The 72,089-nt window shown below is 34.4% G+C and overlaps 3 protein-coding genes and 1 pseudogene across 8 annotated transcripts in view; 2 read left to right on the top strand and 2 right to left on the bottom strand.

Moving 5' to 3' along the window:
* LOC120144535 (endoplasmic reticulum-Golgi intermediate compartment protein 3-like) overlaps window positions 1-2,568 on the top strand; it is an 8,125-nt gene extending 5,557 nt beyond the window's left edge. The window contains exons 5-13 of the mRNA XM_039158578.1: window position 1; window positions 894-986; window positions 1,115-1,294; window positions 1,404-1,471; window positions 1,595-1,646; window positions 1,888-1,941; window positions 2,041-2,133; window positions 2,246-2,312; window positions 2,440-2,568. The exon at window position 1 is cut by the window's left edge and continues 80 nt beyond it. Coding sequence (XP_039014509.1) covers window position 1; window positions 894-986; window positions 1,115-1,294; window positions 1,404-1,471; window positions 1,595-1,646; window positions 1,888-1,941; window positions 2,041-2,133; window positions 2,246-2,312; window positions 2,440-2,531 — 700 coding nt within the window. The 3' untranslated portion in view covers window positions 2,532-2,568. The remainder of the gene's footprint in view (window positions 2-893; window positions 987-1,114; window positions 1,295-1,403; window positions 1,472-1,594; window positions 1,647-1,887; window positions 1,942-2,040; window positions 2,134-2,245; window positions 2,313-2,439) is intronic.
* LOC120144534 (5'-3' exoribonuclease-like) overlaps window positions 1-6,564 on the bottom strand; it is a 15,941-nt gene extending 9,377 nt beyond the window's left edge. Inside the window, exons 1-5 of one of the 3 annotated variants that reach the window (XM_039158574.1) lie at window positions 6,123-6,564; window positions 4,571-4,695; window positions 4,043-4,354; window positions 3,773-3,942; window positions 3,091-3,519 (exon numbers count right to left, since the gene is read on the bottom strand). In XM_039158574.1, the coding sequence (XP_039014505.1) occupies window positions 3,104-3,519; window positions 3,773-3,942; window positions 4,043-4,354; window positions 4,571-4,695; window positions 6,123-6,440 (1,341 nt within the window). In that variant the 5' untranslated portion in view covers window positions 6,441-6,564 and the 3' untranslated portion in view covers window positions 3,091-3,103. Of the gene's footprint in view, window positions 1-2,965; window positions 3,520-3,772; window positions 3,943-4,042; window positions 4,355-4,570; window positions 4,696-6,122 lie in introns of those variants that run through there. The other 2 variants (XM_039158576.1, XM_039158575.1) reach the window with 2 other exon arrangements.
* A 27,759-nt stretch (window positions 6,565-34,323) lies between these two features.
* LOC120144646 lies at window positions 34,324-38,471 on the top strand. Of its 4 annotated transcripts, none has more exons than XM_039158677.1 (7): window positions 34,324-34,469; window positions 35,101-35,227; window positions 35,353-35,412; window positions 35,493-35,540; window positions 35,683-35,736; window positions 38,119-38,176; window positions 38,303-38,470. In XM_039158677.1, exons 2-7 carry the CDS (start codon window positions 35,141-35,143, stop codon window positions 38,344-38,346), a joined length of 351 nt encoding a protein of 116 aa, XP_039014608.1. In that variant the 5' UTR covers window positions 34,324-34,469; window positions 35,101-35,140; the 3' UTR covers window positions 38,347-38,470. The 4 variants fall into 4 exon arrangements, with proteins under 4 accessions (XP_039014608.1, XP_039014607.1, XP_039014610.1 ...); XM_039158676.1 differs by having other exon boundaries at window positions 34,332-34,469; window positions 35,098-35,227; XM_039158679.1 differs by having other exon boundaries at window positions 34,332-34,469; window positions 35,098-35,227; window positions 38,292-38,317.
* A 3,423-nt stretch (window positions 38,472-41,894) lies between these two features.
* LOC120144772 lies at window positions 41,895-60,428 on the bottom strand (annotated as a pseudogene).
* Between the last annotated feature and the right edge of the window lie 11,661 nt (window positions 60,429-72,089).

The raw sequence follows: 72,089 nt of genomic DNA, 5'->3' as shown, positions 1-72,089 counted from the left end.
GGTATGTTCGGTATCAAGAAATACTGAAGCATGTTGAATAACATCACTTAAGTGCTAAGAAGGTTCTGGAAGAGGTTAATTAGTAAATGGCTAGGAATTTTCCCTGAAATATTCAACTATTTCTTACTATAAAAACCCGGACACTCGTGTTTTGTGATCATTACATTGTGATTAATGTGTAGTTTATTTTGCTAGAGTTTGCCTCAGCTACATATGCAATCCTCTTGCAGTCTTGTTGTTGTATTTAAAAATAAAGATATTGGAAAAACTAGAACATTCTATGTCAAATAACACAACCTAGTATTTTTCTTAAGAAAGTTGATGAATACTACAAACCATATTAAGGAAAAAGTGTAGGTTGTATATCGGTTTCTGTTTCCTTTTTTACCCTTCAGAGATTAAATGTCTCTGATTTAATATTTGTGCAATGATCTCCTTTCCAACTTTGTGGTGATTGGTCCGTATGATCTGGATTTATTCATTTCTAAGGTTGTCAATTTTTTTATTCTCAATTGTTAGATTGCATTTAAATGTTGGTAAAACTGTGTGGTCAAATCCTCTAAATAACTCTGAAATGTAGCCAAAACTCCAAAGTGCTTTAAGAGATTGCCTATGCCGTAAAATGCATGGTACTTGAAGACATATTACTAGTGCTCTTTGCAAAACTGAAAAAGAAACATACATGAATTACATGACTGAGCAGCTTGTAAATCTTTACTATTACGTTATTGGCAGTCACTGCCAAAGTTATCATGATATAATGATCTCAAGGGTGCTAGTTGCTATACGAACTTGATTAGAATACTTATCCTATATATAACATCTTAACTAATTATTTAATTGTTTGTATGCCACTTATGAAAGGTTTTCTCTTTTTCCTCTCTATGGTGCAGTCAGATGATGACTGTTGTAACTCCTGTGAAGAGGTTCGTGAGGCGTATCGGCGAAAAGGGTGGGGAATGACTAATGCGGACTTGATTGACCAGGTGTCTTTGCAAGTTCTTTACCCAAGTATTTTCTGAAAAATTTAATCCTCTTGCTCCCTACATTGGGAAACAAATCCTACTTTCTAGCTTGCTATTTTCTCTGTTTTTTACATTTTTTTTATTTCCAGTGCAAAAGAGAAGGCTTTTTCGAAAGGATAAAAGAGGAGAATGGTGAAGGATGCAACATTCATGGTTCTCTTGAAGTTAATAGGGTTGCTGGGAATTTCCATTTTGCAGCAGGCAAAAGTTTTCATCAATCAAGCTTTTTCTTTGATGACTTGATATCTTTCCAGAAGGACAGTTATAATGTAAGGCTCATCTTTATTGATGGAACTGCTATGTTCAATATATATATGCTTTGTTTTTGTTACAAATTTCAATGGTAATGATATTTCGCATTTCTATCGTACAAAACAGATAAGTCACAGAATTAATAGGTTGGCTTTTGGTGAATATTTCCCCGGTGTGGTAAATCCACTTGACGGGTAATAGTTCTTTCTTTTTCTTCTCGGTTTGTTTGTTCTTTGGTATGTTTCTTTTCAAGATGAAAGTGAAGCCAAATGCAAGTACTGAAAATTTTTAATGGTTGTTTCAAATTGCTATTTCAGGGGACAATGGACACATAAAACCTCAAATGGAATGTACCAGTACTTCATCAAGGTTGGTATTTTAAAGAATCTAGGGGTGTTCCTTGTTTTTAAGCTCTTTTATTGACAGATGAACATTTTCCTGTGACTTCACTATCATTTTCATGACCACGATGCCTAGAACATATATATTAACTGCTCTCCATTTTTCTTTGAAAAAACTGATAATTTTAGAGTATTAGTCTCTCTGGGTGCACCCTGTGTACACGGAAGCAATCTATAGACTTGTCACAACTGTTATCTTATTTTTGCAGGTAGTACCCACAATATATACTGACATCAGAGGCCGCACTGTTAACTCAAATCAGGTACTTCTTGAAAGTTCACACATTGAGAGTAAGAATCAAATTAGTTTATCATGTTTATTGGATCATGTTCTGAGATGTGCTATGATTCCTACTGCACAGTATTCAGTGACAGAGCATTTCATGGATTTGGAGTTTATTAGTCCTAATGCTCATCCTGGAGTTTACTTCTTTTATGACTTTTCTCCAATCAAGGTAGGTTATTTTTATTTTAAACAGATATCATTAACATAGATCATGATGATATATTTCGAAAACATCTAGAAAAAAGGCGGTATAACATTGGTATTCATCTTTCCCTGTGCAGGTCACTTTTAGGGAGGAACATATTTCATTTTTGCACTTCATCACCAATATATGTGCTGTAATTGGAGGTGCTGTCATTTCTAACTCGCACTATATTTTCCCAAATCCTTTATTTCCTTATGCATTTTGGCCTTGCTTTACCTGATATGTCAATGTTCGTTTAAAGTGACCAAGATTGTGTTACTTCTCGTTTAGGTATCTTCACAGTTGCAGGGATAATCGACTCGTTTGTATATCATGGTCAAAGAAAGATCAAGAAGAAGGCCGAAATCGGAAAATTCAGATGATTTATCTGCTTATTATTCCCATACATCACCTTGGCTTTCGACACGGTTTTCGTGTATTTTTCGGATGGTACCCGCGTAGGGATCCATGCTGCTGTTTACATCCCAGATTGTATGACAACATATTAGTCCTTGAATCATTGAAACTGTCAGATTTACAGTCTAAAAGAATCTGTTACTTGTGCACTTGTAATCTGTAATTGATATTCTTGTTTTGATTCTCATCAACACCAATCAGTTCTAAAATCTTGGCAGATATGTCTGGACCGTGCCCCTGCTGATTCTATTTAGTGTGGAAACGTGCACCGTCAATGATGCTTTTAATGGAAACACCAATAAACAAAGGAAAAGCCTGGTCGATCAAACATACTGCACTGTAGTCTCTTCGTTTATATATTGATAAGTGTTCAACACTCAAATTATCAATAAAACAAAGATTTCAAAAAAATATTTTCGGTTCACCAATAGTTACCACCAAACATGAATAGTTTTTAGTTTAGATTTTCCTCCCAAACTATTAAAAGCAAAAGGTTATGCCCCACAGGATTATCTTGGCAACAACGGCAAGATGCACACTACTTAGTCTCTATAGGAACTTGTACTCCACCCAGGTCAATTGAGGCAAGGGAAAGCTTCAACCTAATAGCCTCAAATTCAGCATTCTGCCATTCTTCGGTAGTCAACCACGAGGATAAACATCGGTCGATCCAGTCCTTGCCACAACTCAAGGGAGAAGTTCCCTTTAAACTGTCCATCCTTGAGAATCTTACGATCCTAGCTAGATTCAAAGCAGAGGGCTCCTTTGCATAACTCTCTAGGATGTCCTTAATGGCACCACACCAGATAGGTCGAGCTACCTTAAGAAACTCATGCAAAACCAGCACTGGGAGGTTCACACTCCCGAGTTCGGACTCACCATTCCCACCTCTCCCATGATAGTCTGATCCTCCAAGCTTCAGAAGTTCATACGTATCCGCTAAGTCATTAAATGCTGTAAACCAAAAAGACATGAAAAGCTTTTAACTAGCAGCAGTCTCATATCGGCCTTGTGTAAAGCTAAGCTCAATATAAACAAGTAAATAAATAACAAAATATGCAAATATGTAATTATGCAATCACGAGGAAATCGAGCATAGCATAATTGTATTTTTTCTGCTCAAGTACATGGACAGCTAAGTTAATATGTAAAAGCATGCAGGCGTTACGAAGAGGGATACCAACAATTTAACACAGCAAACAAATACCTGCCAGTCTTCCATCACTTCTGTAAACCTCCATTCCATGAAGGCCCGCATCTTTTAACTGTCTTATGATCGGAATAGGGTTTTTTAGTGCCCACGGATGAGCAAGGACTGCTAAACCCCCGGTTTCACATATAAGCCGCACTGCTTCTTCTGCAAGAGGCTCACTTCCTCTACAGGGAATAAAACAAAATTTTCCATATATCATTGCTAAAGGTGAAGAAATATGAATTAGGCATAATTAAGAAGGCAAAGATATAAAGAAAATATTACGTTGAATAAGCAGGGCCGCCATCATATAAATATCTGGCAAAAGCTTGTTTTAGATTCTCTACATAACCTGCCTCGACCATTGCTCGAGCCACATGCAATCGCCCAGGAGCCACTCCATTGCCTGCAATCTTTGTAATATGCTCCCACTTAAGTGGTAGCTTGAGTTTATTGAGTTTCAAAACCATGTCCTTGGCACGTAAATATCGTCCCTCCCTTATGTTAGCCAATAATTTTTCCAGTTCCTCGTGCCTCATGGGGCCACAGCTGCTGTAATATGCAAGGATGTGCACCGGTTCCTCCATTTCGAGATTTCTGCTTTTGAATCAATAAATGAAACATAAGAGGCGTAGAAGAACAGAAAAAGAAAACCAGAAAATCTGCTTCTTTCAATTACCGGCTAACTTTTGCAGAATGATTATACCAATAAAACAAAAAAAGTCATTTTACGATGATTATTCTATTAATAATTATACAAATAAAAGAAAAAAAATCATTTTACGATGATTATTCTATTAATCAAACAAGAACCTTGGAGAAAATATGGTGCTGATCTCAACACCCGGGATTATCTTGATACCAAATCTGCGAGCTGTTTCAACTGCCTCAGTGATGCCAGACATTGTATCATGATCCGTCAGAGCAAGAACTTTCACCTGTTCTGAACACAATGTACTAATCATATTCCAAATACTTAAAAAAAGGTATGAAAGAACCAACATGGAAGAGTTACCAATTTATTCACTGAAACAGGAGAAAGAACAAAGATATGAAGATAACAAACTTATAATATGATTCAAATAGATAATTCCACATGAAGGATTCATGAATTCTTCCTAAAATACAAATTTGCTTCATAAAACAAAACCAATTTCCTCCTTTGTCTTTATATTCCTCGAAGTTCAGATATATTAGGGAATTCAAGCTCAAATCATCCATTCCATAGTGTGTGCTACTTAATATATAATTATGCCAAAGTTAAGAAACCAAAGAAAGATAAGTCTGTTTTTGTTCCAAAAAAAGAAAAGAAAAGATAAGTCTCTTATCATCAGTCTGCTTCTTTAGAACAATAACCAATAATTACAAACTAAGCAGATAGTAAATTTTCACGTACAGAAAACAACCACACAAATATAGATATATAGACATGCATCTGCAGAGGAATTGCTCAAATGCAAAATCAAAACGTTCGAGTTGAAGGTCCATTAAAACGAAGCTCGCTTAAACCAAAAGAGAAGAATAAGAAAACATTTCAGTACTTAAAAATACAGACAGGTAAACGGATGGACAACACCAAGCAGAAACTACTAAAAACCTGTTGCTCCAACTTTTCATTTTCTCCAAATACATATAATCTGTTTAGATCATAGGCGGGTTAGACCGACCTCCTACATCAATAGAACTAATATCCTCCTTTGAAATGAATGAAGCAAGCATTTAATACCTAGTTTTTGCTGGAATTCACCATCAAAACCTGAATATTTATAGCCTACTTTTACCGTTAATAAACCACAAAATACAAATGTATGGACCCTCATCGATTAACTACTAGATAATGGACAATAGCATTTAAGTTTGCAAGCAAACTAAAGACAAACAGTTGGAAAAAAAATAAATTAGAAACTTGAAAAGCAAGTTCAAGTTACTTGAGGCCATTTTCAGTATTTTTTTCTGAAAAGTTTTTTTTTAATATCACCATATTCATATGGCGATACGGTTGGATAAGGATGCTTCAAGAGAAGTAATGAATGGTGGGGGCAAGGCAACATAGAAAAAAGTACAAGTCTTTACATTTTCACTCAACTGTAGAAGCAGAAGAAATAGCCATAGCCTTCAATACACACACAAATGCCTTTAGCCTTAGGGAGTCAACCAATGGGTTTAATTTTAAACCTTAAAAAAGCAAAACCATACGAATATACTGTTCAAAAAAATCAACATACCTAAAGAACAGCAACCCAAATAGATCCATAAGAAAATTCTAATTTTTACTATTCTATTTCAGCTATGCAATCAAAATAACCAAACCCGTATCAGAAATCGATTCATGGTAAACGAGAAAACAAAAGAAATCTAGAATCACCCCTCTGCCATGAGCTCTCTCAACGAGCTTTGAAGGAGACAAGAACCCATCACTGTGTTTAGAATGGGAATGCAATTCAAACAGCACTTTATCCATCCCTCTCCCCAAACTCTTTTGAGCCCCAAAATCATCAACCACCCACGAAGATAAAGCCGACGTAGTAGAAGATGAAGAAGATGAATTTGGGTGATCCAAATAAACCCATTCGGTCACCGATTTGAAAGCGGAGGCTTGCTCGGCCGTCATCTTCCTTTTAGTACCCCCACGCTTCTTCTTCTTGTTCTTCTTGTTGTTGCTGTTATCGCCAAGACCAACCATGGATGACCGATTTCCTTTTTTCCCCCTCTTCCTGGTTTGGTTAAATAGATTAGACAGATTGTGAGTATAAAAGATCAGATACGGAAAAAGGTTAAGAAAGAGAGGCAGAGAGAAGCAGAGGAAGGGTGGGGGGCAGTGGCAATGGCTATTTCTTTGTTAAGCTCGAGATTCTATGTCACAGGTGTCCTCTCTTTTCTTTGGTCCCACAGGTGTACTTATGGGGATTGTCTCAGGAAAGGCGGGTTAATATACGGCTAATATATAGCATTATCGGATACATTAAAATGTATTTAATAAATTCGGTTTAGCGGTACCTATTATGTTGACAACTAATAACGTTTTAGGTAGAAAATATGAAAAACTATTAAAAAATTTGGTAACCGGTAAACTTTGGTTATCGGTAAGTATCTATCCTTTTTATAAAAGTGTCCATACGTTTAACATATCAAGTAAATTTTACCGGTTTTGTCATAATAAATCTGGTTTTGTCATATTTTTACCTGTTATATTGTAAATTATCTATTCTTTTTATAAAAGTGTACATACTTATTTCACTGTGAAAATATATTTATTATTATCTTTAGTTAATATTGTTAAATTTAAAATCTAAATAATATTTTATAAAATATCAAAACAATCAAATAATTTTTTGTGTAAATGAAATTATTAAATTAATATTGTAGGTGGAAAACATGAAACACTATTAAAAAAATTGAAACATAAATTACATAACTTTCAAAAAAGTATATATCATTTTTATAAAAGTGTCCATACTTATTTCACTGTTGAAAACATATTTATTATTATATTTGGTTAATATTGTTAAATTTAAATTCTAAATAATATTTTATAAAATATCAAAACAATCAAATAAAATTTCGTGTAAATTAAATTATTAAATTAATATTGTAGGTGGAAAACATGAAACACTATTAAATAAATTGAAACATAAATTACATAACTTTTAAAGCAGTTTTAAATCCTAAAAAGTGTTGATACTTTTAAAAAATATATCGATCCAAAACGATATACCAGGTAAAAATATGATAAAACCGGTAACAAAATGATAAAACCGGTAAATTTAAAAGTGTCGATACGTTATATAAGGATCGACACTTTGTGAATTTAAAAGATAAGCAGTTATAGCGCCTATAATGTGTCGATACTTTAAAAAAATATATCGATCCACAACGATATAACAGGTAAAAATATGATAAAACCGGTAACAAAATGATAAAACCGGTAAAATGATATTGGATATATTTAAAGTGTCGATACTTTCGTAAGTACGTGTAATAAATTATCGACACTTTCAAAGAAATAGGTAATTATCCTTTCGAAAGTATCGACACCTGACATAAAAGTATCGACACTTTTGTATTTGTATCGATTAAATATAAATAACATATCCGATGAAAATATAAAGGCCATAGCTAAATATCCTCTGAAAAAAGATAGAACGGACGAGTTTTTGAAATCGAAGAGTAATTGTTGCTGCATTTCAGAAGGCGTTTCTAAAGCGAAGTTTGTTTGTTTGTTGCTGCAGTCGAATCGAAAAGTATGTTGTCGAAACCCTAATTTTTTATTATTACAGTAATCGCGATAGGGTTTTTTATGTGTTGTTTGGGGTTTTGGAGTAAGGAAGCATTTGGGACCGATTGCAGGTAGAAATAGATATTCAAGGAAAAATATAAATGTCGATACTTTTATTAAATATTATAAGTAGAAAATGATATTATAGGTTGTATAAATGTGCCGACACATTTTGGTGTGGCCATTCAAATTCTTTTGAAGAAAACCGTTTTACCACAAGAGTAGTTATCTATATTTGTATATTGAAAAGTGTATGTAACAAAATAATTTGATTTGTGTAAACTGATATATGAAGGAAAAATGGAGTCAATGGGTTGGAAAATTGTTGGTGGAGCAGATGACTTTGAAATTGAGGCCGAGACTCGAAAGCAACCAAAGGGTGGATATATGTACTTCTAGTAAGTATCAATGTCTTTTTGTTATTATTGTTGAAATGGTAATTGGATTAAAGTATCGATAAACTTTAAATTGATTACAAATTTTAAATGTTAACAGTATGGCCGAATGCAAAAGGATGAAGGGAGATGGCACACAGAGCGGTTCGGTATGTAAAATGAAATTGACATTGAGTAGTATTAGTATTTAGTGTTAATGTATTGATTAAGAAACGTTTATGTTTAATATTAGGTGAAAAAAGATGTGAGGTCCAAATGGAATTCAATGAGTGATGCTGAAAAGGAACCTTACATCACACAGTCAAGGAATGATAGTAAAGAATACAAAGAACGGAGGAAAGCACATGAAAATAAGGTATTCATTAAACTTGTAAATACGTTGATACAAAATATATAAGAACTATAACATTATATATTGTTAAAAAATGTAGGAAGTATCGACAAGATGCAGCATTAAAAGGGTGAATTTATTAATTAAACACCTTAAGGAGAAGGGTCAGTTGAATGTGCTGGGAGAAATAGGTTTTGGATCGTTGATCGGAAAGGGATCGACCTATTCGGAGGGAATTGTGTCGATCCTTGATGGCACAATTTGACGTCAGTCAATGTATGGCTAAGTATGGTGATTATTCATTCCCTCTGGGGGTATCGACTGCTGCAGCCGTATTGGGGGTACAAAACAAAGGCAAAAGTGTTATAGAAGTCTGTAGGAGTAAGAACTGGAAAGCACTTGCCTCCAAATATGGTTTGAATCATAAGGTGACATATACTGAAGTTGAAGAGGATATCAAAAGTGGATCTTACTGGGGGGATGAGCTGAAGGCCCGAGTTCTATTGTACCTTGTCGGGATATTTATTTGTCCAACGGGTGATACGTCAACGAACAAGGAATATATGAAGCTCATTTGCGATGAAGGCTTGAAGGGTGAATTCAATTGGGCTGAATATATCCATTCGAGATTGATTGAATCAATAATCACCTTTAAAAAGGGCAGCCAGGGATACCTCAAAGGGTGCATAGCAATCTTAGAGGTAAATGAGTTGAATCACTTTTTGTGTTTTTATATAAAAATATAAATTTTATTATAAATGCAGGTTGCACTGTTCGATTTTTGGTCGGGCTGTGAGGCAGTGCCGGCTTATGAAAGAACCGGAGTGGCACGCATCCGTGCATGGGGGAAGGAAGAGGTGGTTAGAGTGATGGTGAAGTTGAAGTTGGATAGAGGGAAGAAGCAAGAAATGGTAATAAATGTAATTAAATAATATTAAGAATATAATCAATGTCTTAATATTGTAATTTAATTTTGAAGGTTATTGGCAAGGATGTAGAGGAGGCAGTGGAGGCAGAGGAGAAGAAAGGAGGGATGGTTGTATTGGGGGATGAAGGTGAGTGGGACGACGGTGAAGTAAAACAGAGTAACTTCGACATTTTGATGTCTGAATTGGCTGATATCAAAAAAATCCAATTTGAAATCATGCAAAGACAATCAAGAGTCGAAGAGAAACTTGATCAAGTCGTAGAGAAACTTGAGAGAGTCGAAGATACACTCGAGAGGCATAAGGGGGTAGTGGAAGGAAAAATAGATGGAGTGGTGAAAGAAGTAGAGGTGTTGAGGGGTGAAGTGGTGAAAGAAGTTGGGGTGTTAAGGGTGATATTAAGATGGTGACGGGAGAAAAATTTGAGGGAGTGGTGAAGGAGGTTGTTGATTTGAGGAGTGAACTTACGGGGGTGAAGGGGGTGGTTGATAAATACTCGGATGAAGGAGCTCAATTGAAGGGTGAAATAAAAGATATGAAGAGCTATGTAGAAAAAAAGTACGATGAACTGAAAAAATATGAAGAAGAAAAGAGGGAGGAAGAAGAAGAGATGGAAGAAATGAGGAGGAAGGAAGTCGATGTCATTTATACACCGGAGAGTGTTATAGCAGCAGTTTTGGATTCGGAATGTCCTGCACCCCAGAAGAAGAAGCAGAAGGTAAGTTTAATAAAAGAATACTTAATTTGATTTTTATTATGTTGTTGTGACAAAAATTTGTATGCAAAATTGTAGGTTGAAAAAGCGGATATTCCAACCGGAATTGATGACATCGAAGCTGCAATTTGTGATTATTTATGGAATAGCGAGTTAGAATCGGGGTAAGTGAAATATATTGTTTTGTGAGTGATATTTAAATATTTCATGACAAGATATTAATCCTAATGATTCATACAGATATTCTGTAATCTCAATGGGAAATCAATTCGCTACTGTATACGACGTTGCAACGTTGAAGCCTACGGAATGGGTTGGCGGTGTGGTAAGTAGAAAGTAGAAAATGTTAAAACTTATTGAATATGTTCTGATTGTGTAATTAATTTTGTTAGGTTATCGATTTGCTCGCCTGGACCATATGCTACGATTCTCAAAAGTCACACCGGAGGATTGGCTACCTTCCATACCTCTTAGTGGTGAGTTAAATTAATAAATATTGAAAAGTAGTGTTATAGACGGTAAATTAATAATGTTTGTTGCGTAATTACAGCAACAGGCGTTGGAAGCCAACAACAAAGAAAGTGTTGAGAGTATTTCTACCTTCTGGGGTGTCATATTGGATAACTATGTGAAATTCACCGACTGTGAGAAGGTAAGATACCATACCAATTGCAAATGATGTTTTCGGATATAGAATGTTGAATTTTGTCAAATTGGGTGTGAAATTTGTTGCAGATAATGATCACAATAAACTACCATAATTCACATTGGTATCTGTTGGTGTTGGATATGGTAGATCATGTTGTAACAATATATGATAGTATGTTTACAACTGAAGCAGCTAAACAGAGAGTGAAGGATGCTAAGAGATTGGTATGTATGTATGTATGAAAGGACATTATGTAAATTATAATGCATAATTTTTTTGGTGCATAACTTCTTCTATTTTAATGCAGATTAAAATATTAGATTCTTATAATAAGAAACGCATTTGGGTTGAGTCATGTGGATCTCTAGGAAAGTATCCCTTGAAAAATTTCAAATTTGTGGAGCATAAGAAGAATAAGCAATTGAATGGGTATGAGATGTTATCACAAATAGAAAGCTTAATTTATGCAGTATTCATCATAATTGACATATGTGGTTTTCAAATTTTGTAACAGATATGATTGCGGCATGTATGTGATGATGTGGATGGAATCGATCGGTTCTACAGGGGCAACTGGTGATTTTGTAAGTGGATAGAAAAAATTGTTTGTGGTAAAATTGTTAAAAGTCGTAGATTGAATGCTGTAGTTGACAATACTTAACGTTCTGACAATTTGAATATAGGTTGTTGGAGACTGGGATCGATCGCGAGTATTAAACGATCTCGTAAGCCACAATCAAAATGAACGAAGACAGGAGATAACAAAAGCTACAATATTACATAAGAATAACAAAAGGATGCAATGATGTAAATGTCGAGTTAATTTTGTATAAGATTTATAATTTTGTATACGCTTTATATTTTTGTATGTGAATATAATTATGAATGAGATGAGAAAAGTTAGCAGTATGTTGTTGTACATGTTTCTTATACACATTAAGGGTCATGTTGATACTTGGAAGTAAAAGGCAAATTTACAATATGGCCAACAGGGTGCACCCATAAAGTGTCGATCCATATATAAAAAAGTGTCAATCCCAAAAACATCGAAAACCAAAAGTATAATGTAATATGTAATTTTTCAATCTAACCGGTACAATTATACCGGTTTTATGAGAGAATATGTCTAAATAATGTGTCGACACTAATATAGTTTGTGTCGATATTTTTTTCCCAGAATGAATGGAAAACAAGGTGCACCCATAAAGTGTCGATCCATATATAAAAAGTGTCGGTCCCAAAATCATCGAACCCAAAAGTATAATATAATATGTAATTTTTCAATCTAACCGGTACAATTATACCGATTTTATGAGAGAATATGTCTAAATAATGTGTCGACACTAATATAGTTTGTGTCGATATTTTTTTTCCAGATTGAATGGAAAACAGGGTGCACCCATAAAGTGTCGATCCATATATAAAAAGTGTCGATCCCAAAATCATCGAACCCAAAAGTATAATGTAATATGTAATTTTTCAATCTAACCGGTACAATTATACCGGTTTTATGAGAGAATATGTCTAAATAATGTGTCGACACTAATATAGTTTGTGTCGATATTTTTTTTCCAGAATGAATGGAAAACAGGGTGCACCCATAAAGTGTCGATCCATATATAAAAGTGTCGATCCCAAAATCATCGAACCCAAAAGTATAATGTAATATGTAATTTTTCAATCTAACCGGTACAATTATACCGGTTTTATGAGAGAATATGTCTAAATAATGTGTCGACACTAATATAGTTTGTGTCGATATTTTTTTTCCAGATTGAATGGAAAACAGGGTGCACCCATAAAGTGTCGATCCATATATAAAAAGTGTCGATCCCAAAATCATCGAACCTAAAAGTATAATGTAATATGTAATTTTTCAATCTAACCGGTACAATTATACCGGTTTTATGAGAGAATATGTCTAAATAATGTGTCGACACTAATATAGTTTGTGTCGATATTTTTTTTCCAGAATGAATGGAAAACAAGGTGCACCCATAAAGTGTCGATCCATATATAAAAAGTGTCGATCCCAAAATCATCGAACCCAAAAGTATAATGTAATATGTAATTTTCAATCTAACCGGTACAATTATACCGGTTTTATGAGAGAATATGTCTAAATAATGTGTCGACACTAATATAGTTTGTGTCGATATTTTTTTTCCAGAATGAATGGAAAACAGGGTGCACCCATAAAGTGTCGATCCATATATAAAAAGTGTCGATCCCAAAATCATCGAACCCAAAAGTATAATGTAATATGTAATTTTTCAATCTAACCGGTACAATTATACCGGTTTTATGAGAGAATATGTCTAAATAATGTGTCGACACTAATGTAGTTTGTGTCGATATTTTTTTTCCAGAATGAATGGAAAACAAGGTGCACCCATAAAGTGTCGATCCATATATAAAAAGTGTCGATCCCAAAATCATCGAACCCAAAAGTATAATGTAATATGTAATTTTCAATCTAACCGGTACAATTATACCGGTTTTATGAGAGAATATGTCTAAATAATGTGTCGACACTAATATAGTTTGTGTCGATACTAATTTAAATATCAAGTGTTTTCCACCGTTTACGATATATAGTACTCTTAATCGAGAAACCCTAAACATAAATACAAGCAGGTAGATATTCCTCTTTCTTCTACCGTTATCATAAGTGACGATCAGATATTCAGGTAAATTTATCGATATTTTATGGGTTTGATTGATTTCTATATTGGAGTTTTTATCCTGAATGTGTTTGTGTTCCATTGTAATAGGGGTAGCATCCAACCAAAATGGCTCCAAAACGTCAGCGTCAGAAGCGATGTCTTTCTCAAAGCTCTTCTCAACCCAGTTCTTCTCAACCACCTCCTTCTGTAACAAACGATTCTTCTGAGGAAATCAGGTCCTTCGAAACTCTGAACTTTAGATCCGACATGGAGAAACAAAGATGGCAGACGAGTTTTAAAGTAAGGAAGATTCGTCCCGAACGTGTCATTGACCTGGGTTTCTTGTTTGATGATAAATATGCATTTAGTTTTAAATCCACATTTACATCTTGGGGTTGGCTTGAATTCCTTGGTGTAGAACCAAGATATTATCCCAACCTAGTTAGAGTCTTCTACAACAATGCTTTCTTACAGCACGAGCCTAATAAGACTAATATAATAGGAATTAATACACATGTCATGGGGAAGGATATATATATATCTCCAGAAACTATTGCGGAGGGTTTAGGTGTAGCGAATACAGGGGATTCAGATGAAAATGGTGTAGATTGGTCTACAATTAAACGGGTTACTAGAAAAAGCCCAATTCACCTCGATGTAGAGTCGAGAGTGTTTCACAAAATGCTCACATGGTATATCCGGCCTAGTGGGGGAAAACATTCAACGCTTCGAGACAGCGATTATTGGTGGATAGCAAAGTATAAATCCAAAACGGCTCCAAACATTGCAAAACTCATATTTAATACAATTGTATATATGGTCACAAAGGGAGCAACAATTTCAACTACACTACCATATGGATGTGTCATCACCCATCTGTTGAAGAAGAAGGAAGTTGATTTTTCGCATGACGCCCCTGTTCGATTAACCCGCAAGATTGACATGGTATTTATTAAAAAAGCGGGATATGATTTTGTTGAAAAACTCGGTTGGAAGCGTGTCAAGGAGGTCGGATTAGATCAAGAGAGGGAGGAAATGGACCCCGTTGGCCATGAAGAAGAGCAACCAAGTGGAGACGCAATGATGGAAGAAGCTCCAGTTGCAGAGGATGTCACAATTAAGACCGTGATGGAATACATGGTCAATTTTCGGGAGCATATTGATTCCCTTGTGAGTGGAATGCGATCCGATATTTCATCATTGCAACGTGAAGTCTCCATGTTGCGTAACGAATTACGTCAACGACATCAACGAGTTAGGTAATTCATTATCTATGTTTCTTAACATTTACACGTTCTGAACTTTATTTTATTTTCTTTTAACAGATGTGGACAACCAAGCGGTCGCAGAAGATGAAGCTGACGATGAAGATGACGATGACGATGACGATGAAGCTGGCGATGAAGATGATGACGATGATGATGATGATGATGAAGATGATGATCCAAACAAGTATATCGTGTCTGCAACGCCGCCTTCAAGAAAACTTTTAATTTTTGATCTCAATGGTGTCCTTGCCTACATCCCAAGACTGCCGGCAGGTTTTAATTCTATTCTTTTGTATCCATTATTTTAACATATAAGCGTAGAACTTTAATCTCATTTTCTTCATGTTGTAGATGTTGTCCTCAGAAGAGGATTATTTGAATTTATGCAATTTTGTGTCGACAATTTTGTTGTTGCCCTTTGGTCTTCAAAGATGAGGTTAGAACATGTTTGAGGCAATTGAATTACTGTAGTCAAAATCGTTAATATACATTTGAATGTTAACATTCAAACTTGATTACAATCTCAGGCATAACATCGACCGTGTACTTGAGAAACTACCTGTATTTTTTGAGCATTTTCTATTCGTGTGGGTAAGATGAATGTCATTACAGTTTGCTGACTTTTCGTTGTCTATGATTCCTACATATTTATGTTCGACTGTTTGTGAACAGGATCAAAAAAAATGCAAAACATACGATTCTGTTACCTACTGTAAAGATCTCAATGATGTTTGGAACGCGTGTCCAGATTTTAACGAGCTAAATACACTTTTGGTCGATGATTCAGCGGAAAAAATGATTTATAATCCGGTAAGTTGCATTTATGCAATATGTTTTTCCAGTTAAACAGGTGTTCAGACATTGATTATTTTAACAACTTATGTGTTTATATAGAAATACAATTACATATGTCCACATACCTTTGACGCTGCTTCCCATTCGAACGACAAAGCTCTAGGTATGACACAAATTTATTCATGCTTATGCAAATTTAATTTATTGTTAGTAAAATTGCACCTCATTAGTTTGATAATTGAAATTATTTATGTATGTCCTCAGAAAAAGGCGGAAACATACGAGAGTATTTGGAAAATTTGTTGAAGGCCTCTAATGTTCCGGACTTCGTTAGAAACAACCCTTTTTCATCGGATTAATTTTGTTTGTCGGTACATTATTTGAACATTCTTGTGTATTTATATTTTGGTGTGATTATATTGTGTGTATATTTTCATTAATTATTCCATATTTGCTTCTATGTGTACATATACATTTGAGTGTCTATACTTTTTTAATATATTGTAAAGTATCTATCCTTTTTATAAAAGTGTCTATACTTTTTTCACTGTGGAAAACATTAATTTAAGGTTATCTTTTGAGTGAGTTTTAAGATATTAATTTAGTAATTATAGGCGTCTAATGATTAATTTTTTACGTTACGGTATATATTATTATTAAATTAAAAATTCTTAATATTATTTTATAAAATATCAAAACAATCAACTAATTTTTTGTGCAAATGAAATTATTAAATTAATATTGTAGGTGGAAAACATGAAACATACTTAAAAAATATTGAAACATAAATTACATATCTTTAAAAAAAGTATCGATCCTTTTTATAAAAAGTATGGACACTTTCAACATATTATAATAAAATAGGTAAATTTGCAATATAACCGGTATAAATATACCGGTCTTATGCGCGAATAGGTCTACAACCTATATCGACACTTTTTAATATTGTGTCGGTACTTTTTGTCCATATTGGAAGAAAAATGTGTCGATACGATTTAAAAAAGTGTCGACATTTTACACATCGGAACCCATAATTATAATGTAATAGATAATTTTGTAATATAAACGGTATAAATATACCGGTTTTATGAGCGAATAGGTCTACAACCTATATCGACACTTTTTAATATTGTGTCGGTACTTTATGTCCATATTGGAAGAAAAATGTGTCGATACGATTTAAAAAAGTGTCGACATTTTACACATCGGAACCCATAATTATAATGTAATAGATAATTTTGTAATATAACCGGTATAAATATATCGGTTTTATGAGCGAATAGGTCTACAACCTATATCGACACTTTATAATATTGTGTCGGTACTTTATGTCCAGATTGGAATAAAAATGTGTCGATACCATTTAAAAAAGTGTCGGTAATTTGAAGTAACGCGGTTTTTCTTCCTTCATTCAAAATATTTATATGTACATACAATAGGAGTCATGTTGATACTTACGATATATTATATGGAGATCGTTGTCATTCCATTCCGTCTTCGAAAAAATCAGTTGATGTAGGCTGTGTGCTTGTACTCAAACTAAGCTTGACTTGAGGACATGTTAGTTTGTTATGCCCCTCACCGTTGCAGTACCCACATCGCCTAATTTTCTTCTCGACCTTGTTCTTCGGCACTTCTTTTCGCTTGCGTTGTTTTCGTTGAGGGTCACGAACATTATTTACTACAATGCTCTGGTTGACTGAATGATTCAAACCAAACGAGTTTTCTAATTCTTCTATTAGTTTTTTCATCTCATCTCTTGCGGTTTTGAAAGACTCGTCTGTCTTTGATGCAATGTAGCATAACCTACTTGACGTTGAACGTAGAGCAGCGAACCTTGCCATTTGCATCACTTCTGGAGACACATTCAAATCAACATAGCTGGGTGCAGAAGCCTTCGCATCATTAGTCCACCTACTTTGAATCAAAGTCCCGGGCAAATATGTGTAGTCCAATTGCTTCAAAATGTGAAGTTGATGGCGACACGGAAGTCCAACGGTCTCGAATTTTTTGCAGGAGCAAATTAGAGTTTTCGTACGAGAATCAAAACTAATTTCAAATTTCCTATTTTTTCTGCGTACTTTGACAAAATATAATGTTGACATTCATCTGATAAGGACTTAATCTCTGCCTCAATCCGGTACAATGTCTCCCGTATAAGTTCATCTTGGAACACACGAAAAGATTCGCGGGTAAAAATCGCAGCGGCATGGCTTTCAAGGTCGACCAGTTTTGTGATCTGGAAGGGCTTCGTATGGGAACTTAAGTAATCCACTTTCAACTCGTTCATACGCATTCTACTAATTCCATCTTCAATTGCACGAACAACATCTAAATATGTCTTCTTGTGTTTCAGTGCAATAGCTAGTGAAGCATTCATAGACTCGCACCTTTGTGTTGAGCGAATATTGGCAAAGAAATGACCGGTTAGATATGCTTGTGCCCATAAGTGTCGTGTATTTCCCTTCTCAATCACCCATGGATGCTTTTGGACGTTGAATTCTGAAACAATCGAACGCCATTGAATATCAAATTCCTTGGTTGTCCACCAGGAAGCCATGCATTTTGAGAATGTTGCTGTAAACTTTGGGTCACCAATGTTAGCTTGTGCATTGCGAGAAAGATGCCAAGAACATAATCTGTGCTTAGCATAAGGGATAATAGATTTGATAGCCCTCTGCATTGCCCTATCCCCATCGGTTACAACAGAAATAGGTGATTTATTCATCATGGCTTCTAAAAAATTCTGTAGCACCCACTCGAAAGATTGAGACGTTTCGTCAGCGATTATGGCAGTGGCAAACACAATTGTGTTATGGTGATGATTGACACCAACAATAGGCATATCGACCATACAAATTATCTTTGTACGTTGTGTCGAACGCAATTACATCACCGAAGCATGTGTAATCCGATCTCGATGTAGAATCTGACCAAATAAGATTATACAATGCCCCCGATTCGTCTACCGAGTATGTCATAAAAAACCCGGGATCATCATGTTTCTTATAATCAAAGTAGGCAATAAGCACATTCACATCCCCATCGACGATTTCCTTTGCTTTACCTCTTTGAAGTGCATTGTAGAGGTCTTTATGTGTAAATCCAACATTATGATAGCCCCCTGCCTGCTGCGTTAAATAGTTCATTACTTGTGACGTGCCAACACCGACCTCTTTCAATGTTGTTGCCTCATCGATATCAGCCTTACTTACAGCTCTATTAGAACGCATAAATGGTGTCATAGCAGATGTGTACAATGCATGATTATGTTTCTGATCAGACTTACTTATAACCCACTGATCGTTTGTATTTGTTGTTGTAACTACGACTCTAGCCTTACATCCTGTTCTTGTGACTGGCGTATGAGCACGTTGACGATCAACAGTATTGACTTTTGATACTCGAAACCCTTCTTTGGAACAACAAAATTCTTGTGTCTTCACATTCCCTTCCACGTCAAGCCGTGTTGTTCCCTTACGTGCACTAAACCCATGTTCCCGTGCGAATCCCTTGTAAAAGTGCCAAGCTTGATCACGTGAACAGAAGAGCTGACCAACCAATCTGTCAGATTCATCAACATTATGTACTTCATGGCATTCCTCGGTTGGCTTAACATTGTCTACATCAGTATTATCCATGGCAAAAATTTTGTTGTGCAAGTTCAGTGCTCCAGGAGTTGATGGATATGTAAACAAAGGTTCATTTTGAACATGTTTCTGTCGTGCTGCTTTCAATAGGATGTGGCATTGGTAGTGGTAGTTAAAGGGTGGGTACAACATTAAATTCGCAGTACATATTTAGGTATGTACAATAACTACAAGTATATTATCATTAAATTTAGGTATGTACAATAACTACATATTTAGGTATGTTTGTTAACTATATATTTAGGTATATACATCTTTTGAGTGAGTTTTAAGATATTAATTTAGTAATTATAGGCGTCTAATGATTTATTTTTTACGTTACGGTATATATTATTATTAAATTAAAAATTCTAAATAATATTTTATAAAATATCAAAACAATCAAATAATTTTTTGTGCAAATGAAATTATTAAATCAATATTGTAGGTGGAAAACATGAAACACTGTTAAAAAAATTGAAACATAAATTACATAACTTTTAAAAAAAGTATCGATCCTTTTTATAAAAAGTATGAACACTTTCAATATAATAGGTAAACATATGATGTAATAGGTAGCCCTTATATAATGTAATAGGTATCGTTTATATAATGTAATAGGTAGTGGTTATATTGTAAAGTGTCTATCCTTTTTATAAAAGTGTCCATACTTTTTCACTGTGGAAAACATTAATTTAAGGTTATGTTTTGAGTGAGTTTTAAGATATTAATTTAGTAATTATAGACGTCTAATGATTTATTTCTTACGTTACGATATATATTATTATTAAATTAAAAATTATAAATATTATTTTATAAAATATCAAAACAATCAAATAATTTTTTGTGCAAATGAAATTATTAAATCAAATAATTCAAATTGAAATTTAAACAACAAATCAATTAAACATTGTTGTGGGTACATTAATTGAACATTGTTATGGGTACATTATTTGGAAAAATAATGTTCCGGACTTTGTTAGAAATAACTCTTTTTCATTGGATTAATTTCGTTGAGATGGGTTATGTATAACAAAACAATCTATCTCGCATGTGAGTACTTTATTCTAACCATGTGACAAGTGTGACAACTCCATCAACTCACAACTCAGCTTTGAACTCAATCAATATTGTCTTTTAGCTTGATGGTTCATAAAGCATGTTACTTGAACAGTATGAATCAATTATGCAATTTTCATGTTCAATTTAACACTGCATTTCAAATTCATTTCATATGTAATTGGAGTTTGAATTTAAATTTCAATTTGAGTTTGAATTTCAATATATATTTCGGCTCCACTATAAATATTAGCCCAAGCCAATATGCATGTTATCATTGATTATTCCTAATTTCCATTGTTTTTTTTCCAACGTATAAACGCGAGGGAAATCCCGACCATTTTATTTTTTGGTCAACTTTAAAGCGTCAGAAACGTTTCGGGCGTATGATCTGGGTGGTATACAAGAAATGTAACAAATAGCAACTAAAATCATAAGTTGAGTACCACCCAAATCATAAGTCTGAAATACTTCCGATGCTCATCAAAATCCAAAGCTCATATGGTGCCAAGCAAAAGGAAATCAAAATCCAAATCTCATATGATGCCAAGCAAAAGGAAATCAAAATCTACAACTTGAGTTTGAACATTGATATGATATGTTCAGTTGTTATCATGTTGGGATTTTCTCGTTTTTGATTGCTTGGATAGTTGTTCTCTTGCTTCTTCAAGTGTTCTTAAGGTTATCCTTTGAGTGAGTTTTAAGATATTAATTTAGTAATTATAGGCGTCTAATGATTTATTTTTTACGTTACGATATATTATTATTAAATTAAAAATTCTAAATAATATTTTATAAAATATCAAAACAATCAAATAATTTTTTGTGCAAATGAAATTATTAAATCAATATTGTAGGTGGAAAACATGAAACACTGTTAAAAAAATTGAAACATAAATTACATAACTTTTAAAAAAAGTATCGATCATTTTTATAAAAAGTATGGACACTTTCAATATAATAGGTAAACATATGATGTAATAGGTAGCCCTTATATAATGTAATAGGTATCGTTTATATAATGTAATAGGTAGTGGTTATATTGTAAAGTGTCTATCCTTTTTATAAAAGTGTCCATACTTTTTTCACTGTGGAAAACATTAATTTAAGGTTATCTTTTGAGTGAGTTTTAAGATATTAATTTAGTAATTATAGGCGTCTAATGATTTATTTTTTACGTTACGATATATATTATTATTAAATTAAAAATTCTAAATATTATTTTATAAAATATCAAAACAATCAAATAATTTTTTGTGCAAATGAAATTATTAAATTAATATTGTAGGTGGAAAACATGAAACACTGTTAAAGTATCGATCCTTTTTATAAAAAGTATGGATACTTTCAATATAATATAATGTAATAGGTAAATTTGCAATGCTATCGGTATAAATATACCGGTTTACTTATAAAATAGGTAAATATAAGCGCTACCTATTACATTATATAAGCGCTACCTAGTATGTTATTATACTTTATAATATTTCCGGTTAAATAATATAACATAACCGGTCTAAATTTTAACCGATCACTTATTTAACCGGTCACGCCGTATATTAATCATTTTTTAGGTGCCGCACCGCAGAACTACCCATACTTATGGGTCTTTCCTCTTTTTCGTTCTTATTCAATCCATTCATTTACTTTCCAGATTTTAACCGATAATTATGAGTGTGATGTAACCCAGGAAAAAAAAGGTAAATTATAAATTTAACAATTAAATTTTACTTTTTTTCATATTTCATTTACTATACTTAATAAAATTTTAATTTACTAACTAAATTTTATACATTGATTTTTTATCATTTTACTGTTAATTTTATAAAAATATTATGACGTGGCATAACATATTGATTTTTATTATAAAACACAATTTAAATATTTAAAGCTAGTCACTCGTAAAACAAAATGTCTCATTTTTCCTTCTCTTCTCTTCCATCGGGTGTCACAATCTTCGGCGAACTACAACCTCCACAATCCAACTGCAAGCTTCCTAACAAACATCCTTATAATTCCTTTCTTTTGTAATCTTCGATCTCCAACCTTTTCATCCTCGAGCTCCAACCTTTTCATCCTCGAGCTCCTCCCCAACTCCACCATCGTTCTCCTCCATCTCCCATTTCAACAAAGTCTGTTTCTTTCGGCACTGAAAAAAAGTTCCCAATCTGAATTCAACAATCTTAAAGTTACCATTATAGTTTATCAAAGGATTTGCTCCCTTAACGTCACCATGCAAAACGCAGCGACTATGGCAATGGTTGAGTCCATGGAATAGTTGTATGTGACACTTGATCTGCATCGGAATCTAAAATTTTCCAGCACCTGAACACCCAAATAATCACGACCGCAACTTGACAATGATCTGCACACCTCGTTCACCATCGGTCACGCTCACTACCCTTATCCACCACTAGCCATTGCATTTAGTGATATCTCCTTTTGAAGCTATGATGCGATGTTTTTAACGCCGTCTTGTTCCACTCATCATCGGAACAAGACTTATATACTCGACTGCTGGCTCGCTATCAACCATGCAACGGCGTTCGTCTCCGCCGCAACATTGTTACCCTCCGGAAAAGCACACAACTCCTTGGACCCTTCCGACGAGTCCTCTTTCTCTCCATGGTTATTATCCTCAACATGTACATTTGGTTGAATTTCTTTTGAGCAAATACAACCTATGTTTTCTTTTGAGCAAATACAACCTATGTTTTAAAATTAGATAAATTACGTGGGTTTAGTATTTAAATTATTAGTTCTAATTTAGTTTAGTGTTTAAACTTTTAATTTTTTTAAAATTATTATTAAAATTTAATTTTTATTTCATTTTAGTACCTACCATTAAAATTTTTTGTTTTGTTTCATTTTTGTATCCCGTTCAAAATCTAACGTTAAGCTTTGAAAATATTAAAATTTTATGTACTAAAACGGATCAAAACTAATAGTTTATATGCTAAACGCGTTAAGTTTTTAACCGTAGGTACTAAACTGAAATAAAAATTAAATATTAAGTATGCTTTAAAAAATTAAAATTTAATAATTTAAGTACTAAATATGTAATTTATCATTTAAAATTTGATTAACTAAAAATTTGCCTCGTTTACGCTACATATCGACAAAAACGCAAAACCATGGATATTGAGAAAACATTATTGTTTAAATCAAATGATGGAGCCCAAAACAAATCAAAGCAAAATTACAAGTAAAGTTGACTAGAAATGAAAAAAATAAAATAAAATAGATAACTTTCTTTTGGGTGAAAATATGTTTATAATTATGTTGTTTAAGACTGAAACACAAGTGTTCATGCGACTAAAAACCTAGGCATGAACAAACCATAACTTTACTTTGTGAGGTGCTTATGGCGAACTTTGTGTGTTGTCAGGTGCGTGGTAAACTAAGGTTACTGATTTCGGACTAATAACTTTCTCGTTGCTGAAATGGGAGATGGAAGAGAACGACAACGGAATTGAAGAGGTTGGGGATTGCAGACAGTAGAAGAAAAGAGCTTCGACGGTGTCTATAATGAAACTTGTAGCCGGATTGTGGAGGTTGTAATCGCCCAAGACGATGACGCTTGGGTAGCGGCGGACAGGGGTGTTCAAAACCTGGTATCCGTATATTTTTGGTACCCGATTCTCCGGGGTAATATATTTATCGATTCGTGACTCGGTCCACGAAGCTTTGTAACTCAGTAGTTGAATATCCGTAAAATTTGGGTACCTATATTTTTTAGTCATGGGTATCCGATTCATATATTTTTTTATATTTTTTAATTTATTTTTTTTAAATCACGTAAGAGACATAAAAAATTAAAAGTTCATAATATACAATCCACACATAAAAATTAATGATTTGAAATTAGTTTTAAAGATAAATATTTGAATATATATATATATATATATATATTAAATTTTATTTCCAAAAAAATTAAAAAATCAATATCGATCGTGATTTTTTTTAATATCACATGGATACAAATTTTAAAAAAATTAAAAATTAAAAGTACAAAATAGAAATCTAAGAAAAATTTAAAGATACAAATTTAATTTTAAGGTAAAAATATTAAAGAACCTAGAATAAAAATATAATTTAAAATATATATATAACTACCGGGTCGGGTACCCAATTATAAAAAATTCGACCAAGACCTAGTCTAACTACTTGAAAAAAATTACCGATCGGGTATCCGAATCGGTTGGGTAATTTTTTTTAAAGAATTACTCTTTTTTTAAGTTCGGGTCAGTGGGTCGACAACGAGTCAACCGGGTCGGGTATTTTTTAACACTTCTAATGGCGGATACATAAATATTATTGAGGATGAACACATATATGTTAATAATAAAATAAATAAATGAGATAAGTAAAAATAAAATTCAATATGAATATTGTCAGTAAAATAAGTAATTAATCGAAAAAATTTAAATTTCAAGATACACATTATAATTTTAAGATGGACACTTTAAATAAAATAAGTAATTAATAAAAAAAATCAAATTTCAAGTATGCATGTGTACACCTTAACTAAACTGTGATCCGCCACCGTCTGGGGCAGAGAGAAGGAATCAGTTAGGAATGTGTTTTTGCAGGTTGCGACTGACCAGTAAAAAAATTAAAATTAAGGTTGATAATTAAAGTTAATATATTAATCTATGTAATAACACTGTAATAAATTCAACGAAGGAGTGAAAAAAAAAATGTATTAAGTTTAGTTATTAAATTAATTTTTTTAAAATAAATTAAGTGAAATAGAAGAGATAGTAAAGTTTTACAAATAAATTTGTATTTTATCATAAATAAATAAAGGAAATCCTGTATTCGATTTTTAATATATTTTTTAAAATATATGTTGTGATATCTGTATTAATTATTTAATATAATATTTATATTTTATAGAACATTTCTTGTTTTACGTTTATTTTAATAAATAAATATTTAATATGATTATCAAAAAATTATTTTGTTTTATAATATTTATTAATTAATTTAACGTTTACTAATAATATTAACCCATATAAATAATAATACTAGAAATAATATTTTATGTATAATATTAATTAATAATATTAGCCTGTATATTGTAATAATATAAAAATGATATGTCATATTATATTTTAATATATTATAGATATCGCGTTAAATATTTAAAAAAAGTAACATATAAATATAATCACTAAATTAATGAATTTCGAATAATCCGACTGTCTTCTCTCTCGGTGCATGTTAGCTGGTCTAACAGCGAGCGAAGTCGAAGCTTATCTTTTCAAATCGAGTAACTTTTCTTCTTTCTCTGTTCAATTTTTTAGGGGTTTTGTTGGGCTATGTCAGGTGAAGGTCCTACTGATTGACGCAAGGTTTTTGCAGCTGGGATTGACCAGGAATTAAAATTCTTTCCTCCAACGTTGATAGAGGGCTCATGTGTTGTCAAGTCGTCGAAAGAAGTGTTTGAGGAAGGGATCTCGGAGTGGAAGTTTGCTCTAGTTGGTCAGTTTATAGGTTCGACTCCAGCTTTTAGCTCAATTCATAAAGTTTTCACGTTGTTATGGGGGAAAGCTTCTCCGATCAAGGTGAGTCTTGCTGGGCAAAACTTATACGTATTCTTGTTTGCAAATTTGGTAGCTAGGGATTGGGTTTTAGATAACGGTCCATGTCATGTACATCATAAACCGATTTTTCTTAAAAGGTGGGAACCAAATTTGAAAGAATTGCATTTTGATTTAAGTCGAATGCCTATCTGGATTCACCTATTCAACGTTCCTTTGGAACTTTTCTCAAGGGTGGGGCTTAATTATATAGCAAGTGTTGTTGGGAAACCTCTTCATATGGATTCCATTACAGCAACTCGAGAGAGGCTTGAATACGCTCGAGTATGTGTTGGGATTGCTGCTGGATCCCAAATCCAGGACCACATTGATGTTGTTTTAAGTGATGAGTCAGTGGCAAGAATTAGAGTATCTATCCCTTGGATGCCTAGCTCCTGCACTGACTGTGGGCGATTTGGGCACTCTGTGAAGCTATGTCCTTGGGGGGAAAAAGTTGAACAAATTTGGAGATTTAAGGGGTCAGCTAAGGATGCAGAGCAGAACATCTCTTCTGTCAGTGATGTAGCTGTTGGAGGTCTTGATTCTGTGATTTCTAGTACATCTATGGTGAGGAGTAGTCCTGGGAAAGTAGTAAATATCCCAGTTGGGGATACTACACAGAACCTGGTTGGAGTTGGTGTACTTGTTAACTCTACTGTTACTAATCTAATGCCAGCTGCAGGAGGTCTTGATACTGTGGTTTCTGTTGCTAATTCTAATGTTGATATCAACACAATATTATAGGGGATTAAAGGCTACCCGAGCACATTGGATATGTCTAAGCAGGTTGTTGATCCCAACAATCCTCCTATTAAGAGGGGTAGGGGTAGACCATCTAAAGAGGGGAAGGTTACTGGAGGAGCTTCTAAGAATAAATTCGAAGTACTAAGAACTATTGACCCTGATAGTGTTTTGGGTATTCCTGTTGTTGATTATGGTAAGAAGCAAAGAGGGGCTTCCTTGGGTGTAGCCAAGCTTGTTCATGAGTTGAAATTGAAAAAGAAAGAGCATGTAGACAAGGCCAGGGGGTGTTTCTTCTTCCTCTTTGAATCCTTCATACTGATATGTTTTTGGAACATTAGGGGCTTTAATAGTCCCCTCAAGCAGGGTAAGGTCTTGAACTGAGCTACTAGGAGTCAGATTAGCATCATTTGTCTTTTGGAAACCAGGGTGAAAGCAAATAATTCTACAACTATATTGTCTAAGAAGTTTGTTGATTGACAGTATTGTTGCAACTATAATCATGCTGAAAATGGCCGTATTTGGGTCCTCTGGCATAACAGTATAGTTTGCTCTATTATTTCTGCTTTTGATCAAAGTATTACCCTTACGGGCTGCTTTAGGGATGTTAATTTCTTCATGACTGTTGTGTATGGTGCAAATGACAGTTCCGGCCGTAAGCTCCTATGGTCTCAACTTAGCTCTATGGAAAATTCTGTGGGGAATAGGGCTTGACTTGTTGGTGGTGACTTCAATGCCATCCTTAGTGTTGAGGAGAGCTCTGCACAAATTAATCCTAGCACCATGGCTGACATGTCTGATTTTTAGAACTGTGTGGAGGACTTAGGGTTGATTGATCATCATTTCTCAGGGACTTTGTTTACCTGGACTAACAAGCAACATGATACATACCTAGCACGCATGCTGGACCGAGTTTTAATCAATTCAAGCTGGTTTGAAAAATTCCCTGCTTCTGATGTTGAGTTTCAAGCTCTAGGAGATTCTGACCATTACCCAACACTGGTATGGTTACAAAAGGATGCTCCAGTCACTACGCCCAAACCTTTTAAGTTTTTTAACTTCTGGGCTTTACACTCTGATTTCATGACTATTGTAAAGGAATCGTGGTAGGCTTCGGTCAATACCAATCATATTCAGTCTCTTTTCCTTAAGCTCAAAAGGCTGAAAGCATGTCTTAAAGAGCTTAATAGGAACTATTACACTGATATCTCAGGGCAGGTTAGGGGAAAAAGGGAGCACTTGAAGCACTTGCAGCTTATCAACCTTGACCCTGCTACTGTTGGAATAAACATCTCTGCTGAATTGGAAGCCGAAAAGGATTTAAAAGCCCTTGAGGAGGTCGAGAGACTATTCTACAAGCAAAAAGCAAAAATGGACTGGATCATGGAGGGTGATCAGGGTACTCAGTTTTTCCACTCCATGGTTGCTGTAAAAAGGAAGAGTAACACTATTAGAGTCTTATATGATCCTAATGGTGTCAGACTCGATACTTTTGAGGACATGTCTAATGAAGTTATCAGATTCTTCATGAATCAACTTGGGGTGGTAGACCCTGAGGTAAAAGGCAGTAATGTCAGAACCATTAAAGACTTACTTGGATATTCTTTGCCAAGGAATACAACAGACAGTTTATGTAAGGCATTCTCTGATATTGAAATTAAAGAAGCCTTGTGGGGGCAAGGAAATAACAAATCCCCTAGCCCAGACGTTTATAACATTTTTTTCTTCAAGAGAACCTGGTCGATTATTGGTGAAGACTTCCTAGCAACAGTCAGGTATTGTTTTGATCATTCGTTTATGCTTCCTTCATTCAACGCAAATGTTGTCGTTCTTGTCCCTAAAGTTCCCAATCCTAGTATTGTTAAGGACTTTATTGATGTGATTCTGCATGCCATGGGATTACCTGAGAAATTTATAGGCTGGATTTGGGTCTGTTTAGCTAATCCTAGATTCTCAATTGCCTTTAATGGCAGTCTTATGGGTTACTTCAAAGGTGCTAGGGGTGTAAGGCAAGGTGACCCCTTATCACCCTATATTTTTGTTCTAGCCATGAATGTGTTGTCTAATCTTCTTAATCTGACTGCTGCTAAAGGAGTTTTTAGTTATCACCCTAAGTGCAAGAGAATTGGTCTAACCCACCTGTGTTTCGCGGATGACCTCCTCATTTTCTGCAAGGGCTCTATTGATTCAGTTATGGGTGTTCAGGCTGTGTTAGATTATTTCTACTACTTGTCATGGTTAAAGCTCAACGCTTGCAAATGTGAGATGTTTAATACTGGAATTCATGGTGAACAACTTACTGCCATTAAGACGATCACTGGTTTCAAATTGGGTAACCTCCCAGTCAGATATTTAGGAGTCCTATTAGTTACCAGGAAGTTGATTGTGAAAGATTGTCAGAGCCTCATAGATAAACTTAGGACAGAGTTGAGTCCATGGGCAAGCAAGCACCTCAGTTTTGCAGGCAGACCGCAGCTTGTTCGTTTGGTTCTGCTCAACATTTTGAGCTACTGGTGTAGGCAGCTTATACTGCCTCAAGCCATTGTCAAAAAAGTTGAGCAATTGTGTTCCTATTTCTTTTGGAAAGGGACTGATACCTCTGCCAAAGGAGCCAGAGTCAGCTGGAGGACTGTCTGTCTGCAGAAATCTGAAGGGGGACTGGGGATTCACGATGTGGGTGGATGGAATAAGGCTTGCATGATCCAACTTATCCGAAAACTTTTGGCCAATGAAGGCTCTCTTTGGGTCGCTTGGATCCGTTCTTATGTTATTAGAGAAGTTGATTTCTGGCAGATGGAAATCCCCATGAATGAAAGCTGGAGCTTCAAGTATATGTTGAAAATTAGGCCTGATGTTGCTCATCTCTTTCTGGGCCAGGTTCGTGATCTCAGTGTGAGGTACATATGGGAAAAATTACGTTCGCCTGCCCCCAAAGTTGCTTGGCATCACATGGTATGGTTCTCTGGACGAATCCCCAAGCACACCATTATTGTATAGATGGCCATATTAAACAGGTTGCCTACTCAGTTTAGACTCCTGCGTATGGGCCTCGCCATTGAATCTGCTAGCTGTTTATTTTGTGGCAATGAGGCAGAGACAAGAGACCATCTCTTCTTTGAATGCCATTTTGCCAAGGATCTTTGGAGCTCTATTTTGGATCTTTATTGCATCCCTCGTGTAGCTTGTAGCTGGGAGGGAGAACTGGCTTGGGCTTCTTTGTTGCTCAAGGGCAATTCTTTCATCGTTAAAATACTTAAACTTGCTTGGACTGGTCATGTATACAGTGTTTGGAAGGAAAGAAATAGCAGGTTGTTTGGGAATAGAGCCAGATCAAAGGAAGAGCTGCTGGGAGATATCATGGAGGCAATCCAATTACAGTTGGGAGGTAAATCATTCAACACAGCTGATTCATTTAATATTGCCATGTGTGCAAAGTGGGGCATTGCTTGAGTAGGTATTGTTCTTATTTTCTGCCTGGTTAGATGGTGATTATACTATGCTTAGCTCTGGAAATTAGTTGTTTTGTCATTGTATACTGTAGCAGTTTTCTGTTTCTTAGGTAATGAAATTGAATTATCCAAAAAAAATATAATCACTAAATCATATTAAAAAATTTTTATTATTAAAACTTAGAAATTATATAATAATCATTAAAATTTTAAAATAATTATAAAATGATAATTAAATTGTAAAACATTATAAAATTATTATTAAATTTATTGAAGTGTTATAAGTGATTCTTAAGCTTATTAAAATAATTATTTTATAGTAATTTAAAATTTTTAATAATTATTTTATAACTTTCGAAACTTTAATAACTAAAAAAATATTTTAATTTAATTTAGTAACTATTTTAATTTAATTTAAGTATTTGAATCGATAAATCTATTTTTATTTTTATTTTTATAACGTTATCCCATCTTACTTAATTGACAAAATCACTCCAATGATAAAAGTGAAAAAAGAAATTTCTCATATAATGAATGTCGAATTTTATTTTATTAAATATAGTGATTTTTATATTGCATTGTGAAGACACCTAATTTCATCCTTCAAATGTTATTATATTATATAATATATATTGATATTATAAATTCATCTATATTTATTATTATTTATTTACATTCTATTTTTTTTCAGGCCCAATTGGTGCCCCAAATACAAGTTCACATGCGTGGCCCGACATAATACCCCGATCCAACCCAGATCCCAAACACGCACGCAGACAGCGAGCTAGGGTTTCCAGAACCCTAGCATTCCAAGCGGCGCCGCATCACCCATAACCAAGACTTCCACAGCCGCACGTTCTGACCCTCCAACAACCCGCAATCATCACCGTTTTCCTCGGCTACCACAACAAACAGAGCAAATTGTTAGTTCGAATAGGACTCCAACAAACACACCGAGTTTTACTCGGATTCAACCACTAGAAATAACCTTTTTTTGTACTATAAATGGATGTTAGCAACACACTAATAAAACACGATACACAGGAGAATCACACAAAACTCAAAGCATTGTAAAAAGCATTCGAAGCTATTTTTCGAAAAAAAATAAAAAAGGTAATGTTTTTTTACCTTCGGTTTGATTTCCACTTGCATGTGTTGTGGGAGTGTTTGCTTTGTGCTTATTTTTTTGCAAGAACTCGAAAGATTTTTCTAAAAAAGCAAAGGGAGCCGATGAACTAAGGGGGAGGTTTTGAGAGTTTCAAACTCCGATTTACTCTCCCCCAAGGCTATTTTTCGAAAACGAAGGTGATTTTCGGTATGAGTGTAAAAAGAGGTTTCGAATGGTGAAAGAAAAATATGATTTTTCCGCCGATCACCGGCGGTCGACGCCGATCAACGACGATGGTGAAGCGACACAGGGTGGACAACGGCCGGATTCTGGAAAGCTTGGTCCATGTTCTTCATCTGTGAAGAACAATGGAGAGAAAAATGAGAGAATGAGGGGGTTTCGTTTGAATGGAAGAGAGAAATGAGTTAGTTAAAAAAAATTTAACTTTTATACAACCCACAGGCGATCTGATGACCTGTATTTGGACTCGACCCGCTATGAAAGGATCCGCGTGTTTTGGCTTTTAAAAAGGGTAAACTGCGCTTTTTGACCCTCCTGTTTTGAAAACTTCCATTTTAATTCCCTAATTGTTTCGAAATCTGTCCCCCGATTGGTTATTCCTTTCAATTTGGTCCCCTCGCATTATTTATTTATTTATTTATTTTATTTTTTATATTACATTTTTGTATATTAATTTCTTTAGTATTAATATTATATGTATATTTATTTTCTTACCTTTATTTATTTCATTAACATTAATATTAGTATATATATATTTAATTATATTTTTCTATTTTCCTCTATTTTTGTTTTTATTTATTTATATTATATTATATTTTTTATGATACATATATTTTATATCAATATATATATATAGGTGTTACCTAACAATCATTTCGTAGGCCACCCCCAACTTTTTCTTTCCATTCTTTTCTTTCCCTGCAACCAATGTCTTCCCCGTGATGATTAGAGGGGTTAGATATTAGGTGTATTAGGTTCCATTTTTGTATTTTCTTTTTTTACTTTATTACTTATTTTCATTTTGTTAGATTGCATGTATATATATGTTATTTTTTATCTGTTTTATTAATTTATATATATATTTACCTTTTTTATGTTTTCATCTATTTTATATATATATATATTATTTTTACTTTTTTTACCATTGTTTTATTTATTCGTTTTATGTATATTTTTTTCTTTGGTTTCTTTATTTTTATATTTTATATTTTATTTTTGCCTTCTTTATTTTATCTTTTTTATTTAATTTGTTTTTTCTTCATTTTAATTTAATTTAATTTATTTATTTCTTACCTTTTTATCTAACATGGTTTTTTTGACCTTCTTAAGGGTACATTTTTTTAAAAAAAACTATCAGAGATAAGCAACCTGAATCGTTATTTTACCTTTTAATTCAAGGTTTCAATTTTATTAATTAAAGACAACTGGAAATTACATAGTACCGAAAGGGCAGTTCAAGGGTGCTAACCCTTCTTTGACTGTAACCGACTCCCGAATCCGACACACCTTTGGTAAGACGCAGATCAGGTAAGAAATGAGGTATCCGATCAACCCATTTGTTTTAAAATAAATGATCGGTGGTGACTCCTAATCCATTTTTCCTAAGTCGAAGCCCAATTCCGGGGCCCAACTGAAAGACGGTTCCGACATATTAGAAAAGATATTATCCGTTTGTTTTACTGAAAATATTTTTTGAAAAATGTTTTACAGTGTTTGGGAGATGTAGTAGTGTAAACAATTTTCCATTAGTTGATAATTTATTATTTCTTATAAAAATCAAATATAATCAAATATAATATTTATTATGAAAACTTAATATTATTATTTTTAAAACATTATAATAAATTATTTAATATTATTTATGTGAATACTATTATTAAAATATTATTTCTACAAGTTTATAAATAAAAATATTAAAATTAGTATATTCTATTTAAATAAAAATATTATATTATGTTTTTAAATGATTAATAAACACATTTGAAGTATTTTTATTAAAATATTAGTAGATTATTATATTAATATTATTCATTATTAATAATTAAATAACATTTATTTTATGAAATTAATAAATAAAATAAATTTATTTATACTTTATTATATATTATTAAAAATAAAAATATAATATCATATATTATTATAATATAACTGTGTATATTATTATAATATTAAAAATATTAATTAATATATTTTAAATATTTTAATAATTAATATTTTATTAAAATGATATTAAAATATTATATCGACATTAAATACATAAAATAATATTATTTTGAGTATTTATGTTTTGAATTGAAAAGTTCAGAAATTGACTTACGGAAAATCAGACCGTAAATCATTTTTCAGAAAATACAAAGAGATTTATGTTGATCAAAAAAATATTTTACATTGACTAACTTGTTTTCCGTGAAGCATTACAAAAATAAGGAAAACGTTTCCGTAAAACAAACAAATTTTAAAATTACATAACTATTTGAGGAAAATGATCGAAATATACTACATCTTCTATATAACAGTATATTATCATCTGAGCTCGTCTTCTTTCCCTGCTAGGTTAATTGAGTACAAGAAAAACCTACAGGGAACGAGATCTCATTCTTTCCTTTTACTAGTCGAAAAAATTAAAATACGTTATACCATATTATAATCTTTTTAAAAAACATCATATCATCCGATCGTCTTCTCCACACAATATATATATCACACTCATTTAGAAAACAAAAATTCAAAAGCAGCGCATATGCAGCACACACATTCTTTTAATGCATTATCTGGACATCTTTGCCTACTTATTTACAATGAATAATTTCACATATTCCTTGAGTCAGAAAAATCTTTTCCAAAAAAAAAAATTCTAAAAGATAAATTACTGGTACATTCAACAGGGTAATTTGAAAGAAATAGATAACTATGGGGCCAAAATTAGAAGAATCTAAAAATAGGCATGCCCATATCATAAATAACGTAAACTATAACAACTCCACCAAAAATTTCAACAACGCAATAAAAGCAGTTTAAATCTATATTCTATTTTCAAATGCCAATTTTCAAAATTATTCCTTTGAATTTCCGATCTCCGCAGAGAGCTGAATATTTCAGGTACCCGATCATTCTCAGTTTTCCCTTTCCTTTTTTATTTCAATTCCATTTTTTCTTATTTATTTTATGATTAATTTCTGAAATAAGTATTAGCACCTAGGGTTTTGGTTTTTTTCATGTAGGGTTGTTTTTAATTAGTTGCAGAATGTGTTTTGGTTTGATTGGGTGATAAGTATTGATTTCACAGGTTTTCAATTAAATTTTCTGGCTTAAGCAAGGATTTCATTTTATGTGCGTCAAATTAATTAAATTTAATGCTTTGTATTTATTATCAGTATCTATATGTATATATTCTATGGATTTGGAGTTTTTTTTTAAACTTTAGATTTTGGTTGTCTCATTCTTTGAATATGAATATTTAAAGTGAACTCCAATGTTTTGTTTTTTGGTTTATGTTAATAATTGTTATACGTAGATATGGATATTCTCTTAGAGCTGTATTTACTTGCACCATAGTATTCTGGATGATGTTTTCCTCAGGTTTATGAAGATTTCATATTTTTTATTCGACAGTGGCAACCTCATTTATTTAATGAGACTTGAGTGTTTTTCCTTCATTTTTCTGCTGCCTAATCTGGTAAAGTTTTAACTTTACTGAAGCTTTATGCATATTAGTTGTGTACTATAGTAGGTGATATTGGTTGGGTGGTTGCAAGTAGCTAATCTCAGGCATGGAGGATTCCAAAGAGCAAAAACAAGTAGATGAAAGTGTTGCACAGGAGTCTGAAAATTCTGTGTCACCACCATCTCAAGAGGAGGTTTTGTTCTTATCTCACTTTTTTTTGGAATGTTGATCAAAGATCTAAGCCATGAACTGGGTTACATTTTTCCCTCTCGTGTTCTGTACATGCAATGATTTACTTATCTTGTATATCTACTTTAGGAAGCTATAAAGAAAAAATATGGAGGGATTATGCCCAAGAAACCGCCACTCATCTCTAAGGTAATTTCTTGGAAAGTTGAAAAGTTTTGGGGTTTTGGCTTGTGCTATTTCTCATCAATATTTTTCATTTTGGATCTCAGGACCATGAACGTGCCTACTTTGATTCCGCTGATTGGGCACTTGGAAAGGTAGCTTTAGTGGTTCCCGCCATCCCTTATGAATCTAACTTACTTTTTGGTTTTGTTATTTTAGCTCGGCTATGCTAATGAATCCAGATTAAACTGAAGTTTTCACTATTGTTTGATGTTCTTGGATGCTAATTGCTAACAGCAAGGTGCTGAGAAGCCCAAAGGACCACTTGAAGCCCTCCGTCCCAAATTGCAGGTATTAATTTTATGCTTGTAAAAATATAATATTCTCTAGTGTAATGGACTTTGACTTACTTGAACTAGATATTTTGATCCAAATCACATGGAAAACATATGATGGAATTTTTTATATATAAATGTGTTTTAAACCAAGAAGTTATTGGTTGTGGTGGATTAAACACCAATGTCCAGAAAGTGATTAGTCCCAAGTCCGATTGGATTGGGGATACCCTAGGTTTACACTGAAAAGCACACATTTTATAGCGAATTCCTCTGATTAGGGAGAGAAACCCAGTAGGTAGTCCTTTGCTAGTTCCGGAAGATGGATTTATTTAATAAAAGCTTGAATCAATTTGGTCCATTTGTATAGGATTCTCTAATTGGCCAATAGTTAAAATCTATCCGACATACTTTATTCAGACTCTCTTTAATTTGGTCACTCATGGGCCTCTTAATTGGTTCAATGACCATGACTAGAACTTTTACAGGTATGGAGGAGCAAAAGAGTTTGCTATATGTAGATCCTCTTAGGCCTTTAACTACTGGAACAAAGTGCTCTTTCTGCATTGTTCTCTCAATATCATGCTAAAATAAGTCACAACAATGGTTTCATTGAGATTTTGGATTTACATGCCTTATCAGAGTGTATTTATGTTGGGAAGGGGAAAATGGTTTAAGAAGTCTTGTAATCTAGTATTTGTACTAATGTGACCTAAATTTTAACATATATCCATTACCTTAAATATATATTTGATTTGGTATTGGATTGACATGGTGGGAATTTGTTGTTTCTTCTACATAATTAATGTGACTTACATCTTGTTGTGTGATTTAAGTGCTTCGCAATTGGTGCAAGTGCACACGTCGCAAGTTATAGTCTAGAGTAGATATCGTCTCCACAGGGATCGGTGTAACTCTGTGTTCTAACTTCTTGCACTGTAAAAAGTAATAAATTGGTAATAGTAGGAGTTTGAATAATAAATAAAATAAATGAGCAAGTGAATAAAAGTAGATAGTGATCGAATAAGAGAGGAGGTCGGGTTAACGGGAAGTGCAGTGTGATTACTGTTTGGATAGTCTGGATAAATTATTGCTGAGGCAACTCGATTGCTACGACAACTGGAAAATATTCCATTACCGTAGCAACTGGGTTTCCTCCTTCAAAGCTCGGCGAAGCGTTCTTCAATGTCTTGTTATCCCTAACCAGAAGAACTAGTCAATTGTGCATGCCTTGGTGATACATCCCAAGGTTAATCATGGGTGAACAACAACCGATCTTGTGCTCCTTTTAGCTGTTGAAATCCGAATCTTATCCCTAAGATGGATTAACCTTCACCAACGTTTTGTTTGAATGAAGATCATGCTTATTCGTTTCTTGAATATAACTCTCCTGATATTAGATAAATGGATAATTCTTGAGATCCTCTTCTAATTCACTCAAAATCAAATTAAGAACTAAGAATGAACAAACTTTGAAATTAAATTGCAATCAAAGAACCTAAACAAATCCAAAAGTTTTCACGACCACAAAAACCCAGTAACCCAAGCCAATTTAGTTTAGTTCATGGTTGGGTGCAAAAGAAATACAAAATAAAAATTCCCCAACATGAATCAAGAAGAAACAATGAAAAAGATGTGTGCTGCTTTTCTCTCTAATTGGCCACTCCTTTTGCAGATTGTGATTTCTTTCTTATTTATAGGAGATGATTAGGTTAAATTGGTTGTTGATGAGGATGAGTTTTAATTGGAATAAAAGATTTATTAGTTCTCTTTTATCTTTATCCTCAAACTTCCTTGCAATTTAGACTTCTTCTCCTCTTTAAATTATGCGTGGAAATCCAAACTTTTAGGATTTATCCCTTGTTTTGTCGTGCTTATCTTAAGTGAGGTGGATTTATCTAGTCATCATTATCCTGCACAAAAAAACATCATCTTTTCCACAAAAATCAATAAAAATGCAAGATCGGCTCAGCGGTGAAGGAAAATTATGAAATCATTCATGAATAACTAATAATGCAAATAAAAAGAGCATGAATCTAGCAATAATTATAGGAAAAATGGTAGAAAACTTTTATACCCTTAACATATCGCATGCTGACTTTCTATCTGATGACTTTTATGAAGAGAAAATTATGATTTTCTTATACAAGATAATATCCAGAATCATGTTGTAATGAAGTTTTAAATGTCAAACCCTTCGCTTTTAGGAAATACAAAAATAAAAGGGTTTTAGGATGATTTGTTGGTTGTAGACTTTATCCTGATGTATGCTTTGGAAATATGCCGGTGATGAATCATAGTAGGTCTTAACCTATTTAGTGTTCGACGAGTTTATCTCTTTTGACAAAATTGTTTAGTACTCTTAAGCTGCTTATGCTTATTTTTGCTCAATTTTCAGCCCACACAACAACAAACGCGATATAGGAAATCTCCTTGTGCCCCAGCTGATGGTGAAGGTATGCCTAGTTATTGACATGGCAAATTCCTAGGAACTACTAATCTTTTTGCATTAACATTCCTTTTATCTTTTCTGGTGGGGAAATGGCGTTTAATCAAATTCTATTGATCAAGCCATCATGTAGATGGAGGGAGTGCTCAACCAGAGGGTGGGACTTACAATGAATGAGGAACTACCCTTAATCTTCCGACCTTGTGAGGACTAGGGATTGTTATTCGAATGCCTAGATGGTAGGTAATTAATAATTTCAACTGTTTCCATGAATAAAACTCGGTGAAAGATGCTTCGATCTTAGTTAAGTTCGACAAGTAACAACATTTATGCAGTTTGGGAGTTGTGGGATGAAAATGTCTATTGTTCCAATGTTTTTCTAACACGGAACATTAATCTTCATGATATGAGTAATTCCCCCCCTTTCTATTATGTTAGATTTGGAGCATTGCTCTATGGAAAGTGAACCAGTCATTTCAGATTTACATGGCATGTTAAAAGGGTACAAATTTTTAATTGTTTTCCTTGTATAATAATATTCTAAATTAACCCACTACTCGATATCGTACAAAAGGTTCATTTACTTGGCCAATATATTTTTATGAAATGAATCTGGCAATGACATGCCATGATCCTGCAATATATTTCACTAATTTGCCTTTGTAACAACCTCTAGTCAGCCCCACCGACCAAGATACCGACAACAATGTCAGTCATTAGTCTTGTCTTTGCTGCTCAGTGCAGTTTTGAAGTCCTAAAGACCTAGATGAATGTAGGTTCTTCAGGCACCATTGCTCTGCTGTTTGACTCTGTTCTAATGCCTGCTTTTGTGTATTTTCCCTTTGTTCTTAACTGCATTCACTTCCCCACTGTTGTGCTTATCCCTAAGTCTCCATGTTCTTCAACTGGGATTTGACGCATGAGAAGCATTATTTGAACATTGGCTAACATAAAAAAGAATCATGTAAAATTAATTTTATCTTTATTTTTCTTTTTAGAGTATTTTAACTCTTAATATTTTATTTTAGGTAAATTAATCCCTGATTGGATAAAAATTATTAGTTATGTAACAATCAATGTTTTTTGTTGATATGAAAAGTCTTGAATGTCCAAAGTTATGATGTGACTCATATCATGTATATATAAGTAATGATATAGAATATGTCATGTGTACATAAGTGACGATATAACCCTTATTATTTTGAATGTCCAAAGTTATGATGTGAAATATATAATGTATACATAAGTAATGATATAAAATGATTGAATTTGTTTAAAGTTTTCAAAAATAATTTAAAGTTCATTAAATTAGAATTTGAGCACAAAACAATTTTCTGGGTACGTAGTACCAATACTGTTCTTACAGTATCGATACTGTATGAACAATATCGATACTGTTCATGTGGTACCGATACCAAAGGTAAGAGAAATATCGATACTTTCTAGGTAGTATCGATACTACCAAATGTTTTCGAAATTGCTCAAATTTCAGAATGCAAAATAGGTACCGATACTAAAAGGGGTACCAATACTACTTTACATAGTGATATCGATTCCATGAAACATAGTATCGATATTGGTCAAGCCTAATGGTCTTTAACGATTAGTTTATTTAAATATTACAAAGGCAGTACCGATACCGATACTCATTAAAGGAGTATCGATACTCTCTGTTTTGAACAGTTTTATTTTGTAGAAAATTAATCCCCAACGGCTCCAAAACATCCCAACAGCTAGAAACGGTCACAAACTCATTCCAACATATAAAAACAAGTTGATGACACTTGAAGAAGGTTAATGAACACATATCCAAGCAATCAAACACGAGAAGTTTTTCATTCTTATTTTCCTTTCTCTTGTAAATATTAGTGTTTTAGTGAGCTTAACTTTTGTAAACACATTCCTTTTGAGAGGTTTTTCTTGTTTACATCTTTTTTTATTATAAAAGGGATTTGTTTTAGCTTAGCTTTTGAAAAGCTAAGGAGTTGTAAATACTATCTCTTTATCATGGAGAAAGAAAGAATAAATTAGTGAATTTATTAGAAAATCCTAAGTGATGAGCTTAGTTAGTGGATGTAGACTTGATTGAGAAGTCGAACCACTATAAATCCTTGTTTGAGAAAGAACAAAGTATTGGTTTGAAAAATTCAATTTCTTAATGAAAAAGGGGGAGTTTAACATTTTCATATATTTTCCAACAATTTGTAATAATTGATATATGTTTCATTAAATATTTTATTAAGGGAGAATTTCGCCAAAAATAATTTTTCAAATGTTTTGTTATATAAAAAAGGGGAGATTGTTGAACTATATTTTGATATAACAATTTATGACAAAATGTTTTTGGACTTGAATTGAATTTATTCAAAGTTTTCTCAAAAATAATTTAAAGTCCATTTAAGTTGGAATTGAACACAAATTTTTTTATGAATAGTATTGTATTGTATGAATAGTACTACAATAATATCAAGCCCAACGGTAAAAAATTCAAATATTACAAAGGTAGTATCGATACTCATTGAAGGAGTACCGATACTACATTTTCTGGGAATTTTTATTTTGCAGAAAATGAATCCACAACAGCTATATATGACTTCAAACTCATTCCAACCTATAAAAACAAGCTGAGGACACTTGAAGAAGAAATAGAACAACTATCCAAACAATCAAACACAAGAGAAGAGTTTTTCATTCTTATTTCATCTTTCTCTTGTAAATATTTTTGTTCTTGTGAGCTTAATTCTTGTAAACACATACCTTAGAGAGGTTTTCTTGTTTACATTTCCTTTCATTGTAAAGGGGTTTTGATTCTAGTTAAGTCTGCTAAAAGTTAAAGAAAGGTTATAGTTTAACCCGTGAACCACTATAAATCGATGTGCAATTTTCTTTCAATCTCCTTACTCCCTAAACACAAAAACCGACCCGACCCCTCTTGGTGAACCACTTCAGTTGTCGATTCGAGCTCAAAATCCCAACAGAAAAGCTAGGGAGTTGTAAATACTATCTCTTTATCCTGAAGAAAGAAAGAAAGAACGAACTAGTGAATTTGTTAGAAAATCTTAAGTGAGGAGCTTAGTTAGTGGATGTAGACTTGGTTGAGAAGTCGAACCACTATAAATCCTTGTGACAATTGTCTCATCTTTATACTCCTTACTCCCTAAACTTAAAAAGTCAATTCACACCCTCTTGACAAATTATTCGGTTGTTCAATTGAGCTTCATCGAAATCTCAACACATTTTTTAGTTATAATAATTCCATCTCTTCACAAATAAAGTATTTATGTCGTGCATTTATTTTTTTTGGTAAAATATTATATATTTTTTTATCTATATATAAATTAATTACACTAACGATTTTAGTGTATTTAAATCATGATAATTCTGTTTTCCCTAATTATTTTTAGGTTAAAGTATAGTAATGGTCACTGAATTTTTCTAAAACTTTCATTTAGGTCTTCTAACTTTTAAAACTTACAATACAATCCCCCAAACATTTAGTCCGTTTGCAATATGGTCCTCCAACAGTTACGTCAGGGACCATATTGCAAACGGACTAAATGTTGAGGGACTATATTGCAAACGAAATAAATATTGGGGATTATATTGCAAGTTTTAAAAGTTTGGGGACCTAAATGAAATATTTAGTAAAGTTCAGTGACCATTACTATACTTTACCCTTTTTAATATGATTTTTTCTTAATTCCCCTTCACCGCAGACCCCATCCCTAATCCGACGACGAAACAGGGGCGACGATGGAGTTCCTCGACAGATTCAAGAACTGCAAGCTGGTTAAAGCCCCAATACCATTCATTATCTCTCCCGAAAACGAATTGTGAGAAAAATCCAAGACTTGAATCTTTTGAAGCGAGGTTCTTTGTGAAGCTAAAATTGGACTACTCAACTTTGCACCAAGCTTGTTCTCCGAAAGTGGTACTTGACTCGAACCAGTCTTGAAAATCCATCCAGGAAGATCACCGCTCATCGAATTCTTGCTAAAGTCCAACGCGAGAATATTCACATTGCTTCCCATAGACAGAGGCAAGAGTCCGGTTAAACTATTAACAGAGAAATCTGACAGGAAAAATTATTCACAGAGAAATCCAAAGTCTCAAGACTTCACAAATATCCTATCCATCCAGGAACCTCTCCGCCAAATGAATTCATACTCAAATTAAATTCATGCTGAAAGTAACTACAAAGGCTAAGCTTTTGCATTGTGTGTGGAATTGACCCAGAAAGTAAATTCATGCTGAAATAAATTGATTTCAACAATAAACAACTCCCAATCCCATCAGGAATCTGCCCAGTGAACCTATTTTTCTCAAATTAATGGATCTCAAATTGTTCAAAGCTTCAATCCCTTGAGGAATTTCACCTTCCAACAAGCTGGCAGGCAAATCCAAATGACCTTAAACCACTCAAACCCAAAATCCCACCAGGCAAAGACCCTGGAAACTGGTTCCATGACAAGTTAACAGCAGCAAGTGTAACACAAGAGCCTAAACTCGAAGGAATCTTACCCGATAACCGATTACTAGCCAACAAAAAGGACCTCACAGACCCAAATTGCTTGAAAAAAATCATCAGAGACAAAACCCGAAAGGTAATTCTCACTCAAATCAACGATTCTTATACTTTCAAGCTTTGCCAAGTCGAGGCTTATATTTCCAATGAGATTGTTCCTCGCTAAGGAAAGCTTCCTCAAGAACTTGAGTTGCCGATCCGACCCGAAAGAGAGAACCGTTTAGGTTGAGCTCGGTAACAAGGTTCGAACTTGAGTTACAATTCACACCAATCCAGTTACAAGGAGTGTCATCATCTTCGTTCCAAGATGAAAGCTTTTGGCTTGGGTCTTGCACGTCTCCTCTGAAAACTATTAGTCCCAAAACATCTTCGTTCAAGGAAGGGCTTAAAGATCGTCGCCCCTGTTTCGTCGCCGGATTAGAGATGGGTTGAGCGGTGCAAAGGTAGTTAAGAATAAGGGTAAAGTATATTAATGGTCACTAAATTTTTTAAAGCTTTCATTTAAGTCTCCCAACTTTTAAAATTTACAATACAGTCCCCTAACATTTAGTTCGTTTGCAATATGGTCCCCAATAATTACGTCGGGGACCATATTGCAAACAGACTAAATGTTGAGGGATCATATTGCAAACGGACTAAATGTGAGAGATTATATTGTAAGTTTTAAAAGTTGAGGGACCTAAATGAAAGCTTTAAAAAAGTTCAGTGACCATTACTATACTTTACCCTTATTTTTAATTTCTTATTCCATGAATTGGTTTGTCACGTAAATAGTTTGTTTTTAGCATTGTAATTCAATTTTAACTCTTATATGTATGATTCTTATAGAATTTAATCTCTCTTTCATATATTCGTGCTTGTTTATTTATTTATTTGAATTCAGTGAATGCTTTCTTTTGCTTGAAGAACTTTGGTATAGTCACCTATAATTGTTATTTGTAAGTGCTTTTATCTGTAACTACTATACTATTTTATTTGTATTTATTGAAAAATAAACGAAAAGTTCAATACTTTGCTTTAATTATACAAAATAAAATTCAAACTTAATTCAAATACCCACCTGATATTATTTAGTTCCAATGCAAGTTATCTATCAACCGTGGAGAAATCTTTTGAAAATTATGAAGTTGATGATTCGAATCATCCCACTGATATGCTCGATCAAACCTCTCATCACTCAGAAGAATAACGCCGATCTTTGGCCTCAATACCACTTAAGATAACGCCAACCAGGGAGATGATTTTCAAAATGACGAAGATGATTGTCGTAACCGGTTTTCGTCCGGGCACGAAATATTTATTTTTAGCGGGAAAATTGATGTGAATAAATGGTTTTGAAAATAATTTGGGAGTCGCCATCGGCCTTTTGGGTCAGGTAGGTCGAATACCTAAAAATTATCTTTTAACAGAGTTTTTAAGAAAACATCAGTTAAAAGATGAACTGATCTGTGTTTATAACCAAAAATTCGTTCTTTTTAATAATAAAAAGGGATTCGTGGTCGGTTACGTTTAGGGAAGGATTAACACCCCTACAACGCCCAAAATTGGTACTTTTTAATTATAAATTGTCTCTATTATTAAAAATTAAAAAATTAAAAATATATTTAATTTATAATACTATTATTTCAAAATTATAAAAAAATATTTAAAAATATCTGAAAAAGGACTTCTAGGTGCCTTAAGACAGCTCTTTTCTTTGATATTTAAATTAAATAATATTTTTTATATTTTTTTAATTTTAAAATACCAGAATAGGACATTCAGTTGTATTAAGACTGTCCTTTTCTTCGATATTGAAAAATAAATATTAAAATAATTTATTAAAAAAATATTATTTATTATATATATTTATGAATACATAATAATAAAAATATTTAAAAATATAGACAAGTAAAATTAAAACAATAAAAATAAAACTAGAACGATATATTTAAAAGCAGTAAAATAAATGAAAATATTTAAAATAAATGACTAAATTATAGTAAAAGTAAAATTAAAAACCTAATTCATAATTAATCAAAATTATAGGGATTAAACATGCTATTTCTTTATTTTATTTATTTAGTGACTAAAATAAAATTATCTAAAATTCAGATTTTAGAAAAAAATAAATTAAAAATATAAACTAGGGATTAAAATATTATTTATTAAAATTAAGGGATTAAATCTGTTATTTATCCTAAATATATTATTTTAATATAAAGGATTAAAATAAATAAAATTAAAATTTAAAGATCAAATTAAAAGTATTATAAACTTGATTTAGTGACTAAAATGGAAAGTTTACAAGTTTAGATGGCTGCGGAAATGATTTAACTATTCTTTAATTACACGAATAGCCCTCCCCAAAACGGCGTCGTTTGGGAAGGGCTATTTAATGCCCAAACCCGGCTGGCCCGAAGGGCCAGCTTCATTTCTCTATTTTTCCTCTCTATCTCTTCTCTGAGAGAGAGAATTTTTCTCTCGCTTCTCTCTAAAATAGAGAGAAGCCAGACGGCCGGCATCCGTCTGCCGGTGTTCGTCCGCCGCCAGCCACCGCCGCCGGCCACCACCTTCGGTGGTCGAAATTTTTTTTTATACTAAAACATAGATCGGACCGTCCTAATGACGGTTCCGATGACTTTTTCTTTTAAACGGCTCCCGATCGGAGCAAATCTAAGAAATATACCTTCGGTTTTTCGAAGGTTTTGGTGAGATCCGGTGGTCGGGGCTTCCTCGGTAAGTTTCTCTTCTTTCTTTTTCTTTTCTTTCTTTTCTGTTTCTTTGCTGAGTTGTTGTTGAGATCGTTGGTATTTTTTTTTAGTATCTTGTTTCTCTGTATCTCTCTCTGTTGTTCTCCTCGTTGTTCTCTGTATTTTCTCTCTGTCCCTTTTTTTTTGCTCGCAGATGGGGTGATGGCTTTATAGCCATCACCGGTGTGGCCATCGGACCGGTCCGAAGAGCTGATTTCGGTGAGTCACCGAACTATGTGGTGACTCACTGCTAGAGTAGCAACGTGGGTGACCATCTGGGTCTTCTGGAGGCTTCGATGGAGGCGTGGCACTGGCAGCAGAGGCGGCTGGAAGCTGGACCGTTGGCTGAGGCGACTGGAGGCAGAGGCGGCTGGAAGCTAGGGTTAGAAACCCTAGCTGAAACCCTAAATGTTTAGGGTTTCAGTTTGGTTTGGGCCGGAAAGTTGGGCTTGTAATTTTTTATTATTATTATTATTTTTTATTATTATTTATATATGTATTTAATATATTTAATAATAATAATAATAATAATGATAATAATAATAATAATAAAAATAATAATAATAATAATAATAATAATAATAATAAATCAATATGGGTAAAAAATGTGTATCTTCAGCTGCCCCTCTTTGCTCATTCTTGTGTTAACAGGAATAGGGCAAAGATGAAAAGATAATAAATTTTTTTATCCATTTGGCTTCACTTGATCATAATGAAGATGTTGAATAAATTCTTCTCTTTCTTCAGATGAGTTCTTCTTATTATGAACTTTCCACTGGGGATGATGTTGACCTTTTTCCTTCTGTGATAGAGTCATTCAAAAGGTTAAATAAGCTCTTCTCATTATGAACTTTCTCTGGAAAGGCTGATGCTAATCTATCTCCTTCTGTGATAGAATTATGCAAAAAGTTGAACAAGCTCTTCTTATTATGAACTTCTTCTTCTTCAGATGACGAGTTATTCTCATTATGAACTCTACCTGGCAATGTTAATCCATCAAATGATGAATTTAAACAAAAGGTTGAACAAATTCTTCTCATTATGAACTTATTCTTCCTTCTTCAGATGAGTTCTTCTCATTATGAACTTTCTCGGGAAAAGCTGATCCATCAAATGATGGATTTGAGCAAAAGATTGAACAAATTCTTCTTATTATGAATTTCTTCTTCTTTCTTCAGATGAGTTCTTCTCATTATGAACTCTTTCACTGGAAAAGTTGATCCATCGAGTGATGAATTCGAGCGAAAAGTTGAACAAGTTCTTCTCATTATGAACTTATTCTTCTTTCTTCAGATGAGTTCTTCTCATTATGAACTCTTTCACTGGAAAAGTTGATCCACCGAGTGATGAATTCGAGCGAAAAGTTGAACAAGTTCTTCTCATTATGAACTTCTTCTTCTTTCTTCAGATGAGTTCTTCTCATTATGAACTCTCTCACTGGAAAAGTTGATCCATCGAGTGATGAATTCGAGCGAAAAGTTGAACAAATTCTTCTCATTATGAACTTCTTCATCATTCTTCAGATGAGTTCTTCTCATTATGAACTCTCTCACTGGAAAAGTTGATCCATCGAGTGATGAATTCGAGCGAAAAGTTGAACAAATTCTTCTCATTATGAACTTCTTCATCCTTCTTCAGATGAGTTCTTCTCATTATGAACTCTCTAACTGGAAAAGTTGATCCATCGAGTGATGAATTCGAGCGAAAAGTTGAACAAGTTCTTCTCATTATGAACTTCTTCTTCTTTCTTCAGATGAGTTCTTCTCATTATGAACTCTCTCACTGGAAAAGATAATCCATCAAGTGATAAATTTGAGCAAAAGGTTGAACAAATTCTTCTCATTATGAACTTCTTCATTCTTCTTCAGATGAGTTCTTCTCATTATGAACTTCCTCTGGAAAAGCTGATCAATCAAGTGATGGATTTAAACATAAGGTTGAACAAATTCTTCTCATTATGAATTTCTTCTTCCTCCTTCAGATGAGTTCTTCTTATTATGAACTTTATCTGGAAAAGCTGATCCATCAAGTGATGGATTTAAACATAAGGTTGAACAAATTATTCTCATTATGAATTTCTTCTTCCTCCTTCAGATGAGTTCTTCTTATTATGAACTTTATCTGGAAAAGCTGATCCATCAAGTGATGGATTTAAACATAAGGTTGAACAAATTCTTCTCATTATGAATTTCTTCTTCCTCCTTCAGATGAGTTCTTCTTATTATGAACTTTATCTGGAAAATACTGAATCATCAAATGATGAATTCAAGCGAAAAGTTGAACAAGTTCTTCTCATTATGAACTTCTTCTTCCTTCTTCAGATGAGTTCTTCTCATTATGAACTCTTTCTGGAAAAGCTGATCCATCAAGTGATGGATTTGAATCTTTGCTAAAATCTTTGAAATTCCTGTCAAATATTCAACATGGATAAAATGAATGAAAATGCTCCTATTTTGCAAATGTCTAAATATGATGCATGAATATTGATGCAATCTTCATTTGACTTCAAAATGGCGAACTCGGTTTTCCTCCACTTCATCATTTATTGCCAGGGTCACCTCTGGATATCAGTGTAGCAACTTATGCTATCAAGCTTGCATTTCTGAAGAAACATCTGATCAACTTGTATCTTTATGTATTCTTTGCTTCATGAAAGTCTCAGAAGAATTGTTTCATTTGTGGAACTCTTGTCGTAGTCAGAATTATGACATTGATGCCCCATTTTGTCTTGGATAAAACCAACTTTCTTTGCTTGGAGTTGTGCAGAAATCCAATAAAGCTTTCATCTTTGAAAAGAGAAACTGTCATCTTTAAAAAGGGAATCTATCATCTTTGAAAAGAGAATCCATCATCTTTGAAGAGTGTAGATGTAGATATGTCTGACTCAGCAGGGATTAATTAGGAGAGTAGAGTATGTTCTAATTTAACTCTTGAAACACATCACAAGGAGAATTTATCCTAATTCTTTTCACGTCTTCATATCTAATCAGATCTCGAATAAGGCAACTTGGACCATATCATGTCGACATGTTTAACAACAACCTGTCGTTCAACATTAGTTGGCTCCACTAGTTTCTTGTTGTTAAAATTTCTGCTTCCCTTCTATGGAAAGAAATCTTCATCATATCTCACTTCTGACCTTGAGGTTGAAGAAGACAAACTTTATCTTGGATCCATAAATGGAAATACCATATGATTGCAACATTGGTTCAGTACCAGAATAACTGGTTCGTAAAACATTTGACAACACATTCATCATCTCATGTGGTTTCTGCTCAGATGTTTGTAAAGTATTTGACAAACATTCTTCATTTCTTATGGCTTCTGCCAAGATTTCTCAATCATTGAAGCTCTTTGCATGGTGTTCAAAATTTTTGTATGATGTCACAAGACCATTTGAGAACAAAACTCAGTGGGGATTCAAGTGTGATGTTAGTATGACCAAAAAGTTGGTCAAATTCACAAAATGTGCTGGTGTTGAATTGAATAGGAGACATTAATTGATCTCGATATCATCCTGGGCAAGGGCAAGTGTAATACTGATCACGTTTTCTTCTGTAATGAGCATTGTATAAAGTAGAAATACTTCAGCTATAGGATCCATGTACAGAAAGATATTTGTGGAATTCTTGCTGTTGGGGATGAAACGCACATGATAAAACCCAAAATAGATAAAAATTCAGTTCAGCCTGGCTGGCAATGATAACCCCAGTAACAATGGGAATAACAGTAATAAGTGAGTCGAGTCTCCTTTTCCAATGTCATCGATTAAGCGAAAACTATTGTGAAAAACAGCTTCGTAACCTCAACAATATGGTTGAAACTAACTGCCAGGAATCTCAAAGAAATATTTTCAATTGTCACCGACACAGAGAATACAAAATTCAAAGCTGAGATCTCGAGGAACTGATCCTTGGATCGAATGGTCTACAAAGGGACCATCTCTATTCATGCAATCATGATGTATCTTAACAAAGAACACACTGTCATGTGACACATGGTTTAAGAAGATTGGGTATTTGAAACCATACTTGCTGAATAAATATTTGTTCAACAACAGGACCCTAATGCAACTGCCTGATGAATGAAGCAATTATGTGTAGTCAGATTGACTGTTATTGTTTCACCATTTTCATTCTTCATATTTTTCTGTTTCATTGGAAATATCTGCTCAAGTCAATGATGATGTGGGCCTTTAGTATGCCCCAGTATTTGCTGATACAGATGCTAAAAGTAGGCTTAGTCATTACTTCTTGTTGAGATGAGCCTTCAAAATGCCCCACATTTGCTGATACAGATGCTAAAAATAGGCTTAGTCATTACTTCTTGTTGAGATGAGCCTTCAAAATGCCCCACATTTGCTGATACAGATGCTAAAAGTAGGCTTAGTCATTACTTCTTGTTGAGATGAGCCTTCAAAATGCCCCACATGGATCTGTCTGAAGGAACCTTTAAAATGCCCCAACATTTGCTGATGCAGATTCACTCTCAATGTCTGTTTGACTTGAATATCATGATCCCCACGAGGTCTAATTTTGACAATACACTGTTGTAGGTACTTGTGGCTTTATTCGTGCCTCAAATCTGTTTATCTTGAATGCTCTTATTCTGGTGTCACTAAACAGTAGTGTTGTTAAGTAACTCGAGGAATTCTCTTCTTGTTGTCATAGAATTAATAAGTGCTCAATCATTCTGAAAGAAACGTCTGAAATATGTGTCTTCTGAATGAGGTGACCATTTTCTGTATCTGGAGGGATTTAGTCAGATAGTGAAGTAAAAATAGCTTGCTAATCCGTTCCAGGCTGACACAGTGGCTTATCATCTTTCAGTGAAGGCCATCTTTGAAATATACTTTTCTGTGGGAGAGAAACCAATTTATGCAAACAGTAATCTGATGCAATGGCAAGACTACATATACAATGGTACAAGCTCATCAAAAATCCACACCCATGCAACATGTTGATCCTGATAACAAACTCATCTGATTATGAAGCGATCTTTCAGGATGATTTCACAGATATTGATAGTTCTTCTGATATCGAGGAAATCATGAATTCTGATTCTGATGAGGAGAGTAAACTGTTATACTTGACAAAAATGGGATTCTCAGAGGCTGAGACTTCAATAACCATGGAGAGATGTGGTTTAGATTCATCAATTGCAGAGTTGACAGATTCTGAATTCATCAATTGTAGAGTTGACAGATTTTATATGTGCTTCTCAAATGGCTAAGGCTGCTGACACACTTCTTATGGTAGAAGATAGGATGTTATTGTGCAATGATCCCAATTGCAAGCAAAGGCGAAACTTGGGCTATGATTTGTGGAAAAGGAATAAGCAGAGGAAGCTTGAAAAGAAGCTTCTTAATGAAGATGATCATGCAGTTCATCTTTCAATTCCAATGATCGGTTCTGAGGTTCCTACCGAATCAGATCAGATAACTCAAAGAACACTTCCAGAAGATGCTATTGGGTCTCCTTATTTCTACTATGAGCAAATTCATCTTTCAAATCCAATGATTGGTTTTGGGGTTTATACCAAACCAGATCAGATAACTCAAAGAACACTTCCAGAAGATGCTATTGAGTCTTCTTATTTCTACTATGAGCAAATTCATTTGTCCGAGTTAATGTTTGGACTGGGATATCACAGTACTTATTCGATGTAGAGCCAGAATTTGTAGATTCGAAGCGTTTTCATGTTGTTACACTAAAAAGGCTATATTCATAGTTCTGCCAATTAAGAACAGATTTTCTCTTATTCTGCTTCCTCCATGTGCTGGTGCTTTTCTATTGACAAAGAAATGATGGCCTTCCTGGGATCCAAGAACAAAGTTGAACTGTTTATAAACATGTACAGGAAGTGCCAAATTGACAGAAAGGATCTGTAAGGCTCTTGAAGCTTATGACACAGAGCCACATTCAAGTGTCCAGAAGTATGTTCTTGATGAGTGCTGAAAATGGAATCTAGTATGGGTTGGAAGGAATAAAGTTGCTCCACTTGAATCTGATGAGGTGGAAATGCTTCTAGGTTTCCTTAAAAACCATACACAAGGATCTGTATAGAGACATGTTCCATGGTGGTATCAATGTCCTGTCTCTTTTCTCTAGGATCAATGATGCAGAAGTTGCCTTTTACTGTCTTGGCATACTTTTGAAAACAGATGTGCAAGAACTGAATGATGATCGGTTGGAGCAATTGATGAGTAGTTTTGTCGAATTCGACCTTGTTGTAAGTGGCATCCAACGTAACAACCTTACTGGAAGAAATAAACATCATTGTGATGGGCTTGAAGATTTTTGTTGGTGCATTTACTTGTAATGATTGCTACAACAAACTGTCTCTTCTGCTGCTTCAATATATCCCACTCTTTTCGAATTATGGAACAGTTTAGTTGACAGTAAAATTTGTCATCTTCAACTTTTGGAATCCTGTAACCAATGTTACCCTATATAAAAGGCATATAAGGGTAGATTCTGTTCCAATGTCTTATTCTGTGCCATAAATCCTCAAATTCAATTTCAGCAATCTTCTGAAGGACATAATGAATATTATCTTGACAAAGAAATTGACCGGCATAGAAGAAGTAGCAATGATGTATCAAGACTTGAGCCAGCATCACGGTATAACCAGAGTGCAGGTAGTGACTTGTTCATGGTTCTATGATATAATCTTCTAGAGAATATGAACTGATGGCTGGGGGAAAATAATCTTTCTGGTGATGCTTATCGCCCTCAGCATGAGATAAACGATAATCTTTCTTGATGAATTGCTAATGTCATAGGAGAGTGTCACAAGTTCAATTCTCCAGACTTTCTGGCTTCTTGGACCACTTGCCTTCAAAAATGTGAAGCGCTTCATTCTTCTGGCTTCGTTCATTCTTTTTCTACAACAGAGGTAGAATAAGCAACAATTGCTTTAAGGACCTTCCTCATTTGAGACTGTACTGTTTGAAAATGTTTTTTCTCCTTTCTTTATTGAAGAATGAAAGAATTTTGCAAAGTATTACCCCTTTCAGGTTCACAATATAATCGAATCATAAACAATGAGTTTAATGAATATCAAATAAATCAACTACACTTTTAAATCATTCAAAAATCATAGTCCTATGGCAAGTGTCAAAATTATAGGTTGATTTGAGGTGTAGGTTGATTTTGGTAAAATAGGTTCTTTCAACTCGAATCCTCATTTGGTTTCAAGATGTTATTTAAAAATTTATATCTTGAACCCACCTTTATCATTTTTCATATCATGCATTAAAGATTTTAAAAACTAATTTTTGCAAATAAAAATCAATCTTGGAAGGCGGAATGAATTCTAAAGATATCATCTTTTACTTAGAAATCCATATATGATTAGAATGGACTTTTTAGGTACGTAACGTAGGCCATGGCTTATGGTTACGAAAGAAAGGGATAAAAAGGCCTAAATAAGTGTTTAAGGGTAATCAAACCAAGGATCAATTCATTCTGATGCCATCAATCTTGCCTTGCTTAACTTGGATCTGCTTTGTTGGAGATTTTTCCATCATCTAGATCCCTCTAGACTGCCAAATTTTGGATTCATTTCCATTTTCTAATATCTTCAGCATTTCTTGCTCTTCTTGTTTGTACTTGATCAACCTTGTAACTTGAGGCTCAATAATTCACCCATCTTGATTTAATTTTTTTTCTTTTTTGTTTTTTTTCTATTTCTTTCCTTTTTTTTTCTTTTTTCCTCTTTTTTCTTTTTTCCTTTCTTTGCTGGATTTTTTTTTCTTTCTTTGCTGGATGAGTATAATACTTCAATTGCTTTGAGCATCTCCTTTTCCTTTTGCATTTTGGAGGTTTTCCATTATTCTTGATTAGATTGATCTTCAAGCACTCTGTATTTAACATACTTTGTAGTTCAAAACTTTCATGACTTCATGGTAACTTGTCTTCGTAATAAAACTGTATTGACAATCTTTATTCTTGTGAGCCAATATCCTTTACCTTGCCCCCTAATGTAGAGGGTGATCCTTGGTTAGGGTTGAATTAGAAGAAATATTATTCAGGCTCAAATGGGGACAACAAAGGATATATATATATATATATTAAAGGATAAATGAAACAATGCCGTTCATCATCTCAAACACAGAAACCTTTGTAAAAAGAGGTATCCACAGGGGGATGAATATTCAAGATTAACTTTATTTACATGAAAAAAATGTAATTAATGCATGATATATTTATTTCAATCAATCACTTTCCCCTTCTTCTTTGAGTATGCCCTAATCACTCGAAATTATTATCAATGAGTTGGTCCCTGATGCTTCATCTCGTCTCTTCTTGTAGTAAGATTCACGGATAATTGAAAGTTTGGTTCTTTTGAGGTCTTTTGGTTTATGATGATTTTGTGTTCGAAAAGACAAATGTGTGACTTTTGAAGTCATTTGTATGGTGGAATGTAGTATCATCAATCAACTATACCCGAAAAGGTAAACATCTGGAGTAGGTGTAAAAACAGGTGGGGACATTTCTTCAGAATCTTTGTAGTGTCAGGATTTGGTTTGAGTAATTGGCATTGGATGGGATATTGAAGATATAATTTTACCACTTGCCAATAGATCTATAACTCTTGAAAAATTAAAAGAATATTTAATCTACTTGATACTCAATAATCTCAAGATTAAAATTTGACTCCTTGCTCATAACCATAAAAGAAACACATATTTATTTATTGCACAAAAGGCGGAGAAATGAACAAAAAACATATTCAAACAAGATGCTGAAAATAGAAAGTACTACAGTGATATATAACACTTCCATTTGTTTATGCATCATTACTCATCTATTATTGGGTGTGTACTTGGCCCAGGATTTTTATCCTTATTTGCCCCCCATTCCTTGATCGTTTCTTGTGTCAAGACTCCCTTGTCGACGAGCGTCTCTATTTCCTTTATCAGTGACCAATAATTCCCTGTTGAATGTCCAGATACTCCCAAGTGAAAATTACAGAAACTGTTTTGATCATAGCAATGAGCATAAGGCCTTAGTGACACCTTCACCAATCTTGGTGTAATGTATTGAGCTTTAACAAAATGAGGGTACAGGTCTGAGATAGATTCTTGAAACAACTTTAGAGTTTTTCTTGCTCGCGAGGCTATCACTTTCTTTGATCGTTCTGAACGAATGAATGCTCTCATGTTATTGAGGGGGTTCTGAATGCTCATTTCAGCTATAACTGGGGTAGTATTAACCAGACTCCTTAAGTTTCCCCTTTCCTTACTGGTTTTCGGAAAATCTGATATAGGTATCTGAGATGTCTTCTGGGTTATATCTGCCCCATTCTTTCTTAGACCTATAGGCCAATCTCGAATTACATCCATGGGAGCCTTTTGATTTCTTTTCCCATTTTCTTGTGCCTGATATTCTTCGTAGGATTTGGTTACATTAGTTTCTGTTGCAACAATGGTTTCTGAACATTGAACCTTAACCCCTTCTTTTATCTTGCATTTTTGAATTGCTTGCTCTAAAGGGTCTTGGAAATTTCCCTTAAGGTTACCAGGAACCTTAACTGAACAATTTGGAATTCTAGTTTGATTTATCCAAGGAACTTCCTTATTGGTCCAATTCTCATTTGGAGGCCATTGTGATTGATCAAGTTGTGGAGTAATTGATCTGGCTAAGAGCATTTTTGGATGCAATTTTTCACTTGAACAGTGGAAGGGAGGAAATTGAAATCCCTGCACATTCTTTTTCTTCTTGATCACTCTATAAGGTTTGACACCATGTTTAACTGAATAAGACCTCATTGTATTAACCCCAGCTTCTTTCTTGACTTTAATATTGTCAGAGCCTCTTATCTTGCCATTCTTGATAGCCATTTCGATGATTTCTCCACTTATGATGATGTCAGAGAAATTATTAGGGACAACCCCTATCATGTGATTAACATAAGGAAATTTTAATGTGCTGATGAACAAAGTAGTGAACTCTTTTTCAGTCAATGGTGGATGTTCTTGAGAAGCAACGTCTTTCCATCGTTGTGAATATTGTCGAAAGCTTTCATTGCACTTCATATTCATGCTTTGCAACATTGTTCGATCAGGGGCCTTATCAGTCATGTGCTTGTATTGACCCAAAAAAGCTTGAGCTAAATCCCTCCAAGAACGTATTTGAGTACGTTTTAGCTAATTATACCATCTGGATGCAGACCCAGATAAGCTGTCTTGGAAACAGTGGATCAACAACTTTTCATTCTCTATATAGCCAGTCATACGACGACAATACATAGTGATATAATATGAATGAAATGTGGTCCCATTATATTTCTCAAAATCTGGAACCTTGAACTTTGGTGAAATAACCAGGCCAGGGACCAAACTTAGTTCTTTGGCATCAAACCCATAAAATGACTCAACTGTCTCTATAGATTTTATCACCTATTCTATATTTTCCAGTCGTTGAGTGAATTTTTCCTTCTCAACCGATTTGTTTAGGTCAAGGACCTTATTACAAAATTCATCGGGCTTCAACTCAGAAGTAGTAGGACAATCAGTGGGGAATGATGCTCCAGCTTGATATGGTGAGTTCTTAACAACAAAGTAAATCGGTGATTGAATTTCCTGGGGTACAGAGGTGAACTCAGGAATATGAACAGGTGTAATACCCAGAGGATTTGTGGAGTTTTCAACAAGACTCTTTCTAGCAGTCAAATGTTTATCAATCATTTCTTTCATATTGTTCAGTAGATCGATCTGAGAATTAGCTTCGATTTGTGCCAACTTGCTCCTCAATTCCTCTTGTATTTCTTTCTGCTTTATCTCAAATTTGGCTAGCCTATCTTCAGTTTCTTTAGACATTTTTCTTGTGTCGTGCTGAGCGTTCTTGCTTCAAGGAAAAACCAAGATCACTTCGTTTGAAATTCTTATTTTAATGAATGAATGTTTTAATGTATTAAAAAAATGCAAAGATGCCAAATGCAAATGTAAATATGTGAATGTAATAATAAGAATACAAATTGTGCAATACAAAAGCAAACATAACAGTATAAATGCAAAATGAAAAATGCAAGGATGTAAAATGCAAATGTATGCATGAAAAGGTGTTACTCAAGAGTGATCATCTTAGAACAGATTTTATTGAACAAAAAAGTTTCGGTACATCAAACAAAACTTTACATATAGGGATATATTTTATTCCTAATTTCTCCAAAGCCAAATTAGTTTATCAGCTTAAGGGACATATTGTTTGTCTGGACTGCAACTTCTTCCATGACATTCTCCTTCATCTTCTGTGTCACTTCTCGGAGTTGCTCATTTTCCCTTGTAAGAGAACTTTTCTGTCCAAGAAGTTCTTGAACAAGATCTTCATATATGTTGCAGCTCTTTTTCAGCTTGGTGACCCCTGTTATCCATTCTTCTGGGGTACTTCCTAGGCCAGCATTTTGAAAGGCTTGACTGATCTTCTGAAAATCTTCATGCATGGTTTTCATTTCTGTGCTCAATTTCTTGTTTTGGTCGTTCAAGTCTTTCAAATAATATGCTTGAGCTTCATAAAAATCTCCACTACTCTGAATGCCCTGACTGATGCTCTTACCATAGATTGCTTTTGGTATCAATCTGGTAGGATCTTTGTCTAATACTTTTGGTATTAATATAACCAGTTCTCTATGTACATAACTTCCCTCGATCCTCGTAGTTTCTTCAGGATGTCTTTCTTTGGCCGCATCATATTTTGTTTGATCATAAAACTTTTTGTCCATTTACGATTTCTTTCCAATATGATGAACAGTCTTTTAAGTCAACACCTTTTGGTTATGCCATGATCATGTAATGCAAACAAAAGAAATCAATATGAATGGATTAGAGCAATGTAATATACATGAAAAAAAAATAAAAAAAATAGAATAGTTAGTACCAACTAAAAAAAACTATATATCAATGTATAAATCTTAACCTCATGCTTTCTAGTTCCATGCTTTGTTTGGAAAATTTAACTTAACCGCACGATTTCTAGTTCACATGCATTTATTCAGGAAAAAGAAAAGGAAATAAAATAAATTAAAAGCTAGAGCTTATTTCTCCTTTGTGTATACCTACTGACAAAATTTCGGCATAGTTTCAGATCGGGAGAGTTTCTAGGGTTTATTATATGCAGGTTTTCAGTTCTAGGAGTATAGGTACTCGAACTGTCCTTGTTGATGCCCCCTTGGGCTATCAAACCCTCGATTATAGTCCATTACAGACTTAAACGGATCGAGTTCAATTCGAGGGGATACATTTCTCTATGACTAACACGGAGAATAAATTCTCACGAAGACATAGAGCATATGAACCTCAAAAGTTACTTGCTAGGTCTGACACGGAGAATAAATTCTCACGAAGACGTCGCTTTCACTCCCACTTAAAAGGGACAAACTCAATTATAGAGCTTTATGTTATGCAAGTGTTGTGTGTGAGGAGAAATGTTAAAACCTCTAACAAACAAATAAAATAATTAATTCTTGAATATAATAAATAAATAAAATAAAAAAATAATAATATATATAAAAAATAATAAGTAATAAAAAATTTGAAAGAAAATAATTAAAAAATAAATATATGAATTTTTAATTTCTAACTGATAGAGACAATTTACAATTGATTTTAAAGTTTGACTAAATCCCCAGTGAAGTCGCCAAGCTGTCGTAACCGGTTTTCGTCCGGGCACGAAATATTTATTTTTGGCGGGAAAATTGATGTGAATAAATGGTTTTGAAAATAATTTGGGAGTCGCCATCGGCCTTTTGGGTCAGGTAGGTCGAATACCTAAAAATTATCTTTTAATAGAGTTTTTAAGAAAACATCAGTTAAAAGATGAACTGATCTGCGTTTATAACCAAAAATTCGTTCTTTTTAATAATAAAAAGGGATTCGTGGTCGGTTACGTTTAGGGAAGGATTAGCACCCCTACAACGCCCAAAATTGGTACTTTTTAATTATAAATTGTCTCTATTATTAAAAATTAAAAAATTAAAAATATATTTAATTTATAATACTATTATTTCAAAATTATAAAAAAATATTTAAAAATATCTGAAAAGGACTTCTAGGTGCCTTAAGACAGCTCTTTTCTTTGATATTTAAATTAAATAATATTTTTTATATTTTTTTAATTTTAAAATACCAGAATAGGACATCCAGTTGTATTAAGACTGTCCTTTTCTTCGATATTGAAAAATAAATATTAAAATAATTTATTAAAAAAATATTATTTATATATATTTATGAATACATAATAATAAAATATTTAAAATATAGACAAGTAAAATTAAAACAATAAAAATACAACTAGAACGATATATTTAAAAGCAGTAAAATAAATGAAAACATTTAAAATAAATGACTAAATTATAGTAAAAGTAAAATTAAAAACCTAATTCATAATTAATCAAAATTATAGGGATTAAACATGCTATTTCTTTATTTTATTTATTTAGTGACTAAAATAAAATTATCTAAAATTCAGATTTTAGAAAAAAATAAATTAAAAATATAAACTAGGGATTAAAATATTATTTATTAAAATTAAGGGATTAAATCTGTTATTTATCCTAAATATATTATTTTAATATAAAGGACTAAAATAAATAAAATTAAAATTTAAAGATCAAATTAAAAGTATTATAAACTTGATTTAGTGACTAAAATGGAAAGTTTACAAGTTTAGATGGTTGCGGAAATGATTTAACTATTCTTTAATTACACGAATAGCCCTCCCCAAAACGGCGTCGTTTGGGAAGGGCTATTTAATGCCCAAACCCGGCTGGCCCGAAGGGCCAGCTTCATTTCTCTATTTTTCCTCTCTCTCTCTTCTTTGAGAGAGAGAATTTTTCTCTCGCTTCTCTCTAAAATAGAGAGAAGCCAGACGGCCGGCATCCGTCTACCGGTGTTCGTCCGCCGCCAGCCACCGCCTTCGGTGGCCGAAAATTTTTTTTTATACTAAAACATAGATCGGACCGTCCTAATGACGGTTCCGATGACTTTTTCTTTTAAACGGCTCCCGATCGGAGCAAATCTAAGAAATATACCTTCGGTTTTTCAAAGGTTTTGGTGAGATCCGATGGTCGGGGCTTCCTCAGTAAGTTTCTCTTCTTTCTTTTTCTTTTCTTTCTTTTCTGTTTCTTTGCTGAGTTGTTGTTGAGATCGTTGGTATTTTTTTTAGTATCTTGTTTCTCTGTATCTCTCTCTGTTGTTCTCCTCGTTGTTCTCTGTATTTTCTCTCTGTCCCTTTTTTTTTTGCTCGCAGATTGGGTGATGGCTTTATAGCCATCACCGGTGTGGCCATCGGACCGGTCCGAAGAGCTGATTTCGGTGAGTCACCGAACTATGTGGTGACTCACTGCTAGAGTAGCAACGTGGGTGACCATCTGGGTCTTCTGGAGGCTTCGATGGAGGCGTGGCACTGGCAGCAGAGGCGGCTGGAAGCTGGACCGTTGGCTGAGGCGGCTGGAGGCAGAGGCGGCTGGAAGCTAGGGTTAGAAACCCTAGCTGAAACCCTAAATGTTTAGGGTTTCAGTTTGGTTTGGGCCGAAAAGTTGGGCTTGTAATTTATTATTATTATTATTATTATTTTTTATTATTATTTATATATGTATTTAATATATTTAATAATAATAATAATAATGATAATAATAATTATAATTATAATAATAATAATAATAATAATAATAATAATAAATCAATATGGGTAAAAAATGTGTATCTTCAATGATATTGACGATAGTCTTTATTAGAAGAGGCTGTCAACGATAATTACTCCTATCATCAATCTCAAATAACTTACTTGACTACAACATATCCAAGTTCCTCTTTGTTCGATCGAAGATGGTGCGGGGAGAACGCCGGACTGAATGATGGAAAACATGAAATTGAAAGTAAGTGATTACATGTATATGAAGAACAAAAAGGTAGAGAAAGGAATAGTGATCTCAAGTTCAAACCTTTTACGGATGTCCACAATGATGGGGCTTTTCCGTACCCATGGCAGGAATTCCATTATTCAGAACATCTACAGCAGAGCACTTATGCATATGGCAGGTTACTTAATGTGTAGAGCAATTATAGGGCAACGGCAGGTTCCCCGACAATGTCAATGTGTAGTTGACCAAAAGTTACGGCATGAGCTATGTGTTGATCGTATGAGCCAAACAAAACAGTCATTGTTTCAGTTGCAGACTGTATCATCAACTTAAACTCGAGTTATATCCATTATTGTCCTGCAGCAAAATAGACAAGCTTTACAACCCTTGTATACACATTTGCAAGAAACATGATCGATTTTTTGAAATCGTTATTTGCAATTTCTAAGATCCTTATGTATGCTTATTACCAAGTTTCATCAATAACATAGAACAGAGAAGGTACCACTTGTCCCCATAAAAACATACAATGAAACATATAGATGCCAATGAACATATATAACTGCAGCAACATAAAATGTTAAGGAACCAAAAGTCCAAATCTACTAATAAGGACGCTTTCTGGAAACTGAAATGTGGAAATTGTTTTGTAATGGATGCTGTAATATACTGACTGCAAAGTCCGTGGTTCAGCCTCTTTTGCTTTCTTGTACTGAGCTTTATGCTCGAGATACTCTTCCAGCTCTTTCTCCAACTTCTCAATGAATTCACTCGCATGATCAAGGGATTGTTCGTAGTAGTATTTTTCCAAAGCCTGCAACATTTGAATAGGAAACAGGATAAATCATTCAGAATACCACCAATTAATTCTACAGAGGAAAATTTAGAAAACTTCTGATAAAGCAACAAACAGATAATTAAAGAAAGACAAGAACTATTACTTTGTTTTTAGACTGGGTATCTGCAGGAGACATAATTTTTGGCTGCACATAATTCTTTCCTTAGAAAATTATAGTGTTGTTAGGTTTGACGTCTGTAACCCCTAGACCCGGCCTATGCGTTTCGACTAAATCTAGCAGATTTCATTAAAAATTCTTAAAAACATTTCCCAAAAACGTTATTCGATAATATAAATCATATTACAAATGATCTTTATAAAAGTATAATAAATAACGATAAAACCAACTCTGGAATATAAAACTAAAAGCGACCAGGTAAAATAAAATATGAAATAAATCCAGAGCATCGAAAATCAAATATCAGTAAATATCAATAAACGATAAATACTTCAAAAATAAGGCACATGTCATCATAATTAAAAGCAGTTCGGAAGACAGAACATTACAACAAAATGATTTGAACTAAATGTACCAATCCTCCAAGTGCCTGATATAGAGTGTCAATCCGAGAGTATCTGAAAGGGGTAAAACAATTTGAAAAGTTAGCTAGAGACTCAGTGTGTCCCAACAGTGCAAAAATAAAAACATACAATTATGATTTTTAAAACCAGTACAAATCACAGCCATTAAAACATCATAGGAGTTTTTAATTTAAAAACTCCGAATCGTCCTCCAACCGAACGCAATGTGCAGTTCCCCAGAACTGCACAACCTAAGGGAGTACCTTGGGGCTTGCAAGCCTACCCAAGACAATTCTCGGGGCCACAAAGGCTTACCCAAGAAAATCTCAGGGCCGTAGAGCCTACCCAAGGGTCGTCTTAGGTCCATAAGGAATTACCAGTCGGTGCTGAACCTATTCGAGGAATTACCAACAACGACTGAACCTGCCAGAGTCTTCATACCAGGACCCAGAGTACTCCGAAGAAAACATTTTTCAGACGGTAACTAGTAGTAACAGTAATTCAGAGTTCAGACAAATCATTAGTTCAGTATACCAGTATCCAGAAATCATAATTCGGGCAATCATGCTTTACATTTCAGTAAATCGGGAATCAGGTAAATCATACAGTAGTCAAATCAGATCAAACATTATATTTCAAATCAGAGAAAACAATCATGTGCACATGATATTTCAAACAAATATTTAAAACATTTATACTGCACACAAGGAACACACATTGATAATAGGGTCAATCCGGAAGATCTATCGAGCACCAACTTCACTAGACTGTTCGACTGAACGGAACCTAAGCCATCTCAGAACAGGGTCATATTAAGAATAATATTCTAAATAGAATAACTAACATGGTTACAGAACTATACGAGTATTCACGGCCTCTCGTGGACGAGCGGATCGGGAGAAACCGGGTCGAGCAGTGAAACAGTCAAGAGATCCCGAGTACCTTTTAACATATCATAACAATAATTAGTCATTGACCATTCAGTTCAATTAATTGAATTAAAACGCTTAGATAAATATGCATTTTTTGGGTTTACGGTCAATTCAGAGGCTTTCGGGTTTGAATTTAGCAAAACGGACTTCGGAATCGGACTCAAGACGTCAAAAAACATAAAATATAACTTTTCAAAAATTTTGGCTTTTTGGTCACAGTCAACGGTCAAAGGTCAGTCAACGGTAAACGGTCAACAGTCAACGGGTTGGACCGGGTCGGGTCAGTCAACGGTTTGAAAACTGTCCACCACGCGGTGCATGAGGTAGCCTGGGAGTCCCGAAAAATTCTACAAAAACTTCTAAAATTATTTTAAGGGATTTTGAGACATTTACCAAGCTAGGTTCACAATTTTGAACGGTAGAGAACTAGGTTTTAAAACGTCGAAAACTTTAACTTCCTCACCTCCCTCACGAGCTGCCGACGACGGAGACAAGAAGGACACCAGTGGACTCAGAATGACACAAGGAACACGATAGTGCGGGAGATGTCTAAAACGGAGCAACGATCGACGATGAATCGATGATTTTCACGACGATGAGGTTAAAAAAAGGTCGAAACTTTGAATCGAAATTCAAGGCGTTAGACGATGTTTCACGAAGAGAGATTTATGGGGTTTTGTTCACCGCTCAACGATGAACCAAACAGGAGTGGTGGTGTGAGCTAGATCGACCGAACAACGACTAATTTGGCCGTGGAAGAAGGGTTGATGGAGGAGGAAATGTTTGGTTTTGTTTTTGGTTTGTAACCAGAAACCAAACATTTACGTATTTATTGTTTTGTTTACTGACACAAAATGGGCAAATTTAGGGCTAGGTCCCTAAATTTTCTTCAACTTCTAAAACGACCTACAAGTTCTGAAAACTTTTAATTTGGCCCTCAATTTCACCAAATTGATTATATTATACTTTTTCTAGGTTGTTACAATTCTTCCCCTTTAAGAGAAATTTCGACCTCGAAATTCATCAGAGTCGAATAGAAAATTGAGATTAGGTCTATGATAGATCATTTAGTGGATAAGGCTAATTATTCTATTAACAATAATAGAAGATCTTAATAGACTCGTAGCGGAAATATGGTCTTGATGCCTTAATCAAAATTCTTAGGGTCATATGATACGAAACTCGAGTATAGAAAGGGTGTTGTTAGAAATGCTTGACATGAAATAGAAATAATAATAATTATACCTGCAGAAGTCACTAGTTCAACTCGATCAGAATGTCGGGCAGCGTAAACAAGAGCAGACTGTCGAGACTCAGAAGCAGTTGGTCCTCTATTCTGCGACCGGTCTCTACTGTCGACCCTAAAAATAGATCTGGAAGTCCTACCCTGACTATGACTCATATCTGGAGTCTGAACAGAGGCATGAGAACACATAGGAGTCTGAGAAGGTGTTTGATCGGCATGAGTTGGATATGGACAATTCCTCAGGAAGTGCTTACTGGATCCACAACGAAAAAGGTACCCATATTCTTACGACTCTTTCCCCTGTGTCGATTTCCACATAACTCACAACTCAATTTCGGAGTGGAATATGCAGAATCCTCTCGACTAGCTACAGTAGGTGGAGGAGATGTAGGCCTCGAATCAGAATGATTCATCTGATTAGAAACAATACGAGATCTTTTATCAGGGCGTGCAAAAGGTGCAGACTGACCAGAAAGTTTCCTAGATCGATCTCGATCTACTCTATCACTATCAGGTGCAGAAGCCTCGACTTCATCCGCGTCGTTTGCTCTCAAACTACAATATCAAATACCTCACCCTGATGAGTAACTACCTGATGACGCAACTCAATTCGAAGTCCCTGAGCAAACTTGCAGCATCTATCTCTCTCGGTAGGTACCAAACTGAATTCATACTTCAACAATTTCAAGAACTCAATCTCGTACTCATAAACGGTCATATCTCCCTGAACCAGGTCCTAAAACTACTGTCGTCTCTGAGCTAAATAATGTTCTCCCAAAAAACGGCTCCTAAAGCGTTATCTAAAAAAACCACAGGTTAAACGATCGGTCGGAACACTACTAACCACTGACTCCCACCAGGTGTGAGCATTCCCGTCCAACATAAAAATTTATCCTAAATAACGTCGATGTGGATCTAAACATAACTAATCCATGCGTCGCTTAGTATCACTGAGCCAATCCTCAGCCTCACCCACGACTAGATCGACGTCCACTTCTAGCACTCATCTTGGTGGATCTCGAGTTTACTACAATAGATAAAACCTAGGGTTAGATTGGCACTTGGAGTCTCAAACACATTTAAAATCGTAAAAACTTTATTACATGGCGTTAGTGACTTATTTTTGTAAAGCATTTCAAAATCGTATTTCCAGTTAGGACTCATTCACAGTCCGAGGTTTACTCTGATACCAATTAAATGTAACCCCCTAGACCCGGCCTATGCGTTTTGACTAAGTCTAGCATATTACATTAAAGATTCTTAAAAATATTTCCCAAAAATGTTATTCGTTAATATAAATCATATTACAAATGATCTTTATAAAAGTATAATAAATAACGATAAAACCCAACTCTTGAATATAAAACTAAAAGCGACCATAAAATATGAAATAAATCCAGAGCATTGAAAATCAAATATCAGTAAACATCAATAAACGATAAATACTTCAAAAATAAGGCACATGTCATCATAATTAAAAGCAGTTCAGAAGACAGAACATTACAACAAAATGATTTGAACTAAATGTTCCAATCCTCCAAGTGCCTGATACGAAGTGTCAATCCGAGAGTATTTGAAAGGGGTAAAACAGTTTGAAAAGTGAGCTAGAGGCTCAGTGTGTACCAACAATGCAAAAATAAAAACATACAGTTATGATTTTTAAAACCAGTACAGATCACAAACATTAAAACAACATAGGAGTTTTTAATTTAAAAACTCTGAATCGTCCTCCAACCGAACACCATGTGTAGTTCCCCAGAACTGCACAACCTAAGGGAGTACATTGGGGCATGCGAACCTACCCAAGACAATTCTCGGGGCCACAAAGGCTTACCTAAGAAAATCTCAGGGCCGCAGAGTCTACCCAAGGGTCGCCTTAGGTCCATAAGGAATTACCACTCGGTGTTGAACCTATCCGAGGAATTACCAACAACGATTGAACCTGCCAGAGTCTTCATACCAAGACCCAGAGCACCCTGAAGAAAACATTTTTCAGACGATAACCAGTAGTAACAGTAATTCAGAGTTTAGATAGATTATCAGTTCAGTAAACCAGTATCCAGAAAACATAAGTCGGGTAATCATGCTTTACATTTCAGTAAATTAAGAATCAGGTAAATCATACAGTAGTCAAATCAAATCAAACATTATATTTCAAATTAGAGAAAACAATCATGTGCACATGATATTTCAAACATATATTTAAAACATTTATACTGCACACAAGGAACACACCTCGATAATAGGGTCGGTCCAGAAGATCTACCGAACACCAACTTCACTAGGCTCTTCGACTGAACGGGAACCTAAGCCATATCAGAACAAGGTCATATTCAGAATAATATTCTAAACAGAATAACTAACAGGGTTACAGAACTATACGAGTATTCACGGCCTCTCGTGGACGAGCGAATCGGGAGGAACCGAGTCGAGCAGTGAAATAATTAAGAGATCCCCGAGTACCTTTTAACATATCATAACAATAATTAGTCATTGACCATTTAATTCAATTAACTGAATTAGAACACTTAGATAAATATGCATTTTTTTTGGGTTTACGGGTCAATTCGGAGGCTTTCAGGTTTGAATTTGGCAAAATGAACTTCAGAATCGGACTCAGGATGTCAAAAAATATAAAATATGACTTTTCAAAAATTTTGACTTTTTGGTCAAAGTCAACGGTCAACGGGTCGGGCCAAGCAGTCGGGTCAGACCGGGTCGGGTCGGGTCAGACCGGGTCGGGTCACGTCGGACCGGGTGGGTCAAACCGGGTCGGGTCGGTCAACGGTTGGAAAACTGTCCACCACGCGTAGACATTCCCCACGCTCAGGCACGACACGTGGGGGCGCGTGCGGTGGCCTGGGAGTCCCGAAAAATTCTACAGAAATTGCTAAAATTATTTTAAGAGATTTTGAGACACTTACCAAGCTCGGTTCACAATTTTGAACGACGGAGAGCTCGGTTTTAAAACGTCGGAAACTTTAACTTCTCACATCCCTCACGCGCCGATAACGACGGAGATAAGAAGGACACCGGTGGACTCGTAACGACACAAGGAACACGATGATACGAGAGATGTCGAAAACAGAGCAACGATTGACGATGAATCGATGATTTTCACGGCGGTGGTGTTAAAAAAGTCGAAACTTTGAATCGAAATTCATGGCGTTAGACGATGTTTCACGATGAGAGGTTTACGGGGTTTTGTTCACCGGTCGACGACGAACCAAACGGGAGTGGTGGTGTGAGCTGGATCGACCGGACGGCGACTAATTTGGTCTTGGAAGAAGGGTTGATGGAGGAGGAAATGTTTGGTTTTGTTTATGGTTTGTAACAATAAACCAAACATTTACATATTTATTTTTTTTGTCTGTCGACACAAATTGGGCAAATTTAGGGCTAGGTCCCTGAATTTTCTTCTACTTCTAAAACAACCTACAAGTTCTGAAAACTTTTAATTTGGCCCTCAATTTCACCAAATTGATTATATTATATTTTTTTCGGGTTGTTACAACGTCAATCACGATGCCTTTGATAAGTCGAGCAAGTTCTTCAGCGTACTCGTGAACCTGTCATGATTTGCAATTCATGTTTCTTCCAATGCAGATGCATATTGAGAACAACACCTCTGAATACTCCTCGTCTTCCCACTTCAACATAGTTCTTTTTCTTCTCACCAGTACGCTTTAGGTAGTGTTTCTCTTCCTCGGTTAAAATTTCAGGATTATATGCTTCTACTGGGACCTTGAAAACCTTAAATTTTCAATCAACCATGCTTAGAGCCGTGTACATGGGCTAAGGCCTGCGGGCTACCCGTATAACTCGCGGCCCGTGCGGGTTTCAGGCCTCAAAAAATAAAGCTCGTTTAAATTACGGGCTTATTAGCCCGGACTGTTAAACCCGTGAGTTTAATAGGTATACCCGCGGGCTTCGCGGGTAGCCCACTTAATTTAATTATTTTTTTCAATTTATTTTATGTTTTACGGAAGGCAATTCACGTTTTATGTGCATTTTAGCCATAACCCAATTAAAGTTTTATGTGCACTGAAGTCTGAAGCCCAATTCACGTTATTGGTTTTATGGTTGTATCCTTGAGAATGAATAAGGAGCCCACTCGTCATGTGAATATGTTACTCGTGTGGCCATGTGCAACGAATAAAAGTGAATATATTACTACGTTTGCTGCTGAAAATACAACCATTTAATGTGGATCGTGTTTGTTGTTGAAAATACAACCATTTAATGTGGATCGTGTTATATAACTTATATTGAGACTTCTCTGTTTTTTACTATTACCTTTCTTTTCAAGTTGCAGGATCATTTTTTAAAGGTGTAGCAAGTTACAATATTTTTTATTGCGTTTAAAGCATTTAAATTTGTTGTTATTTAACGGGTCACCGGTAAGCCCGTTAGCCTGCGGGTTAAATGGTACGAGCCGCGGGCCTTAGAATTCAAGACCATTTATGATTGCGGACTTTTTAAACCGCTCCGTTTAAGCCCACACTGTCAAAACCCACGGGCTAAACGGGCGGGTAGCCCGTATACCCAGCTCTAACCATGCTTCTTTTCTTTTGGCCTGACATATGTACAATAACAATCGAAGTAAAATCTTTTAGGAATAAACTCAGAAGATTAAGCTCATAAGAACTTGAAAAGACCGAAAGAGGAAGAAAAAAGTCTCAACATGCTATACATCACACTCACAATATCCCCTTTTACCGGTGACTATTAAGAAAACTCGAATCCTCGAAAAGCTAACCAAAATGTACACTGTAGTTTAACGATAAGCTATCTATCCTTTTTGAGTTTATATCTAATCCTAACTTCTGGATTTGGCGAATTCATCTTCTTTTTGGCCTTTAGACGATAGAAACGAAGTTCATTCAGTTTTTCCCTTTTAGACATTTTCTTCTTTCTGTTTGTATAAACAGATCTACTCGGTGGCTTATTAAAAGAAAACCCGATAACATCCTCATCTGTCTGTAGCTCAATCGATGCATTATTCGAATATCTTGCATGCAACCATTTGCCAAGAATGTTGTGATGCTGAAATGCATTTGACTTCAGCAGCAACGAATAATCAAAGGAGCGGCTGCATGTGGTGGATGTAATGAAGCCCTCACAACACTGTAGCTTCTCCGGCTTGCAAATGTGATGCAATTAAGGCCTTGTCTAGAAAAAAAATGACTCATTTTTATAAAACAACGTAATCTGACTAAAGACTCCCTGCAATTAAAGGAAAAAGTAAAAAACTTCGACAGATTAGCTTCACAATTTCTATTTGAAAAAAAAAATCCTAAAATAAACATTTGTTTCACTTTGCAGACACAAAATACAATTTCATCATAATTGATCTTTAAAACCCATAATCTATATCTCTTGAATGTTAGTAAAGGACGTAAAATTAAATTACATTTTCAAAATCCTTTATTCTGTCTCTTAATTGCAGAAAAGCAAAAGAACATCTCATGTAAACTTAGCATTCAAATTCTCTAACACTAAAAATAAATTTTCACAAAATCATCCGGAATAATGGAATAATTAAAAACTGTAAAAGAGATAATAAAACATGAAAAACACAAGCAAGATTCAAGGACAAAAGAAAAATAAGTAATAAAAAATTCCACTTCAATTCATAGATTTTTACATCATGCAGTAAGCTTGTTAGAAATAAACTAGAATTAACAATTAGTTTGTTTTGACTGTTAGTCTGTTGGATGAATTTGTTAGACGGTCAACAATATGGGCTATATAAGTCCACTAGTTGTAATGGGATAATTACATTCTTTTGAATATTTTCAATATACTCGTTCTTTATTTGACTCTAATAAACAAAACTGCATTTCATAAATCAGAGGCTTCATTCCTCTTCATAGGCCACCTGTTGTTCATCCTTTCGGGTCATCAATGGCACCGTTCTCACATGGTATCATTCGCCAAAGATCCTGACGCCGTTGCTTCCGTCACAATTATCGTCTCCACCGCTTTCTTCATTCGCGATTGTTGTTGTTTCTTTCGCCACTCGTTGTCTCTAGTCTGATGTCGTCTTGCTTCTATTCTTTTATTGGGTTCCTCAGTCACAACGAGGTTTCCTCCGACGCCTCCTTCGTCAAATCATGCATCCTCAACCATCGCGAATTTTGTCATCGCTCTTTCCGTTCGCCGACAGACTTCCTTCTTCCTTGACCATTGGTTATTCGTTAGCCATCTATCTTCCGCTTCGTTAATTTCATCTGTTGTTACGTCAACAATTGGTTCCTTTGCGATTGATTCAGCGTCGATTTTCTTCCATTCATTATGGATCTCCATCTGGTTGAAGTTTTGTTCCAGATCTGATCGAAGGCTTGTTCCATTTTCATTGGCCACTGTCTACTATCGGTTGCTTCATCACCGGTATATTTTTTCCTCTTCTCTTGTGATACTGGTGGCTCAGTTCATACTAGTGCTGAAAGTTTAACAATGGTGGTGTTGTTGATCTATATTAGATTAGGTTATGTTTGAACAATAGCTTCAGCTTTTGGTCCTTCTTTGTTTGGATATGGTTCCTAGAATATTAGAGTACAATGCTTCTTTGGTTAATGTGAAGGCTGAGTTTCTGTTATTGCTGGTAGTATGCGGTCATGCGCCTAGCAATTGTTGAGTTAAGCACTCGGTTATTGTTGGTCATTTGTAAGTTTTCCAATTAGTTGTTTGATTCTATGTTAATCTTGTTGAGAATTTATTTTAGAGAAGAAGATTCATGATTTGGTGGTGTTTGGTGCAAGGTTGCATTCAATTGGTTGGATTTTTGTTGTGATAATGTTTTTCCTAATTGGTGTTTGTGGGCTGGTTATTGAGATGCTTGATTCTTGGCGAGTATGATTACTATTATCGGTTAGTAGGGGAAGATTTGGATGTTGATTTTGAGCTTTAATCCTCCACTGGGGCATTTTGAAAGTCTTGAGTTGCTGATCCAAGTTCTTTCACACTGGTACTGTTGAATCATTGGTTTCAGTGGTTGCTGCTGGTTCTTGATTTGGGTTTTTCATTTCTTGGTTTGCATTACTTGTTTGTTTGCTCAAATACTCTTTGTTTTAGTTTCATCATGGCTTGCTGCTTCTATCACAAGGTAACATGAGACTTGAAAGCTTCACAGCCAAGTGTTCATGACAGAAAATCTCTGGGGAGGGTTAAGAGTTTAACAATCTTGCCTTCCTTAACCAGACAAACTACGGTGTTTTCTTGCCCAAGAGAGGCTTCAGATTACACCCGAGAGCTTGTAGTTTAACCACCTTGCTTCCACCAAAAAGAAAGTCCGAATAAGTGAGAAGAAGAACAATTTTGATTCATGAAGAAGTTTCAAATGAAAGAATGAGAAAGAAAAGAAAGGTGAATAAAGTAGAACGAAAGTATAGCAATTTCGATTCTCGATAAATAACCTAAGTAAAAGGAAGATATTTTTTAAGGAACTTTAGATAAAAGAGTGAAGAAAGAAAGACGGAAGGGTGAATGACGAGAAAGTCTATCAAGAACCATCTTTTTCATTTCTTGGTTGAGAACCAACAGCTTATTGCAACACTTCGTTTGTATCTCTTATTCATGAATCAACTACAAAGAAGATCAAAAACTTGAAGAAGCAGGGTGAATGTTAGAAATAAACTAGAATTAACAATTAGTTTGTTTTGACTGTTAGTCTGTTGGATGGATTTGTTAGACGGTTAGCAATATGGGCTATATAAGTCCACTAGTTGAAATGGGTTAAATACACTCTTTTGAATATTTTCAATATACTCATTCTTTATTTGATTCTAATAAACAAAACTGCATTTCATAAATCAGAGGCTTCATTCCTCTTCCTAGGTCACCTGTTGTTCATCCTTTCGGGTCATCAATGGCACCGTTCTCACAAAGCTAAAACAAAATGGAGCAAACCTTTTGACGGGAAATGTAAATTGTCGACTAATCTGTCGAATTGAAGCAATAACTGTCATTATCATCTTACAAAATCAAATTTGCAATAAAAAATTTTATACGAAGCTCTAACACTTTAGAGAATAAGATGATTCATTCATTTTGCTTAATACCGAAGTCAAGTAAAACCACGAGATCGAACCAGAAAAAGGTTGAAATTGAAGAAAGTAGCCTGAAATTGGGGTTTCTTTTATATTAAAATTGGGCTTGACCTTTGTGAATTGTGTCTCCAATTATCTCTTTATCAAATTGGGTTGTAATGTCTTGGGTTTCTTTTTATGGATGGAGAGTAAAGTGAGAGATCTGATAA

This window comes from Hibiscus syriacus, unplaced genomic scaffold, assembly GCF_006381635.1.
Source record: "Hibiscus syriacus cultivar Baekdansim isolate YM2019G1 unplaced genomic scaffold, ASM638163v2 tig00110890_pilon, whole genome shotgun sequence".
NCBI lineage: Eukaryota > Viridiplantae > Streptophyta > Magnoliopsida > Malvales > Malvaceae > Hibiscus > Hibiscus syriacus.
This window is presented reverse-complemented; position numbering and strand designations above follow the sequence as displayed.

Excerpts from the sequence above, each read along its gene's own strand:
- LOC120144646 (XM_039158678.1), top strand. The coding sequence starts at position 35,141 with ATGGAGGATTCCAAAGAGCAAAAACAAGTAGATGAAAGTGTTGCACAG. Across the intron at positions 35,228-35,352 it reads CACCACCATCTCAAGAGGAG|GAAGCTATAAAGAAAAAATA; the intron begins GTTTTGTTCTTA and ends TATCTACTTTAG. Across the intron at positions 35,737-38,118 it reads CCCTCCGTCCCAAATTGCAG|CCCACACAACAACAAACGCG; the intron begins GTATTAATTTTA and ends CTCAATTTTCAG.